We start from the raw sequence: 52,396 nt of genomic DNA, 5'->3' as shown, positions 1-52,396 counted from the left end.
ATCCTAGGGAGCACCAGGAGGGCAGGAACCCGTGCTGGGCTCCTTTCTTGGCTCAGTGTCTGGCACAAACTGGTGTTCCGTATGTATATGCAGAACCAGTGTGAGTAGGGTGTGCAAAGGGCGTCACAAAATCCCAGGAAATGAAAGGTTGAGCTGGAGTGAGAAGTGAACAAGCATTCAGGTTCTCTTACGTGTATGAGAAAGATGCTCCGATGTCCTTAAAAGGCCATGGTTGTCATGTATAGTCACATTGGAGGGGTGGGGAGGAGGGGTGGTCAAGGAACCTTTTAGTGACTTAGGGCAGAGGATGGTGCCCTTGCATCAGGAAGGTGACTGGTGGGAGGAGGGGAGAAAAGGGGATAATTGACAGGATCTGGGGTCACGTGGATGGGGGCTAGGAGGAGGAAGCCAAGGTCAGTGATGTGTGCCAGGCTTCTGGCTGGGGTTAGGGCCATAGGATGGTGCCAGTCATGGAAGGGAGTAGGAGGGGAAGCTGGGGAGGGGGAAGTCTGAGGACTCAGATCATGACAGGAGGAACTTGAGGTGCCATTATGACACCCGATGGCAGTTAACTGGTGCACAGGCAATACGTTGGGGGTCGGGAGGCGAGCCTGGTTAAGGACAAGTGTGGAGTGAGAAGGCTCGTGATCAAGTCCTAAGGAGCCCCCCCCATCTCATGGTGGAAGTGGAGCTCGGGAGACATAAAGTATGAGAATGAGACCTCACGGACACCGAGAGCATCTTGGGTGCACCAGGGGGATGTCACAGGCCAACATGGGGTCACCGGTGGTCCAGGTGGGTACAGCCCCTCAGGAGTGATGCTGAACACAGTGACAGCGAGGAGCTGCGGGCAGCGGGTGTGGATACTTCTGGGAATTTGGCCATTTTGGGGCAAGGGGGAGAGACCTAGAGGGAATTACTGGGTTGATGGAGGGTCCTTTATGTGGGGGCCTGGGGCATGCTCAGGAAACGAGGAGGAGGCTGGTGGGACGCAGAGGCTATCTGTGAGAGCGGGGGACCATCAGAGACAGGATACTCCTGCTACAGGAGGGGGAGAGGACAGAACCCAAACCCCGGCGGCAGCTCAGCCTGGCCTGCAGGACAGGAAGAGGATGGGGCAGGTGAGGGCAGGGCAGGTGTGAGGGAGATGTCTCTGCTAACCAGAGTGAACATCATGCAAGGTGTGACAAGAGGCTTAAATTGGGTGCTGCGGACGGGAGACCTGGCTGCACAGGGCGGGGGGCGTGGCGAGATTGCTGGGGAGATGGGGCTGGGCCTGCGCCAGACCAGTCAGCCTGAGCAGAGAGTCAGCCCTGCTTTGCTTCCTGCAGCTCAGTGCTCAGAGCCACGCCAGGTTGGCCTGCTGGGTGCAAGAGACAGACGATGGACTTGGGCTTTCAGGGGACTGGCCCAAGGGTCCCTAAAATACGTTGCACGCTAGCTGGGCTGGCGCAGGGCAGGCACCGCAGAGGCTGTTGTGGTGTGTGGCAGGTTGCCATGCCTCCGCCGGAGCCGCATCTGTTTCGGTCCCCACTTTATCCTGGGTTTAGCACGGGGACAATCTGGGAGGCACCTGAGGCACCCTGACGGCACTAACCAGTCTCCCGACCTGAGAGCAGCCCCTCTCGGGCCCGAGCAGCCCAGCTCCCCGGGCAGGGACGGCACAGAGACAAACACATCACCAGTGTTTATTGCTCAGCTCTCCCCAGCTGACCGGTGTCGGGCTGGGGGGCTAGGCCTCTATGAAAAGCAGTTGGTCTGGGGGCCCACCGTGGTCACCCTAATGGACCCTGAGGCCTGGTGGTAACCCCAGAGCCTGTCAGTCCTCCCTTTATGCATTCTAGGTCCAAAAGTCCTTGCAGGGCCTGGGCTATGTCAGACCTGGGAAAGCCACCCCTGAGGAGGAGCAGGACATGTGGGGAAAGGTCTCATGCTGCCTCAGAACCTACCAAGTCCAACATCAGCAGGTAACAGGAGGGAATCTGAAACAAGAGGGCAGAACCCAGGGGAGAAGGCGACAGGGAGTGTGAAGGTGAGGTGGGGATGACCAGCATCTTTCAGGCCCTGAGCCAGAATGTCTTCCAGGTAATCCTCCCTCCTGGCTTCTGGAAGGCTGGGCAGGGAAGGAGCAGGCCTGTGTGATAGGTCCCCACGGGGGCCAGGCTGGAGGGGGCTGCTGTGCCTGGATGGGTCCTATGCACTCCCACCTCTGGAGGGGAGGCACAAGAAGGGCCGGCAGCCTCAGCCCCGCTGGGCCTTCACTGAGCCTTTTTGGTCACCTTCTGGTTCTTCAGCATCACGTAGGTGATGAACATTCCTGGAATACACAGACCAGAAAGGCCAAGTAAGATCCGGGCTTGGGGCTGCTGGGAGGCCAGATGGGGCAGGTGCGCACGGAGCCAAGCACCTGCCCACCCACCCTTCCAGGCCACGATCACCTCCCTGGTCAGTCAGCAAGTCACCCGCCCACCCCCATGAATTCAATAAATACCAGCGGGGGACCCACAAACGGCTACACTTCGTGTTTTAGACTCTCCAGGGCACAAGACCCACTCAATTACCCACCTACCTGTGCACCTGTCCAGCCACCCACGTGCCTACTCGACATCCACCACCCACCCCGCCACCCGGTCATCCAAGTGACTCATCCAAACCACTTTCTTGGGCACCAACTCAGTGCCACAGCTTGGCCAGGAGCTGAGAACATAATAATACGGATGAAGACACAGTCCCCGCCCCACGGAAGCCCACACATAAATGCTGGGAGAGAGAGAGAGGGACAGGAATCATGAGCCAGTGATGACAAGGGGGTGAAAAGTGACTGAGGCGCGCGCAGATGATGATGGTGGTGATGGAGGGAGCGGGGGAAAGGGAGACACCCCATGAGGGCCATCCCATTCGAAACTAATGAGCCTGAGGCGTGGGGAAGACCAGAAGGGCTACTGACTGGCAGCCTGGAAGGCTGAGGGAATTCCCAGACACCTGCTGGGGTGGAGGGAGAGATGACTTACCCACAAACAGGAGCAGCAGGAGGCCGACGGCCAGGGGGATGGTGACCGCGTAGGCTCGGGGCAGGAAGTACTTGTGGATGACATGCTGGCTGTCGATGAATGGCTGGTGCGGAGGACAGAGCTCTGGTGAGTGTTCCCCGTGCCTGGCCCAACCTCTCAAGGCCAAACACCGCTCTTCCTCCATCTCAGGTGCTAACCTCCCCCCCCACCACTCCTCCACCCCCGGTCAAAGCACTGGGACAGCGGCCTGCTTTAAGATGATGGTCTGGGGTGCCTGGGTGGCTCAGTGGGGTAAGATGATGGTCTCTGGGGTGTTCTGGTTTGTCTCCTTCATTCACTCACTGAATAGTTGTTCACTGTGCACTTGCTGGTGACTGCCCTAAGGTGGTGCGGGGGACCTGGCAATGAACAGAAGATGAGGGCCTTGCCCTAAGGCACTCACAGCCCTACAGGGGCAAAGGTGCAGGGGAAATCTTCAAGTAGGCTCCAAGGTCTTCTTTACTAACATTTCTCCAAAGTTCTGCAAGTTTTTGCCCTCCAAACACACTGCACTTCTTAAGCAGTAACCGACAAAGTTTCCCACAAGGAAAAAAAAAAAAAAAAAGTCCTAAAAGCCCTCACAAGATCCCCGGGCACTCATCACGCCCGGGAGCCCGCAGGATGACCCAGAAGGCCCAGAGCTCCAAGCACAGGCAAAAGCGAATCAGTAACAGGGCTTCACAGTGTAGCGTGAAGGGCCCGACCCTTCTTCCCGAGCTTTAGCTTCCTCATCTATAAGCTGGGACACCTCTGCCATCCTCCTCACAGTGCTGTTCTGGAGATTTCAGGAGATGAGGGCGGGGAAAGCACCTGGCAGTGTCTGGTACATAGCAGCTGCTTAAATGATGCTGGGGTCGAAAGTCAGACACGGGGGGCTGGGGGAGCACACATACCAAGAGAATCACCCAAGTAGTGTAGTAGGTGAAGATGATCAGGCTAACGACGACGAGGCCGAGTCCCACCACCTGGTCTGTCCCCGTGGCCTGGAGGAAAGGAGGGCTCAACGGACGAAGGATCTCCCCATTCAGGTGCACTACTGGCGGCCCGACTCCGCTCTTACAGATGGAGACAGGCCTGACCCGGTATCACTTTCTAGGCTCGGGGAGTGCGGGCCACGGCGTTTTCATTCGTACGGTGCGCCCGCGAGACAGCAATCCGGACTCCCAGTGCCTAAGCCCGGACTCCCGGGAAAGACCCCCTCTCAGACTGCCCCGCAAGCACTCGGCCCAAAACTCACCATCTCTCCCGCGTTCCCACTCCCGAGGCGCAAGCCACAGCCAGATCCGGATCCGGGACCTTCAGGCCCTGGGCCGCAGGGCACGCCGGGAGTCGTAGTCTTTAGGCGGGCCGGCATTACGTGTCCCTAGACAGGAGGGTGCCGCCTCCCGCTTCGCATGCCGGGAAATGTAGTTTCCAAGGGTATCGTGGGTCGAGCTGTTCCCCGACTCTCCCTAGGGAATGGAATCGAATGGGGACCCAGATTGTCTGGCACTCGTGCGTCAGTCCTGCCGGACTCGCCCCAGAAGCAAAAGTCCATCTCCAAATATCCCAGGAGGCAGAGCCAGATGGCGTGGGAGGTCAGAGGTCCCAGGTTTCAGATGGGGGAAATGAGGCTCTGAGAGAGGCGAAGACTTGCAGATCACAATTCGAGTCAGTGGTGAAGTCGAGATCGGAACCCGGGGACCATACTTTCTAGTACCGAGGCCCCAACTTGTCTGTCGAGAGGGGTGCAGAGTGTTTGTTGCCCTACCTGGGGTGGGGGTGGGGGTGCTGGCCCAGATCCTCAGGGTTTGGAGGGTTCCCACTGGCTGTGAGGGGAGCGGCCCTCACCATCGCCTGGCTTCCTAGGGAACCCTTCCAGTGTCTTCTCTTCACTGCAGGGATGAGGTCAGGGTAACCCTCCCTTCCTTCACCATCTGCCTTTTGAGCCCTGGGTGTCGCTGCAGCCCAGCGAGCAGCACAGACAGATCATTGGAAGGGCCCCCGCATGCAGGTCACCTCCCCAGTCTGGAACAGTCTTCCCACAGCTTGCGGGGCTGGCTGCTCTTCAACCATCAGGTCTCACTGGGATGCCACACATCCCAAGGAAGCCCTCTCACAGCTGGGCAGAGGTTCCCTCCTCTATTCTCCACAGCCCCCCGAGTGTCTCTGTGATAACGTTGTCATCATCTTAGCTCATTTCCTTGTTGATCTGGCCTGTGAGCTCCATGGGTATAGGGTCAGCGGTCACAGCTGTATCCCTAGTGCCCACATGGGGAGTGGGGGAGGGGCAGACACACTTGCAGAGATGCGTTAGAACCGGGAATGGTTTGCTCCTGCTGGCAGCATGTCTCTTTGAGTCACCTGGACCCATCTCTACGGGGACTGCACTCCTCAAAGCTGATAGGAACAATTCTTCTTGGCCTACAGCTTAATGCCATCCCTCTCATCTCATGACAGACTTCGGGCTCGGCCGGAAGCCAGCTTTCCCCTCCCCAGGTGTGCTGTGCAGAACAGAGGAAGAGACTCAAAATCAGACTCCAGGGTTTAAAGGGGCCATGAGTGGGTGTCCGCCCTGAGGAGGGGTGCAGACAATGCCACGCTGCAGCAGGGAGGAGCCCTGGAGGTCTGGTCCCTTCTGGCCTGTCCACAGCCGCTGAGGCTTCCTGCCACTTCTGAGCTAATTAAAGGCCAGGCTGACTCTGCCTTTCTGAGCTTGGCAAAGTTGTTGGCTCCCCTGTAACTTGAGAGTGTTGGAGGCCGGAAGGGGGTTAGACCTGGGGACAGTGTGGCTTGGGACTTGAAAGAAGTTGGGAACAAACTCAGCACGTCCTGTGCCAGACTGTACACCCACTTTCTTCTTTCAACCACGGGCCCATTTACAGCTGAGGAAACTGAGGCCGAGACAGTTACTCGTCTCAGGCTGACTGCTGGAAAGTTCCGGTGCTTAGAACTTGTGCTCTGAGACCAGAGCTGCTACGTAAGTAGGTGCGAGGGTGGCAAGAAATTACCCTTCTGGGTCTCAGTTTCCTCCCTGGGAACCTGCAGTGATAAAGGTGGTAATGATTGTGACGGCGGCCAGGACGGGGGAACCCTGGCCACCTGTATCCTTCCCCATTTCCAGATGTCAACCTACGCATCCGGCTTTCTTCTGATGCTGACCATGCGGTAAGACAAACAAAACCCAACAGGCCATAACAAACAAAAACTGCAACATTTAATTTTTTTTTCCCAAATCAAGACATTGACACTAGGCTGATTTCCCCCTTACAATGTGATTTTCTACAACAGAAGCCGGGACAGAGATACAAACACAGCCCTCTGAATAAGGGGTAGTGGTGGCGGCAACATTCTGTTAGAAGGAAGGGGAAAATTTTTTTTTTAAAGACCAAAAACAAACAAAAAAAACCCCCCAAAAAGCCAAAACCAAGACCCCACCTCACCCCCCCACCCCACCCATTTCCCAGCTCAAGAGAGAGGAGAACATGGCGGATCTCCATCCCGGCAGATCACACCGTGTGGTCCGTTTGGGGGGGACCAGAAAAAAAAGTAACCTAAAAATATTGTAGACTTTAATTTTCTTTAAATCTCCTAGTAAAAACGTTAAACTGTCTTTCAAGAAGATTCCAAACTGGCATTGCATAGACTGATTCCTTTCCAAAAATATCTCTAATATAGTCTATCTTTCTCTATATATAGAATTTTAAGTCCAGGAGCTATGTGGGCCTGGCGGGAATTCACTGAGCTTAAAGGGACCCAGAGGTCAAAGAAAGGGCTCCCACACAGGGATGAGGCTGGGGCTCCAGGCCTCTGGCTCCAGCTAGTGTTAATTTGGATGTGGTCAAATTCTCAGTCCAATTGCCCTGGTCCACGGCCTGGCAGGGGAGGCTGTGGCAGGCTCTGTGTCCTTCTGGGGTGACTGTCAATCCCAGACCACGCCTTGGGTGGGGCTGGGGTTCCTGGTTTGGGGGACTCCCCAACAGCACCAGAGCTAACTGCTTTATGTCTGAAGCCCAGAACTTTGAGCCAGATCCCAAATGCACCCTGAATGCTCTTCCCCACTGGGCTGAAGTCATGCAGACACAGAAGGGAGGAGAGTGCTCTCCCATCTTCTGGGGGTCACTTCATCTGGAAACAGCAAGGCCAGCTTCCTTTTAAAGTGCCAGACGCCTGCGAGGCAGGAAGGGACCTGCAGGGCTAGGCAGAGCCTTCTCCAGCCACAGCAAATGCTCTGTCCTGTCTCAGCAGGCAGCTCCGCACATTCATTTTCTAAGAGTTAGGGGATTAAAAACAACAACAAAGAATCCTAGAAATGCTCTGCTCCCAAGGCCAGGAGGTTCCAAGACAGCAGCTCCAACTCTTACCAGCTGGAGCATAAGGGCAGGGAGCCCTCCCACCTGGGGAGGACACCCCACTGGCACCCACACCCCCTCCAGGGAGAGCGCCAGGATTCTGGCCCCCCATCCAGGTCCGCAGCCCTGCTGGGACCCAGCCAGCAGGTATGGCAGGGAACAGAACCACCTCCCCTCACCTGGGGGAGGAGAAAATACCAAACTGTGAAATTTAAAAAAAAAAAAAGGAAAAAAAGGGGAAATTAAAAAAAAAGAAAAATGATACAGGACTAGGTAAACACCAGCCTGCTGGGTTCACACAAAATGAGTGGAATTTCAGAGTGGCAGGGAAGTCTGTCCAGGGACTGGTGGGCAGTCAGAACCCACCTTCAAGCAAGTAAGGAAGACCGGAGGGGGAGGGGGGGCGGGTGACACGGCAGAAGCTTTAGCGAGGGGCGGGGGTGGGGCCAGACTGCTCCCCGCCTCTCCCCAGCCCAGAGAGAGGGATGCTTTCAGAGGAGGGCTGCGGCTTTTCCGGCCAGGAAGCCAGCTCCAGGCTGGTCCAGTCCCAGCCCACCTGTCTCTCCAGCATCAGCCCCAGCCTGGGCTAGCTGACCCTGCAGGGACAGAGAAGGGGCTTTGCTTGCCAAGCCCAGCCCCAGCCTGACTGCCGACCTCCAGGGATTTGGGAGGCACCTTCCCTGGCTTCCTAGGAAACCAGCTGCTCAGGATCCAGCCCCAAGCAGGAAAGAGCCACCATCAATGCTCAGCATGGGTGTCAGGCCCGAGCTAGAGCTAACCGGGGGAGACGCAGTGCCACGTTCCAGCCGGGCTGCTAGAGGCAGGCGCTGACCGCACAGCAGGCAGTGCCCAGAAACCCTGATGGAGGGCTCAAGGGAAAGGCAGACAAGGGCCGGTGGGGCTGTGCTGGAGGCAAGCATGTGCAAAGTGCAGGCTGCCAGGGCAGCAGGAGAACATTCTTTGGGGGCGGGGGTCTCAATCTGGAGTGTGGACGGATCTGAGGTCTTGGTTCCCAGGAGAAGGCCGCCAGCGGGTCCCCAGGGACACGGGGAAGGAAGAGCTGAAGCACTAAGCAGTCAGAGGGCCGTGGTGGCGGGATTCTGGGAATGGACTGGCCCTCCCAAGGGCGAGGGGGCGGTGGAGCAAGGCCCTGCTGGGGCATGGCTAAGCCAATGCTCCCGGAGTAAGCAGGGACACAGGGCAAGAGGCCCCTCGGCCACAAGCATCCCTGCATGTAGGTGCTGTTGCATGTCCTCGACGAGGGGCCAGACTGGTCTCCAGAGAGGCAGGCCTGGCCATCTTTGTCTGGTCCACCTGCTTCATGGACCTGCACGTCCTGCCCCCTAGTGGTTCAGAGGAGAATATTCACAGTGGTGCCCGGGGCCTGGCAGGCCAGGAGGGTCCCGGGATGGATGGGAGGACAATGGAATGATACTTTGGGGCAGGAGCGGGGCTGGAGTGCATGGAGGAGGCACAGATGAGATGCGGTGCGGGTGACGATCCGAAGGGGAAGGTCCCTCGTGGAATGATGCGGGCTTGGATGCCCGCAGAGGCAGGGCCCTTCTCCAGAGTGGACACCCGCTCCTCAATGGCTTTCAATCACGACAGGCTCATAGACCCCAGAGGAGACCCTGTGGGGGAGGAAAGGAGAAAACCAGGTCAGCTTGTCCTCCCTGTTGCTCTTCTGGGACAGGCCCTGGGAATGACTTCACAAGTCGGCCCTGTGAACTAACTGGCCCTGCTTCCCAGAGGGGTAAACTGAGGCTCAGAGAAGTCGAGTCACTTGCCCAGGGCAACACAGATGCTAAGTACTAAAGCCTGTGGGGTCTCAGGCTGATGCAAGCTGTGCCTGAGCCCGTCCTGAGCACCAGTGGCTGCTCACACGGAGATGGGTGCTGCACCCACTCTCATGGCAGCCCTGGCAGGCAAGGACTGAATCCTGCCCCGTTTGACAGATGAAGACAGAGGGGTGATGACGCTCACCAAGAAGACAGAAGGTTGGGGAGCCCTTCTTTCTGCTGAAGCCAGACCCACCCACGGGGTCATGGACTTTCAGGGATCAGCGTGCAGCTCTGCTAAGACCTTGCTCCTGATGAAACTGGTTTCTCCCATCCCCTGAACCCGTTTCCTCACTGTCATAGAGGGCGAGGGAGGGGTGTGTGAACCTCCAAGGAGGTGTCCTCTGTTTTCCTCTTGCCCACCTCTGGGGGGACAGCCCAGGAAGTCACAGGGAGAGGGCGGCTGCAATGTTGAGCCTTGGCCAGCAGGTGTCAGCATAGCAGCACCAGAAGGGAGGCTGGGACTCTATGCCCCAGACTCACCGAGCCAAGTCTCCATACCAACACCACCCCAGCCCCCCATGCCCTCAGCATTAGATGTTAAATCTAATTTCCTGGCTGCCCCAGGGGAACAGGGGTTGCAGCTTCGGCACAGCTCCTCTACGCACTCACTCAGTGAGGCAGTGGACACACTACAAACTCGAGCGGAAGCAGCAGGTTCGGCCGACCGCACCCTCATATGTAAATATCACGCAGGCACAAATCTGGGTTGCTCGCTGCTGTATCCCCAGCACGCCTAGCTCAGTGCTTGGTGTGTGGCTGGTGCTCAACAAATATTTATTCCATAAATTAAATGAGTCGTCGTCATCATGTTTAGGAGTTCCCAGATCCAGAAGGAAGGGAAAAGCACGGTCCCGGGTAAAGCCCAGGCTGTGTACCAGGTCCTGTGCTAGGCCCTTTCCAAGCTACCCTGGGAACCCTGAGAAGCAACCTCAGGCTGCTGTCCCAGGTTTCTACAGGAGACGGTGTGGTCCGTGGCATCCGACAAGCAGGGAAACTGAGGTTGAGAGAGGAGTGAGTGCTCCCAGGTGATGCTGCGGTGGGAGGAACAGCTATCCAAAGCCAGGTCGGCGTCTACCATGCCCGTGGTCTCAGCACGGAGCCCCATGGCCACCCTAGGGACCCATCCCCAAACGGCGCCCCCTACCTGTTGGCCAGCTGGATGCCGCTCAGCGTGGTGGAGCCGTCGCGGCTCACGAACAGCCGGAGATTGCTGTCTGTGGGGACACAGGGGAGGATGGAGGCTGAGTGGGGCAGGGGCATCTGGGGCGGCCCTGGAACAGGCAGCACCGTCCCCCAGGCCTTCCTGCAACTTACCCTCGGTGTTGCTGCCATCCGTGAAGTCCTGGCTTTGCATGATCTTCTCCACAATGTCATCTGCGTCAATCCGAGTGTCATCCACCCAGGTCGGGTGGCTCTCCACGGAGTCCTTCTTCCTCCTGGGGTGGGGCAGAGCAGAGTCACAGCAGTCCAGCTGGCGACAGGTACAAGGACGACCATGGTAAGCCCGTACAGAGCTCAGGCTGCTCTGCGTGTATGTGAGAACCTATTCTGTCCTGCTCTTGGAGCCCTCTCCTCAGTCCCCAGGCCAGGGCCCACGACCTGGTTTTGTGCATGAGGACTTGGAGGCCCTGACAGGTTAGCTGACCTGAGCCTCTGAGAGGCCATGCCACAGGTAAACGGGGGACCTAGGTCACGAAGCCTCCCCCGACAGCGCGTGTCTGTCAGGCCCAGGCTGTGCCCTTCGTGTCCGCCCACCGGCTGAATCATCGCCATCCAACTCTCTGACGTGGGACCCTGTTGTCCCCGTGCTACAGGGAAGAAGCAGAGGTTCCGCGGGTGCCCAGGAGGGGCCCGTTCTCCAGGAGCACGGGGCAGCGCTGCTCACCGGAATGAGCGGTCAGACAGATGGGGCCGTGGCGGCCGTGGGGGCTTCTCGGGGGGCCGGTGCTCGCGTTCGCTGCCCTCGGGGCCCTCCACGGTCATGCCGAGGCCACCGGAGGTGCTGCTGCTGGTGGACGTGTTGCGGCGGTGCGTCAGGTCCGAGAGGCTGGAGGAGCGCGAGTGTTCCGTGCTGTAGCCTGGCGGGCACGCGGGGAGGCCCGTCAGTGGGGGACCGGCCAGGCCTGTGGAAGGCTGGGGGGCACGGGGCCAGGCGGGCACTCACCGGAGATTTTGGACTGCTGGCTGGCATAGCTGGAGCTGCGGGAGTGGCCGGAGTGGAACACCTCCTCCGGGCTGGACAGGTTCTGCTCGGGCTCCTCTGGCACCCCTGGAGAGCGGGGAGAGGGCGCGCTCAGCGGCGGGGCCGGCCCCGGCCATCCACACATGGCCGCTCACGGAGTCGGCGGGGGGCGGAGGGGGGCACGCTAGGTGCTTCCCGTTTTACAGACAAACACGGAGGCCCCACGCCCTCCACAGTCCACCCCTGCAGCCCAGGTCTGTTCGTTCCACAAATATCTGTGAGGACGTCCTCTGCACAGCATGCTGTAAATAGGAGATGGGGTGTCGCAGGCCAGCGGGAAGGGAGAGTGTTGAATGAAAAATGACCCACAATTAACCACGCCGGAGATGAGTGGTACACAGCAGGGAGCAGTGTGGATGGGACTTTGACCCAGTCTGGGATCAGGGAAGATTTCTAGGAGGTGGCCTTAATGGGAGGCCTCCTGGAAGCATGGGAGGGAACGAGCCACAGAAGGCATCAGGAAAGGGGCCTTCCAAACCAAGGAACAGCAGAAGCAAAGGCCCTGAGCCTTGAATGGGCTTAGGTCAGTGTGGAACGAATAAGGGGAATGGAGAACGGCCAACAATCCTGTCCCAAGTCACCCATAAACCCAACTTCAAAACAAACTTTCCAGCACTCGCCAGCAGGAGGCGCAAGGGACCTGGTGTGTGTTGGGGTAGTCCACTCGGCCCCAGGAGTGCCTGCCTGCCCACCAGTTCTGGTCATAGGAAGGAAGAGCTCATCTCATCCATCCCCCTCCTCAGAGAAGAACACACCAGGCCACAGGCTGGCCCCCAGGCTTGCCTGGGTCCCCACCCAAAGCACAGAGTTTCTCGAGACAGGTGCTCTACGGGGCAGGGGCGGGGGTTGCAGGAGAAGAGGGCTAGAAAACCAGTCACAGAGGCATATGGGGGCTTAAACCCCACACTGCCTGGGAAGGTAGCTGTTCGCCCGTGGTCCTGCGTCCTCTCTAATTGCTCTTGTGCAAATTAGGGTGGCGTGTGCCGCCCGGCTCGCTCATCAGCTCGGGGGCACTGTGCCTCCCGGCTCTGAGTCCACCCCCCGGGACAGAGTACGGGGGCGGCGGGGGAGGCTGGAGCCTTCTCCTGGACCACCTCTTCCCCCTAATTGCCATGCTGTCTCCTCTGCATTTTTTATAATGTTCATAATGATGACAGTTTAGTAGAAACCCAGCGCTGGGAGATACCCAGAGAATACACAGAGTACAAACTGTGTGCCAGGCAAGGGCACACTCGTGCGCTCGGCTCAGCTCCACAGCAGCCCAGGCTGCAGGGGCTGCTGCTGCCCCCGCCAGTCAGCAGTGGGGATGGATGCTGAGACCGGACAGGCAAGACAGCCAGGCATGCGGCACAGCATCCCCCTGCCGGGAACCCTGCCCCACAGCTCTGGCTCAGCTCAAGTGCCAGCCCTTCAGTGCCAGTCACCGCTCCTGTCCCACCTGCAGGTGACGCGGACTTATTTACTGTGTGATTGACTCCTGTCTCTCCTGCAAGATGGGGCCTCAAGGTAAGGGCGCTGCTGTGACCCTGGGGCCCAGCATGGTGCCCTGCCTGTGGGAAGGGCTCAGATGTGGGCCTCATGGAAGCACGATGGACGTAAACACCATCCCACCACCTGTGCTCAGCAAGCATCCTCCCCGGGACCTGGGGAGACGGAGACGAGCCTTGGGCCATGGGGAGGCACAGGGAGGGCAGGTGCGGAATGGTACCTGAGCTGAGGACGGAGGGCCTCGTCTTGGGGGGCCGGCTGCCACGGCCACTACTGCTGGTCCCACCGCCCTTGCGCGTCAGCTGCAGGGAGGAGTCCTGACCCGGGATGGAGATGGACTTGGCGGTCGACGGTGGCCTTGGGAGCACAGATGGCTGTGACTGGGGTGCCCCACGTTCGGGGGTCAAAGACAGAGGAGCCCAAGAGCCCGGAGGAGGGAAGAGTCCCTGTGAGGCACCCTCCCAGCCTGCACCCACACTCACGTCTTAAAGCAGGGGTCTCCGGAGAGCAAAAGCATCCCGATGGTGACCTGCACAGAGGGAGAAATCAGCCACACCGTACCCACCTGCAGCCCGGGTGCCTCCCCGTGGCCCCTCTCCTCTGGCTGCCGACGGGCTGGACTCTGATCCTGTCCCTGCCCCTTGCTGGACCTGGAGAAGCCATGGAAACGCACTAAGCCCCCGTTTCCTTAGGTGGAAGCAAGGGCCAATCCTGACACCTGGCTCCTGGGATAGTGGAGTGGACAAGGGGAGATGACGCTTTGCGTGGCTTAGTGCCCGGCACACAGCGCAGGCAGAAAAAGTGAGCAACTGTTACTCCAGAACCACTGCTAGGAGAGAGGCCATAGTCCCTCTCCAGTCTTAGGTTCTGCTCACAGCCTGAGAGTGGGCGTGGGCGCACGAGCTCCACAACAGCAGGCAGGTAGGAGGGAGGTTCACAAAGCCCACCCGGGTGGGGAGGGGCTCCCCAGGTATAACACAGGGCACGGGGGTGGGAGATGGGGTGCACACAGAGTCCGACAAGGGGGGGGAGGGGTGAAACTTTGTTGAGTCAAGTAAAGCAAGAAGCCACCCACTTTGGGCAGAGATTTCGGCAGTGGTCCGAACAAGGCAGGGTTGGGTCCCCAAGTCTGGGCTGAGATGGAGTGACAGGAAATGGGTGATAGGACAGGAAATGGGGGCTCATATCCCAGTGACACCACTGACAAAAATGGAGATCACTGGGCTGAGACTTTTTAAGATTTTATTTACTTTAGAGCGAAAGAGTGAGAGAGAGAATGTGCACGAGAAGGGGAGGGGCAGAGGGAAAGGGAGAGAGAAACTCAAGCGGACTCCACGCTCACGGCAGAGCATGACATGGGGCTCGATCCCGCGACCCTGAGATCATGACCTGAGCTGAAACCAAGAGTCTAATGCTTGACCGACCGAGCCACCCAGGCACCTCCCCGCCCCGTTTTTGGGGAACTAAACTCTACGTCCAACGTGACGCCTGAATTCATGACATGAGGTCCAGAGTCGCATGTTCTACTGACTGAGCAGCCAGGTGCCTCCTGAGGCTTTTTTTTTTTTTTTTTTAACTGAATTATTTCATTTGGCTGTGACAGCAGCCTACAAGTGGGGGATGGCCCCAGGCTGCAGACAAGGGACGCGGCACTCAGACTCCAGGGGAGTGAGGGCCCACAACGCTGCAGACAGGACGTGGGGGAGCTGCCCCTGCAGCTGAGGCCACTGAGCCCTCTCACGCCGTGATTTGCCTTGGGTACACAGGGTCACTGGGGCGAGACCGAAAGGCCCTAGCCCCCACCAAAACTAGCCTCGGCCTTTTTGGGTGCCTCTGGTTTCCTCTGCGAAGGGTCCAGGAAGCTGCAGAGCCGCCGTCCGCCGCCTGCTTCAGGCACAAGCTGCTCCCTCTGGGTCAGCTCATAGAGGTGTGGTTACACCAAGGCTGTTTTCTCAGCCAGGTGGAAGGGTGGGGGACAGGAAGAGAGGCGTGCTGGTAGTGGCGGACGCCCAGATACCTCTGTCCTGAGAGGCCCGAGAGCCAGCGGCCCGGAGGGAGGGAGCTGGCCCGGCTGCTGGAAGGGGGCACGCGGCTGGGCCCTAGGAGCAGACACACCGGTTTGCCCCAGCCGAGGGGCGGCCGGTTCTTCCACTCACTGATCCTCCCCTGCAAGCTCGGGCAGCCTCATGTCACATGGGGCAATAGTTGGGAGCTGGACTGTGAAGCTGAACAGCTGGGGGTCAAGTGTCACCTCTGCCTGGGACCCCAGGCAAATGATCTATCTAACCTCTGTGCCTCAACCCCCTCCTATGCAAAACCGGGTCCCAGAGCAGACACCACACCCCACGGGGCTGCTGTCAGGCACCAGGAGATGAGAGGGGGTGAGCGCTCAGGGATGCGCATTTCAGCCAACCCTTGGAGAGACTGCCGGGATGCACTCGGACCCCGCATTAAAGATGGGGAAATGAGGCCAGTGCAGCACCAGGCTTCTAAGGGTGGTTTCTTGGCCCTGGGACCACATCTTTCCAGTGTCTAGGAGGGGCCTCTGTATTTTTAACCACCCTCCAGGGGACTCTGATGAGGAGCAAGTTGGCCCCCGCCCCTTTGTGGGAGGGGACAAAAGAGGGGCAGGGCTCTGGTACCTTGAGGATGGAGTTGTCCTGCCGAGTGTTCTTCGTGTCATATCCCTCCAGCAGGCAGCAGCGCACTGTGGAGCCTGAGCCTGCGAATTCGGCCAGGTTCAAGTCGGCAAAGCCCAGCTAGGAGGGACAGAAGAGAGTGTGGGAGACTGCAGGAGACGTGGGCGCCCAGCAAGTGGCACAAGGGTTAACTTGGTGGTGGGGAGGCAGATCCCTGGGGCCCACCCCACAGCCCGGACTGAGTATTGCATAATGGCACCCAAGGACAGAGGCTGGTCTGGAGCTCACATCCCTGAGCCACACAAAGCGCCCTTTGTGCCACATCCCAGCGTGCACTGGGGCAGCGCCTGAGATGAAAGGACATTGTTGTCTGTGACACAGAGGCATTGTTCCCTGAGAAACAAGGCTGTGCTGTGGGAGCCGCCAGGCCAGCAGGCAGCGGGGGAGGGAAAGCCCGTGGGAACTCGGTGTGGGGGTGGGGGCGGGCAGGAGGGCCTCACGGCGGTTGGAGTGAGGGGCTGGTGGGAACACCTGGCTGCTCCTGGGACGCAGACAGAGGCACCAGGGATGCAGAGGGAAGTGGTAGCACATTCGAGAACAGGGTATAGGAGCTGGGAAAGCCTTCAAAAGAAGCCAGGTCTCCAGACCTTGGGGGAGGAAACTGAGTTGAGGTGGGAGGGTGCTGGGATTAGGACAACCAAACCAACAGGTGGCATTTATTGAGCACCTACTACATGCAAATCTCCACCGCAGAGTATAGGCGCACACAAGGCAGAATCAGAGACTTGGCAGGTTCAAATCCCAGCCCTGCCATCGAGTCAGAAGGACCCCATTTGGCAGGGAAGGAAACTAAGGTTCCGGGGGGGGGGGTGATTTGCCCAGGGCCCCACACAGCCCAAGACCAGGCCCAACCAGTGTCCAAACTAGCTGCCCTCTGGGCCCCAGCTTCCTTCCCTGGAGAATGGGGGCAGGGCCTGTCATGGGTGTTTGCTCACAGGACACAAGGGAAGGGCCTGCAGGTCTGACCTGTGCCGGGCGCCTGGTAAGTACCCGCTGGGTGGAGGTGGGAGGCCGCAGCGGTCTGTGTCTATGTGACTTCACGGGAGGAGAAATTTCCACTCTGGCAGCACATTCCACAGCCCAGTTCTAGCCACCCTGCCCTCTGTTTTTGGAGAGGACCACCAGTGCCCAGGCCGGGGCAGAGCAGATGGCCCAGAACACAGAGCTTTCTGAGCTCTGGTCAGTGGGAAAGGACACACCTTCCACACAGGGCAAGGTGAGGCAAAGGCATTTCCCCTCTGGGCATCCTGAGTCCACCGCCTGCTGCTAGGCTGCCTCTCAGGGGCCACAGAGGGTGGGCAGTGCACCCCCACCAAGAAGGGGGTCTAGGGCAGAGCAGGCTCATTCAGAGCCAGAGGCAACCCCTGCTGAGCCGCCCTCTCCCACTGGTCCCCGTGGGTGCCGAGCAGACGGCAACAACACAGATGGGCCACAGCAGGGGACCAGCTGGGTGCCCACCACCCAGCCGCACAGGGGGGCACGGCCACAATTAGAAAGCAAAAGGGATCTATGAAAATGTGCCCACGGCATACTGGCAAGTGAAAACCACGCTGCAGAATCTGTTTAGAACAAGTCCCTTTTGTGTACGTAAGAAGCCTACTGTCTGCGCGCACACAAGTCCACACACGGGGTGCTCATTTTCCGTTCTTCCAAACCGCAAGCGCGTGGGTTTGACTCGCTGCTCTGTGCATACATCATAATCTTCTTCTCCTTAAAAGGTCTGGGAAGACCTTAACGAATCCAAGGATGGGGTCCGGGGAGGAAGGCTGCCGAGGAGGGTGTGGAAATTCCACTCTGAACTTCTGTACCATTTGTGTTATGACGAGCCCAGGTAGCTTTGCACTAGATGCAAAGACTATCAATAAAGACACTTCTAAGGGTCCGGGGAGGAAGGCTGCCGAGGAGGGTGTGGAAATTCCACTCTGAACTTCTGTACCATTTGTGTTATGACGAGCCCAGGGTAGCTTTGCACTAGATGCAAAGACTATCAATAAAGACACTTCTAAGGAAGAATACATCTCCTGCAGAGCGAAGTGCAGCTCTGCTCTGTTTGGTGCAGCGAGGGGCCGAAGCTCTTCTCCCACACCTAATCTATCTCACTATCCCTTCCCAGCCCCACTCACCTTGGAATAAGCCTTCCCGCCTTTCAGCTCCTGCAGGGAGAGACAGAAGCAGCGGCGTGACTACAGAACCCAAGGGACCTCATGTGTCTCCCCAGGACCTCCGCCCCGAATCTCACTGCTGGGGATAAGTCAAGCCAAGGAGCAGAGGGGCTCACTCCTTGCCCTCTGGAGGGGACAGGGCAGGGGATGGGGCTGGATTGGTGGCCTCACACCCCCAAACTGGCCTTGGGGCCACAGCCCCCAGCCCTAGCCCCCAAGCCTCACCTTGCGCACCGACACGCGGAAGATGCAGGGGTCCAGCAGGCCAGTGGCCGGGTTGGCGCTCATCTTACACACGAAGGTGAACCTCTTTCGCCACCGCACGCAGTTCTCCTGCACCTCCTCCCTGCAGGGCAGACAGACCGGGGAACACAAGCAGGCAGGTGAACACAGGTATCAGCGACAGGACGGGCCTTTAGGGAGGAGACAGAGGAGCAGCAGAGCTCTCACTTCTTACTTTGTATCCCAAAGTGACTGTATTTTCATAAAAAGGGCATGCCTGTGTAGTGTTGTAAAAACAACAAAAAAGTAATAAAAAAATGAAAAAAACACAAGGTAGGGGTGAGGTCAGGCAGAGGGGAGGCTACTCCTTGCCCCTGCTTCCAGCACTGCCCTCTCACCCTTCTTCTGTGGCTCTGGGGAGCTCCTTCCTCTGCCATTACCTCCCTGGCCCCTTGCCATTCAATCGACCCTCACAACAGTCGTCCCAAACTGGCCCCAGAGCCCATTTTACAGATAAAAAGTGAGGTAAACCGCTCAGTGCCACCCAGTCAGGAAACAGCTGGCCTTCCACTCAGCACTGTCTGGCTGAGGAGACCCTTCTATACCAGGAACAACAACAACAAGGGTAACAGTAACAGTAACACCGTCTAAGGCTCATATCCCGCTTCCCCTGTGCCAGTCAGCACTCACGGCACTTTGGCGGCACTGCTCCAAGGGCCAGAGACCCACAATCACGCCAATCCTTCCAACAACCGTCCGGAACAGCTACTGCCATTAGGCTAATCCCACATTCACAGACACCGGGAGCTGGGGCCAAGATGCTGGCCCGAGGCCCACTGCACGCACAGCAGAACAGGGACCCGAACCCGAGCCGTGGGCTCCCAGTACCGCATGCTTCATTCTCACCATACCAGCCTGAGATACCAACTTGGGGTCCTCAGCTTCCCAGATGGTAAGTGGGGAGCTGGTCTTCAGCCCAAGTTCCTTCTGCAGCTGGGGTGGGGGGTATTACCACACTGAAAAATTCAGCACCCCCGTAACAGGGCAACGCTTTGTGCCCTGGGAGTGAGTGGAGCCTGTCCCAGCTGCTCAGCAGGATCTGGGGTGGCAGCGACAAGTTCCACAGCCCCGCGCAGCCCCCAGTCCCCCCACGGCCCACCTGGCAGAGCCGCGGAAGGGAAGGGACGGCGTAGAGATGTTATCTCCTGCCCCATCATCCCATCTAACAGGAATGGCCGCGTTGGACAGCTGAGGAAGTGACCACTCCACACCCCGGGGACCCGGGGGTCACAGGTTAACTGCCAGACTGGGGCCTGAGGGGAGAGGCTCAGCACAAATGCGGCAGCGTCTGAACACGGGCGTGTTCACTTTGCACACAAGCCCAACGGCAGGCTCTGCGCCACCCTCTTCCACAGCTGAGGGCACTGAGGCTCCAAGAGATGGCCCCAGACCACACCCCCAGAGACTGACAATGCAGGATCTGGAACCAGGACTGTCCCACTACAGTCAGAGCGCTCAGCCATCCCCCGGGTTCTCGGGCCCCGGAGCCTGGAGAAGCCCGGCAGGCAGGATGCGCCAGGGATTCCGGGCCCAAGACTTGCACCCGTGTCTCCGAGGGCCAAGTACAAGTCAGGCTCCGGGCTTGCAGGGAACTTGATTCACAGATCAACACTGACAGTCACCCCCGTGATGACTCAGTGTCACCAGGAGAGGGTGGAGGGAAAGGGTGAGTCAGATTAGGTGACTGGCCGTAGGGAGGTGACATTCAGGCTCAAAGGGGAACAAAGAGAGGGGCGGCGCCGGTGGGGGAGACAGTTCCAGGCAGAGGAAACAGCGTGAGGGAGGAACAAATATGCTTTTGGTTTCCTTGGCCTTGCCCCCCCCACCCCCAACCTTTATGAGGAGCCCCCTCCTGACTGCACGCGAGGCTCCTCTCACATCCTGCCAGGGCTGTGACAAGGGGCAGCAGGACGCGAGTCAGGCCGACTTGAGCTCCCTGCCCTCACATCCCTGAATGACTCAACCAGGGCCTGACTCTCCACCCTCATGGGTAAAACAGGTACACCACCCACTCATTTGTGGGCACCTGGGAGCACCAGCAAGCCCCACAAAGGGCCCGGCCTGGGGAGTCTGTGAGACGTGTCTCATCTGGTGAAGACACGAGGGACCCCAGCAACTCCCTGCAGCCCCAAGACTGAGAACTAGCAGAAAAGTGAGGGCCAGAGATGAGAGGGAGAGAGAGAGAGGGCCCAGCCTCCAGCAGACAGGAACTGGGACCCTGAGAAAAGCAGCTGTCACAGGAGGAGCCACAGCCCGGGGCCGGGAGCATCACCTGACCCAACCTTGCTGGTTCCACCCATTCATTCAAACGTGTGCCAGGTGCTGTTCTATGCATGGCGACCCCGGCAGTGACCAATTTACACTGTGGTGGAAGGGAAAAAAATGAGGTTAAGCAAAGAAGAAAAAGTAGTGCAAGGAGAGAACTAGAAATCTTTCTCCTGACGGACGCTCTGATCCTGTACGTAGAAAATCACAACGAATCCACTAAAAACTATCAGAATACAAGAGCTTGGCAAGGTTTCAGGATACAAGATCAATATACAAAAATCAAGTATTTCTACATCCTAGTGAACATCCACAATGAAGAAAATAATTCCATTCACAACAGCATCAAAAAGAATAGACAGGATTACATTTAACAAAAGAAATACAAAATATATATATTCTGGGAAACTAGGAAACATTACTGAAAGAAATTTTAAAAGATCTAAGTAAATGGAAAGACATCGCACAGTCATGTTTCCAAAGATCGAATGCTGGTTAGGACAATGCTCCCAAATTGATCTTATAATTCAATACAATCTCAGCAGGCTTCTTTGCAGAAATTGGACACATTTATCTTAAACCTTGGAAATTTAAGAGACCAGAATAGTCAAAGCATCTAGAAAAAGTAGAAAAGAACATAATTAAAGGATTCACATGTCTTTGACTACAAAACTTCTACAAAGCTACCATAATCAAGGAAGTATGGTTCTGGCGTAAGGACAGACACATAAGCCACTGGAATGGCATTGAGTTCAGAAATAAACCTTCACATTTAGGGTCGATTGATTTTCAGAAGGGTGGGGGGGCCTTTTTAACAAAAGTTGCTAGGACAATGAGATATTTACATGCAAAAGAATGAAGTAGGATCCATTTCTAATACCATATACAGTAACTAACTCAACAGGGATCTAAGAGCTAAAATTACAAAACTCTGAGGGAAAAAATATAGGATAATTCTTTGTGCTCTGGTATTAGGCACCAGTTTCTCAGATATGACGCCAAAAGAACAGGTGACAAAAGAAAAAACAGAAATACTAGACTTGATCAAAATTAACACTTTTTGTGGCTCACAGAGCACCCATCAAGGAAGGGATGAAGGACTGTGCAGACCCCACATATAACAAGGGACTTGTCCCTAACAATACATAAAGGGCACTTAGAACTGACCAGTAAAAGACAACCCAATTTAAAAATGGGCAAATGATCAAATGCGAACACACATTTCTCCAAAGAAGATACACAAGTGGCCAGTAAGCACAGGAGAAGATGCCCAGCGTCATTGGCCATCGGGGAAACACAAATCAAAACCACGATGAGTGACCCTTTCGCGTGCACTAGGAAGGCTATAATCAAGACTGATCATAACAAGAGTTGGCGAGGAGAAACTGGAGCCCTCACACACTGCTGGTCAGAGTGTAAGGGGGTGTGGCCACTTGGGAAAATCACCCGGGCACTTCCTAGAAAAGTTAAACACAGTCACCTTAGGACTCAGCAATGCTACTCCTAGCTGTACATCCAAGAGAAAGGAAAGTCCACAGTCTTCGTAACAGCTGAAAAGTGAAAGCAACTTGAATGGCCATCAACCGGTGAATGCCTCCACATGCAATGGGGTATGCAGGATTCAGCAGTCAAAAGAAACAAAGCACGGATACCCAGTACAATGTGGCTCAACCTTGAAAACCGCTAAGTGAGAGAAGCCAGTCACAAAGAACCACGTACTGTGTGATCCCACTTACATGAAACAGAATGAGCAAATCCCTAAGAGTCAGAAAGACTGGTGACTGCCAGGGGCTGGGGGAGTCAGAAGGAAATGCGGAGTGGCTGCTGATGGGTATGGGGTCTCTTTGGGGGGTGATGAAAATATTCCACAAGGGACTGTGCCCATGGTTGCACAACTCTGTGCATAGACTAAAAACCAGTGAACTGTATGCTTTAAATAGGTGAAAAACCAAACACCATGGTAGGTGGGATAAAGAGAGAAACATGGAGAAAACAGAGGGGAAGGTGGGTCAGGATTGCTGAGAAGAGATGAGAAGGTGAGGGCTGCTACTTCCGGCAGATGGCTGGGTAAGGCCCGAAGGCAGTGACATCTGAGCAGGGCCAGCATGAAGAGCAAAGACATAAAAGACTAGGGAGAGCTGTCCAGATGCATAAACGGCAAATGCAAAGGCCCTGAGGCAGAAACATGCTTGGCAAAAGTGGCCTGGAAGCAAGCGGCTGAATGGGACTGGGGAGGAAAGCAGAGGGGATGTGGTTGGGGAGGGGGCAGGGGGCTAGGTGTCATGCAGGACCTCAGGAGCCATGTGAGGTCTTTGAATCGAATTCTGATGGTGACTCTGTCTTGCCACATGGCTTGAGGCAGAGACAGAGCAACCCCAGAGTCGGTGGGTGGAACGGGAAAAAGAGCAGAAACATTTCCCAAGCAGCCATAGGCCCAAGCCTAAACAGGGGACCTGGGGGGGGCGGCCATGGCTTCCACGGGGACCCTCAGATCTCCACCCACCCCCTCCACTCAACTCAGCCCAGGAGCTGGAAGCAGCTGCCGGAGACCTGAGAAGGAAACTCACAGTGTTGGGCGTGTGGAAACACCCAGAGGAATTAGGATTAGTGTCCGGGAACAAAAGCTGATATATGGGATTGTAGGCTCTCTCCCCTCCCCTTTGTGAGTCTGCCCTGGGAACAAGGGCCAGGAAGCCTGAGGCCCTCTCTGGGTTCCTGTGGGCCTGCCAGGCCCAGCCACGTGGTGCCCTCCCAGGCTCAGGTAACAGGCGCCTTCCTCTCCCTCCACAGGAAGATGGGCTGGGACAGGGCTCTGGGGATCTGCGCCGGGCCTCCCCGTTGTTTCCACAGGGCTCTAAACACACACTATTAAGCGCCACCACTCCCACGGGAAGAGGCTCACAGCCCCACCCCGGCCCAGCCCCAGAGGTCACGACAAGGGCAAAACAAACACCTCAGCAGCCGCCCCTTCCCGAAGGCCTACTGTGTGCCAATCGGCACTCCTCAACCCTGCCAGGTGGCGTTACCGGGCCTGCCTCACATCACAGGTGACAGGGGTGAGGCTCCGAAAGGCTGAGTGACTCTCCCACATGCTGCGAGGACCAGAGGCCAGCCTGCGCCCTGAGCCCCCCGTCCGGGAACCTGAGATGATGGCCCAGCCCAGACCGGCCCCACAGACGCCTCTGCAGAGCGGGAGGCCCAGGCTCAGGACAGGGGCAAAGGAGGGAGACCAACACCGGCACGGGGCAGGGGAGGGGTGTTCATAAGAACTGCAGGAGTGGGGCACCAGGGGGGCTCAGTGGGTTAAGCCTCTGCCTTCGGCTCAGGTCATGATCTCAGGATCCTGGGATCGAGCCCCACATCCGGCTCTCTGCTCAGCAGGGAGCTTGCTTCCTCCTCTCTCTCTGCCTGCCTCTCTGCCTACTGGTGATCTCTCTCTCTGTCAAATAAGTAAAATCTTAAAAAAAAAAAAAAAAAGTGCAGGAGAAAGGATGCCAAGCAGGAGGCCATGAGCCCCAGAGAGGGAGCTGGCCAGGCCGGGTCTGTGGGAACCTTGGGAGCTGGTCTCCCTCGTGAACCTTTTACTGAGCACTAAGTGGGTGCAGGTACTGCTGAGGCCCTGGGGATATGACCCGTGAACCAAACAGAAATCCCCGCCTTCCAGGAGCTTAGTCTGGCAGCGGGTAGGAGACCGGCAAAACGAGGCGCACACACATCTCACGGCAGTGAGTGCCCTGGAGGGCTGGGTTGGGGGTGCATGAGGGAAGGAGACCAGGGAAGGTGACATCCGAGCAAGGAGCTGAAGCAGGTGAGGCAGGGAACCATGCCCTGGGGGAGCAGCAGCCCAGCCAGCCTGGAAGGAGCAGGGCAAGCAGGGGGGTGCTGGGAGGGAAGCAGGAGAGGGGATCTTGGCCGCAAGCTTCCAAACCATGGTGAGGTGCCAGCGGTCACGGGCGCCCACGTAGGCACAGGTAGGTAGGGCAGCACAGCAGAGACCAGGGGAGGAGTTTTCTCTTCCTTTTGAACTGAACGATCAGTGTGGCTTCTTTTAAAAGCATGACTCGGGGCACGTGTGGAGATGAGCGCGGGTTGTTAGATGCCACTAATGAATCGTTGAACACGACATCAAAAACGAATGATGTACTGTATGTGGGCTAATTGAACAGAATAAAAATAAAAAATAAAAATAAATGTAAAAAAGCATGACTGGGGGAGAAACGAACTCCTCTGGGAGGGCTCAGCGTTGCCATGAGGTCTGAGGCCACAAAGCCACCATAGGGAATGACCCCCAGGAATAGCAGTGACCTCGTGCAAGACGCCGTAAGGGTGGCCAGGACTGCGAAAGCCGAGTGCCACCTCACACCACTGTGACCTTGGGGCGCTGTGGGTGCAGGGGACAGGGACCTGGCCTGGGCGTCCACGTCCATCTGCAGCGACAGGAGGCACAGTGAGCGCCTGTCTCAGAAAGATGGGGAGTGTGGAGGAATTAAAACCCATGAACACTTATGAAGAAAAATCGTAAATAAGACTTTTGTTAAGAAAACACAGGACTGGGCGTCCCCACTGTTTGCCCTGCCGATGTGGCTCAGGACGGGCTAGAAAACAGAACCGTCCAGATGGCACAGCCAAGCCCAAAGAGGAGGCCATCCAGAGTGCTGGAGCCCGGGCTCCCAGGCAAGGGGCTTATTCCTTGGCACTCTGGCATGAGGGGACAGTGGTCAAAGGAAGGAGGGAGCTCACAGCAGGTCTGGCTAGGGGGATGAGGGACACGAGGGCCCATCTTTTTCATTTCCATCCAAGAATCATTTCTATAATCAAAATTTAAATTGAGGGGCACCTGGGTGGCTCAGTGGGTTAAAGCCTCTGCCTTCGGCTCAGGGCATGATCTCAGGGTCCTGGGATCGAGCCCCACATCGGGCTCTCTGCTCAGCGGGGAGCCTGCTTCCCCTCCACCTTTCTCTGCCTGCCTCTCTGCCTACTTGTGATCTCGCTCTCTGTCAAATAAATAAATAAAATCTTTAAAAATAATTTTAAATTGAGAAATGAATAAAGGGTGTAGTGTGAGGTTAGAAGGGCTGGTCAAAAGCCAGAGGGGGTGTGACCCCTCATCTCCTGAGTCAAGGCCTGGGCCCAGACCCTCCCACAGGACCACGTGCCCCGGCCTGGGGTTTCAAGCATGAGTCCCCAGCTCCATACTGCCAGGGACAGGTAATTACAGAGACTGCGTTTTCAGGGGAGTTTTGTTTTTAGCTTTAAGATATACAATTAGACGTCCGAATCCCAGGGAGGCGTGGGGAGCCCTCCACCCACCGCAGCCACGGTGGCCAGCCCAGTGGCAGAATTCAGTTATTTCTGGGTTGTCCTAAAATAGGGCGGAGCACCACAGGAGGCTGCTGTCCTCTGCCCAGCAGAACTCCCTCGGAGCACCCCCGGCCCCAAATCCCGACCAAGGCCTCTATTACGCATCCACAGAGACTTACTGTGGGTGCCGGCTTGGCGAGGCGCCTGGGTGGGTGTGGGGACGCAGCAGGGGCAGACCTTGCGGAGGAGACCCCAGTTGAGTGGGGGAGACAGACACTTCCCGAGTGACTACTAACTGCCACCAGCCTCCGAGAGGGCAGAAAGGGTCCTGAGCTGATCGGGGGGGGGGGGGGGGGGGGGGCAGTGATACTGGATCTGGGACCCCGAGGTTGAGGCCGGCCAGGGAAAGATTAGAGGAGATGACCCAGGCAATGGGAACAGCCCAAGAAGACCCCAAGGGAAGGAGGGGGCTCCCGGGAAGAGGTGAGAGAAGGCCGGTGTATTAATTAATTGGCAGTAAAAGTGGGTCCTGTTCATTTAGCTTGTGCTATAAGATACGTGTTTCATGTATGTGACCAACTGAACTCTACCACGGTCCTATGAGGCGTGTGCCATTATCACATTCCCATTTTACAGATGAAGAAACTGAGATCTAGAGAAGACAGGATAGGCCCCAAGTCACAGAACGGGGTTGGATGCTGACCTGAGGTGGCCTGACACCAAGGCCACACCTTCACTTCTTCCCTGTGTCAGTTCCCCTTAAAAGCAGGAAGGGTAAGTGGGCACCTGGGAGGAGGGAAACGCTTCTTCCCAGACCCCAGCCTCAAAGGCTGTGAAGGGTGGCAGGTCAGGTTGACATGAGCCACCATCCTCAGCCTCTCAGAATGAGAGGCTGGTCAGAAATTCAGGATTCCCAGCAGGAGCGACCCCAGAGTCCAGATTCCCTGGTTCCCCAAGGCTGGCCCACTGCCACGTCTCCAGCCCCTGGCCCAGGCCAGCCTTACCACCCAGGAAGTGCAGAAAGATCCCAGAGCCTTAGCACCCCCAGGGTCTCCGTCACTCAAGTGACAAGGGGTTCTCAAGTGGGAGCCACCTCCTGGCCACAGGCTGCCAAGCCCCCAGGGTCCTTGCAGACAGGAACAAAAGAGGCCATTTGGTGCCTCTCTCTGGAGCTGGAGCGAAGATGCGGCGCGGCCTGCCGTCATCAGAGGAACAGAAAGTTTTAGGAGAAGGGAACCCAGGGTATCAGCGGGGCAGCCCCTGGAATGGGCTCCAGTGGAACCCTGCGCCCATCATCAGCCTTCACCCTCCCAGCCAGATGGCCTCGTCTGCACCCCTGCCTCACTACCACCACCGCCCAGCACGGAGCCCTGGTCTGGCAGGGAGCAGCTCAGCCGGGGCCACAAGCAAGCAGGAGAACAGGGCTTCTCAGACTCAAGGGAACACTGAAAACCCTCAGCTCGACACACGGATTCCCAGGACTGCCAGAACTAGACTACAGGACAGGGGGGTCTCTCTCAATCTTAGCGCTACTGACGTTCGGAGACGGAGATTCTTGGGGTCCTGGGGGGAGCCCTGTGCACTGCAGGATATCCAGCAGCATCCTGCCAATAGCATAACACCAGCTGTAACGACCAAAAATGCCTTTAGACACTGCCAACTGTCCCCCCAGGGGACAAAGTCACCCCCATTAAGAATCACTGCTGCAGGCCTTGGGCCAAACCCGACACGGGGCTGGATCTCACCACCCTGAGATCACAACCGGAGCCGAAATCAAGAGTGGGACGTTGAACTGACTGAGCCACCAGGCACCCCATGGGCCGAACTTCTTAAACAAGCTAATGTGGGATTCTGATGCGGGAGGTGGGCCTCCAGCTAAAAGAGGGGCATACCCAGGAGCACTGAGGAGGACCCCAGGGACCTCCCAGCCCTAGCTTGGTGCCTGGGTGCCTGACAGGGCTGGTCCCTGGATTCTTCCCATCCGGCCCCTACAGTGACGGGGAACCAGAGCGAGGCTGCATCACTAAGTCCCTCCCTCCGGGATCAGCAGCCCCAGGGGGCAGGGGGGCTGTCACGGAGCCCAGGAGCCCAGCCAGTGCCTCCTCAGCCACGCCCACTCCATGATCTCGAGTCCTTGGCTGGGATCCTGGGGGAGCGAGCAGTCGGTCGCAGTGATGCAGCCAAGGTTCCGGGCTGATGAAACACAGCCCAGGACGGGAGAGGCAAGAGTCTAATAAGGAAACAATTTAAATCGACAACATCTGCCTGTGCTTCCCCGAAGAGAAGAGTGTACAGCCGCCCGGGGAGGGGCCCGCCCCGGGGCCCGGCCAAGGCGTCCATCCAGGGGCCGTGGGGCGGTGGAGCTCCCATCCCAGCGACGTGGCCAACGTGGCAGCCCAGCAGCATCTGGCTCCTGCCAGGAATCCAGGGCTGCGAGCAAGAGAAGCAGCTTGCGGCAGTTCTGGCAAGGCAGCCGCTCTTCCTGCAGCGGGATGAGGCAGCCGTCAGCTCCTAGACGCCAGCCACCCTGCTGACATCGGAGTGCTCGGGGAGGTGGGGGGAGGGCTGTCACCAGACACCTCAAGACCCCTCCTCTGCTCCCCTGCTCCTGGCCCGGGAGTAAAGGCTGGCATCAGCGAGTGACCCATGGAAGTCCAGACTGGACAGCCCGCTGGGGGCTGCAGCAACTCCAGATCGAAAAAGGCGTAGGGGGCCAGCCAGTCACTCAGGCTTGGTGGGGAAGCATCAGGGTCAGGGGTAAGGACTCCGGAGTCAGGCACAGCTGAGTTGTAATCCTGCTGCTCACCAGCCCCAAAGCTTGAGCTGAATCAAAAAGCCACAGCAGCCAGGGGCCAGCTTCCCCATTTACAGACACAGGCACACAGCCTCCCTGCTCAGCCTTCTGTATCCAGTCAGGCCACGGGGGTGGCTTCCCCACCACTTGGGGAGACCTGCGGATGCTTTTCCCATCTGACAACAATGGGCCACTCCCTCTTGCTCTTATAGCCCAAGAGGAGTTCAAGCCATTGAAAGGATCCAAAGTAAACCTCTAGCTTTGACCAAGTGCTGGTCCGATCCCACGTGCCTGGACAAAGATGCCCTCTGTACCCAATGTCGCCCAGCGGGGCTCCTGTTTCCTAGGCATCCTGACCCATATGTCAGGCATTAACTCTCTGTAAGCAGGACCACCGCCTACTTCTCAGATGAGCAAACTCTCAAGAAGTCCACTGGTCACACAGGACATGCTGATCTGTCCTCCCAGGCCCTACCTCAGGAGCCCACCCTGAGAGGGCACTCACGTTGAATGGGGGATGTGGCAGCAACCATCAGAAGTAACTTAGATGGTCCAGCAGGAAGCCAGGCATGCCAGGCCCCTAATGGAGCCTCCCCTTCCCCACCCCAGACCATATATCTGGATGTTTCCCTCAGCCTTGAACCTTGCTGGGATATCCCAGCAGGTAGACCGGCAGGTGGCCCAGGCAGGCATGTCCAGGCGGCTCCTGGCTGACTCACATCTGAGTGCCATTTAAATCCTCCAAGGAAAGAAAGAGACAGGCAGGCGGGAGAGAATCCCATCCTCAGAGGCCTGTGAATGACTGGTCGTAAGCAAATCAGGGAGATGCCCCTATCCTCTGAGTCTCTACCCAACCCCATCAGGCCTTTCCAGAAAGCACCCTTCCCCCAACTACTGCAGCCAGACAAATCACTTCCTCTTCTGGGCCTGGGTCTTAGGTATAGTGAAAACAGAACAAGGCTCCTGTGTCTCAGAGCACAGAGCTCCGAGAGGCGGGGCCCCTGTCTCACTCACTGCTGCTTCTGAGTCCTGAGGAGGGCACCTGGCACAGAGTAAGTACTCAGGAAGTGTCTAATGACAATCAGTGACCTTCACAGCCCTGTTCCCAACAAGGGGCTACCACAGGCCTTCTTACAATGCTCCTTTCCAGGGCACCTGGGTGGCTCAGTGGATTAAACCCTCTGCCTTCAGCTCAGGTCGTGCTCTTGGGGTCCTGGGATCGAGCCCTGCATCAGGTTCTCTGTACAGCGGGGAGTCTGCTTCCTCCTCTCTCTCTGCCTCTCTGCCCACTTGTGATCTCGGTCTGTCAAATAAATAAATAAAATCTTTAAAAAAAAAAAAAAATGCTCCTTCCCCCTTTAGGAAAGGGGCCTTTGGCTGTGGTTGGGCCATGTCCTCTGCAGTGTCCAAGGGGTCTAGGGTTATTGCCACCTCTGGATCTGTCCCTAGGTGTTCCCACTGCCCCACACATGGCTCCCTGGTCTTCTCTGAGGTGACTCAGGGATGCTCAGCGAACAGTCATTCAGAGTCATGTCTCCTCACAGACTCAGACGTCTTTTTCCAGCCATCTTCAGCATCTCCCCAAGATTCCAACCACAGCACAAAGGGCTCAGGGTCAGGTGGGACCATGAGGCCCTGACTCACCAATCCCTACCTTCTCCTCAACACCTGATTCTCCTGCGGACTCAGGCAGACCCTAGCCAATCACTGCCTCTGTCATTCACTCATGACACACGCATTTACCAAGCATTTACTATACTGAGTCCAACCCTGAGGAGGACCCTGGAGAGACATCCAGAATAAGCCTGGGCCTCAGTCTTGTCTGCAGCCAAAATGCATGTGGCCATTCTCATTCAGGTCCACGTGATTCCTCTTTAGCCAACTCAAACCCTTTAGGAGGTGCTGGAGCCTTCTCTTGGCATTCAGGGAGAATACCCAGTCATTCCCAAAGAGAGGGGTCAGGGCCAGAGCAGGCGAGAGAAGCCAATGCCTCCCCTCCCCCATGGTGCTCAGAACTCCTCTGAGAGCGGATGCAGCTAATGGTCTCCCTCTGCTCACGGGCTCCAGGTCAGGGACCACGGCTGTCTTGGCCACTGCTGGGCCCAGTGCCCAGTGCAAGGCCAGGGCAGCAGCCTGGCTCTCATCACAAATGTTTGCTGACTGGGTGAGCCACAGGAAGAGAGAAGAGAAACAATTAAAAGGAGAGACAGAGGAACATGGACCTTTCCCTTCTGCTCCTGCCCTTGGGTTCCCTCCAATAACTGTCCTGGATTAATACCGATCACAGCCAGTCTCTGCTGAGCATTTACTCTGTGCCACGGTTTATGCTGGACACACAACCGGCATTAGTCCACTTAATCCAAACACCAAGCAGCTTACCACCTCATTTCACAGATGAGGAAAAGCAAGGCTCAGAGAGATCCCATGGTCTGGCAGCCTCAGGAGCCCATCCTCCCTCTGAACTGCCAAGCCCCCACAGGCCAGCAGCCCCTGCTGGGGTTTTGCAAGCGGCAGAAGGAAAATCTGCAGCCAGAGAAGACCGTTGGCAGCTGCTGAGATGAGTTACAGCCTCGTAAACAGGAGCGATGCTTATCAGGTCAGGACAGCTCAAGACTGCCCCACCGGCAAGACCCTGGAAAGACAGGACCGCCTCCAGACTTCCAGGCAGCCAAGAAAGCACCTCATTTTTGTCTGGAGGTGCCCAGCACTCACGGAGGCGTGGACGTCTCACGGCTGTTGCTGACACACATGTGTGCACACGCTGTGAGCGTTCAGCTCACAGATTCTCAGAACAGCCCCCATCACCAGCCCCCAAGAAGCAGGACAGGCCCCAGAAGCCCCTTGAGGCATGACTGCCACCCCAACAAAGAGATCATCATCACCCTGACTCATATTAGGGTGGGTTTTTTTGGTTTTGTTTTGTTTTTAATATTTTATTTATTTGACAGAGAGAAACACAGCAAGAGAGGGAACACAAGCAGGGGGAGTGGGAGAAGGAGAAGCAGACTTCCCACCGAGCAGGGAGCCTGATTCAGGGCCTGAACCCAGGACCCTGGGATCCTGACCTGAGCCGAAGGCAGACGCTTAACGACTGAGTCCCCCAGGCGCCCCAAGGGTGGGTTTTTTGAATCACTGCTTTTGAACTTTCTATCAACCACAGCACACAGCTCGCTCTTGTCTGCTTCCTTCCCTCCACGTTGTTCGTGACGCCCATCCTGGTTGTGAGTAGCCGCGGCTTGTTCATTCTCACTGCAGAGGAGGCTCAAGCCCTGTTTGGAACCATTCCATGATGACAGCGGACAGCCACCTCCCCTTCTGCAAACCGTAGCCCCAAGTGGACAACCCCATGGCTGCCCTTGGTGATACTATAATACAAATCTGACTCTTCTGGGTGCCTGGGTGGCTCAGTGGGTTAAAGCCTCTGCCTTCGGCTCAGGTCATGGTCTCAGGGTCCTGGGATAGAGCCCCGCATCCGGCTCTCTGCTCAGCAGGGAGCCTCCTGCTTCCCCCTCCCCCACCCCCACCTACCTCTCTGCCTACTTGTGATCTCTCTGTGTCAAATAAATTAAAAAAAAAAATCTTAAAAAAAAAAAAAATTTGACTCTTCTGGGGCTCCCCCCTTGGAAAGGTCCAAACTCCTCCCCGTGGCCTGCTGCCACTTCAGGAACCGCCCCCCTCGACCCCAGGCGGCTGGCTCCTCCCCACTCAGCACATCTGATTGCCCTCCCTCTGCCCCAGGCTGCTCTTCTCTCCACCACCTGCCCCCTCGTCACCGTCACGGGGACCAAACCCAGCACCACTTCCCGGGGAGGGGCTCTGTGACGGCAGGGCTTTGCCCCCAGGAGCCCCCACGCCTCCCCTACCCCCGCGGAAAGTGTTCAGGAAATTGTGCCCCGCAGGACCGGGAGCCGCAGGTGTGCTCTGCCCCCACATGTCTGCTCTCAGGGAGGAAGCGGTGGCAGGAGCGGATGCCCAGCCTGCCTTCCCCCGAGCCCTCCCCAGCACAGCACCATGCACTTTCTCCCTACTCAGCAAGTTTGCTCTGCTTTCAGCTGCCAGGTGTGTGGCCCTGTGCCGAACAGGTAGCCCTCTCCCCGTCACAAGAGCACCCCCACACCATCTGACGGAGGAAGAAGCCAAGGCTGAGAAGACAAGGCCTCTGGCCACTGTCAGAGAGCCAGCAAGCAGCCGCCAAGGTCCGACAGCAGAGCCCGGGGTGGGCCCCAGCCGGGCCCCAGCCCCTTCCTCCTCCCTATCCCACCAGGAGCGTCCCCAGCTCCCACAGAGGCTCCACCCCACACAGCCCATCGGTGCCCCCAGCTGCCTCTCAGTCACGGCCTCTGAGCCCACCGCAGTGCCCAGCTGCCTGGTGTGCGGGCGAAGGCTGCTCCTGACACGGACTGATAGCTCTGGCCCCGGGGCGGGGAGGGGCCAGACCCAAGCAGCTGGCGGTGGCCGGCACACGATCCCACACCACCGGTGCCCACGCTGGTTCGGTGCCAAGGGAGGAAAAGTCCCAGCCCCGTGCCAGCACCAACCGGCAGCAGGGAGCTCCAGAACTAAGAGGCAACAGAGGCCGCTCCTGCCCACAGTCTGGCGACGGAGCTAAGAGGCAGGGAGAGACCACAGTGTCCTGAGATGAGGGCCCACAGTGGATAGAGAAGGCAAAAGAGTGCAGAGAAGGCTTCCTAGAGGAGGTGGCTCTTGGGCTGAGCAGGAGTTTAGCCAAGTGCAGCAGTGGGGGAAGGGAGCTTGCGGTCGAGGTAACAGCAGAAGCGAACAACTAGGAGAGTAAGGTGTGGTGGACGCGAGGGGAGCACCGGGAGAGGCAGGGGCCTCCCACCCACTGAGGGGCCCCGGGCTTCCCCACCCACTCCCCTGTCCCCACTCCCCTAACCGGGCTCTTCCACCTCGACTTAGGGGCTGTTGGCCTGTCGGAGTGGGTCCCCAAGCCAGCTGTGGAGAGGGTCCTTTCCCGCAGGCGGACCTCACCCCACCTCCCAGCCCAGGCCCTCCTGGGGAGAGTGCCCCAGATCTCACGGGCTCAGAGCCAAGCACGCCAAGGTGGGGCAGGTTCAAAGCAGTAGGGGCAAGAAAAGCACCGAGACCCACTGGGGACCCTGTGCTCCAGCATGCTAACATTCCCCTTAGTCAGGAAGTGTCCTGGTCCACTCCCACCCCTCTGAAGGGCAGAGAGCCCCATGGAGGAAATGCCGTCTCCCACAGCACCCCAGAGAATTACGAGAGAGAGACACAGCACCCCAGAGTCAGTCCTGGCCCACCAAGAAGCACCAGCTGCCATGGGACAGGTCAGGGGTGGGGTGGGGGGAGCTGAGGTGCACCACCCAGCCCACCGCTGTGACTTAGCCCAGGGACGGGACGATGGACTGCAGTGTGTCCTGTGCTTCGAGCATGTCCCAGAAGCCAAGCTGGACGTTTGACAGGCACGATCTCACTGTGCCTCCCAAGAACACTTCGAGGCAGGCACCACCAGCCCCGCTTGGTAGGATCTAAGGGACTAAGCTCCTTGCCCAAGGTCACACAGGCAGCAAGAGGCAGGACAGAACGTCCTTCCCAGCCCTATGTCTGGGGCAGGGCACCAGACTGACCAACTAACTAGGCAGCAAGTCCTCAATTAGAGCCGCCTCCCAATGGCTGAACCAAACTGGCTCTAGGGGGCTGCTGGCTGGTGGCTCTCGGTTGATATCTGGGAAGGGTCGGGGGTCAGCGGCTCCAAGCCTGCATCTGAGAGCTATTCCCTGCCCAAGGTGCCAAAAGAGGCTCTAAGTAGAAACCAAAGTTTTGCAAGCACAGCCCTAAACAGACACCACTACCAGGCACAGACGGCCGCAGTTTCAGGCCTCGTCAAGGCCACGACTGGCTCAGTGGGACCTACAGAGGGCAAGAGGCCCAGGAGATGACAGACTTCAGGTCACAGAGCCCATCTGAAACCATGGGAGCTGGTCTGGTGTGCCCACGACCAGAAGCACTTGCCAGACAAGGTGGAAAATGAAGAGAGACACCCCCCACTGCCCGAACCCCGGTCTCTTTCTGAGCAAATCTGATGTTTCTCGCCTGCTCAAACCATGCCGTGGCTGTCTGGCAGGATGAAGATGAACCCCCTCTGGCTGCCAGGGTGTTAGACCGCCCACCCCCAGCAACACTAGTGACCACAGGGTCGCCCCATGGCAGCCACCAGACCGCACACACTGAGTCCTCAGGCTCCCGAGACACGCGAGCAGACATTAGCAGCCGTCACAAGGCTCAGCACAGCTTCCCGAATGTGAGTTGGGACTTTTAGGTACTAAGCAAGCAGAGTTCAAGGGCAGTCAGGGCACTCAGACACCCGACGTCATTGCTGCTGAGAAACCACGACCAAGCTTAACAGGAGGAACAGGCCTCGGGGAACAGCCTTGGCTCCGCGGAGCCAGATCACCTCAGGTCAGGGCTCGGCCACTGCCAAGCTGGCAGACGGGTGGCCGGGGGTGCCAGGGTGGCACCTGCCAAAGGTGTGGCTGGTGGGCGGCAAAGGCCAGGTCCAAGGAGCAGACATCAAGGCCAGGCCTGGGCTCAGCAGCTTTGGGCTTCACCACAGGCACCAGCAGCACAGTCTGACCCCACAGGGACCCAGCAGCTGGCCTGCTGCCCCCCTGGCTGCCTGAGGTGGCCCCTGTGGCTTGCCAGCAGGACTCTCTCCACAGCTGCCTGCCTCCTCACGCCCCCCAGGGACCGGGCAGGACCTGGTAAAACGAGGGTTGGCAGACTATGGTGGAGATCCAAAGGTGTGTGATGGGGTCAGGAGCCCAGCGCAGGTATCCTGTGGAGAAGGCGGCCACAAAGCCTCAGGGCCAAACGCTGCCACGTGGCACTCTTGCCAGATACCTAATTTAATAAGTTAGGTAATTAATAAAATAAATAAAAGAAAGCGAAAGTCTAGATTTTTATTCTGCCAAAAACTATTAGGGCACCGTATGTATGGGGCACCAAAATCCTGGCTACATTTCTGGGCGCCCTGTGACCTTCCATCTTCCAGCAGCCACGAAGCACTAGGTGTGGCGTCAGGCGCATCAGGACCAGGAGACCCACCTACCCACTCTGCCTGCCAACCTTCCCTCCAGGCGGCCCACTCTGCTCCCACTGCCTGTCACCGCGAAGCCGGGCTGGCAAAACCCACCCAGCCAACTCCAATTATCCCTGACAGGGTGCTGGTCAGGGGCCCCTGCCTCTTCCCCACTCAGCAGCCAAAACCCATCCTCTGATGGGCAAACCAGGCCACGCCGCTCCCCTGCCCCTCAGCTGGACTCCCCACCTTCATCTGCACCAGTATCTCCCTACTGCGCTGGCCAAGGAGGTGCTCTCTGCCTGTCTCCTCCTGAGAGGACTTGCTAGAAGGTAAATCAACACCTCCCTCTCGCTCCCTCCTCTGGCACCACCAGCACGTGCATGGGCCAGGCCACAGGACCCGGGCCAGCTGGGCACAGAGACCTCTCAGGATGTTTGGGATTCTTCTTGCCTGAAGGATAGATTGGCTCGAGGCTGGAAGCCCGCACCCAGCCTGACCTGGAGAGACTAATGCTGCCTCCCAACTCACCAGACTTGGCTGGGACCTCTGCATCCCTCCCAGGACCCCTGGGAAAGCCTCCCAGATGCCATTTGGATGCATCTGCCTGAAAGGCTTCCAAGCGGGGACCTTGGCAAATGCTCACTAGGCCCCAGGCACAGCCCAGACATGGCCCCAAAGTCACAGGAATGATTTTAGCTTCATCCCGAACTATGGACCTAGGGCCCCTTTCCCTCGGGATCTAGCTTGATGCCTCAAAAGTATCCAGATTTGGACTTTCCTGTACCACCCCACCCAATAAAGAGAACCTTCTTCAAAGGTCTGGGGACATCACATGGGGCAGTAGCCGCCTCCAGCCCTCTGCCACAGAGACAAGGCAGGACTTTGAAGCTGGGCCTGTCCAATTTAAATCACAGCCCTGCCACTCCCCAGCTGAGTGAAATGGGCCCGTCACTTCAGCTCTCCTGAGCCCAATGTCCTCATCAGCTCAAAGGGTGGTTCCAGGGCTCAACTGATCACACCTACACCTCGGAGGTGCTCAGCAGGTCCCAAGCATCCAGGAAGTGCACATAAAGGCCGTTGAAACCCTAATGATAAAAAGGCTATCTTCCCAATTACATTACGAACTGGGTGACTTCTGGCAGATGGCTTCACCCCTCTGGCTTCGGCACCTCCCCCATCCCCAAGGCCAAGAGGATTAATGGGCACACCGCTTGCAAAAAACTGGCTCAGAACACGGACCCTCGGAGCATGGTAGCTGTGAGGATTATGGCTTGTAAGGAGGCCTCAGAAAGACGAGGCTGGGGAACAGCACGACATACCACCTGTTCTACCTGCTCAAATTGGGTCAGGCTGGAGCTGTGTACCCGGCTGTTGCCATGGCACCCAACACAAGGAAACACTCCAGCTAGGAAGGCGGGCACTGCAGGGGTGGGGCCTCAGGCCTGCTTTACTCAGACAACACGGTGCAGCCACCAGCCGTCGCTGGGCCACAGATCCCTGCGGTTGGAGCTGGGCCCAAGATCTAAGCAGGTGTCATCACCCCTGACTCTACCCCAACCCCAAAACAACGGGGCCTTGGCCATCTGGAGGGGTGGGCTGTGAGGCGAGGCTCCCTTCCAGGCCGCAGAACAGGATGGGCGGGATGGGCGCGGAGGAGGTAGGAGCTCAGGAACCCCTATCTCCTGGGCAAAAGCCAAAGCAGCTCTAAAGCAGCCTCAGGTCCCCATGTCCCTGTCTGCTCCCCCCAGCCACACCTGCCCAGCAACGGACAGGTACCCAGAGCCCACTAAGTGCCCAGCCTGGGGGGCTCAATGTCAGCTCCCCCCTCCACCACCCTGTCAGGTTTCAACCAGGATGAGGGCTGCGAAAGGCTGTTTGGGCTCAGCTGGGATCAGGGAATCCATGGCCCCTTGCCAGGAAGGAAGAAGGGGAGGCAAAGAAATCCAGACACTGTGGGCCAAAACCTGGAACTTTCCAGACTTTCCCAGATGAGGGGGCAGGTTTAGGGCAATGGAAAGGCTGACAGGTAGGGTGACAGCGGCCCGAGTGCCTGGGAGGACACCTCAGCCTGGGGCTAAATATGTATTCCTCAGTGGGATCTAAGACCCTGTCCACCCCCAGCTCACGTGTGGGCCCTCTGTTGACTCTCACTGGTACCTGCCAAGAAGTGGGAGGCCTGGGGCCTCGGGCCTGGACCTCTCTGCCATAGTAACCACGACTACTGTGACAATTTGCCTGAACCAGACGTGGCACAGCCGTTATCAATTATCCTCACAACTCTAGGGGCGGGTATGATATCTCCCATTTCACAGACAAGGAAATGAAGGCTCAGAGGTAGAACAGGGTAATGGTTAAAAGCACACCCTGAAGGAACTTGGGCTCTACTGTATTAGCTCAGGCAAATCACTTCCTCCCTGGTCCTCAGTTTTCACCTCTGTAAAATGGGGATAATAATCCTACAGTTTCCCCCACACCCCCACCTCCACCCCATCCATGGCATAGTCCAGGAATTAAGGAAAAAGTACTAGTAAAATGGGAGCCCCACACCAACGATTGCTGGTTCTTGGAATCCGAGTGGTTAGGTAACTAGCCCAAGGTCACCAGTCAGTGAGTGGCCGACCCCTGACCCTAACCCTGAGCACACCCTTTCCCCAAAACCTTGGGCTGCTCTGTGGGTGGCCTTGGGATCAGGATCACAGCCTTCCCAGGCAGCGGAGGACTGCCACCAGCCCCCACAGCAAAGGGCAGCCCTTCTCTGAATTCCTCAGATAAGCAGTTCCCGGCGGTCTGGGGAGCCTCTAGGCCTGAGTGGGCCCAAGCACAGAGAAAAGGCACCCCACCCTGTCTGCGCCAGAGATTTCTAAATCTGGGTTAGGCTCTATGCCTACCTCACCCCCCAACCAGACCCCCTTGCCCACGTCCTCCCAGACCACCAGATTCATCCAACACGTCTCCAAATAGGCCAAGTTCAGTTGACAACTGCCTCCTGTGAGGTCCCTGGAAAGTCACTTACTTCCTCTTTCTGGGCCTCAGTTTCCCCAGCTCAGAACTGCAAGGCAGCTCCAGCTAACTGGGCCCACAAGGAGGCCTGAGGAGCAAAGGGACAGACCAGGGAAAGGAACCAGCATGTCCTAGGCACTGGGCCAGGACCGTACTGCACTCTATCTACAGAAACTTCTCCATAACTCTGACCGAGACCTGTACTGGGCCCAGAAAGTGACAGCGCTAAGACTCGAACCCCCATCTGTCAAACTCCCAGACACTCTCCCCCCGCAAAGCCCAACTATATGACCCTAGACGGGCCCAGTCAGTGGGTGCAGCTCGGGAACTCAGTCACCCTCAACAATGAGCTGGACAGTTGGATCTGCAGGACGGGGAAGAACCCATTGACCAAACTGCACCGAGCCGCTTTCAGAGAGGGTGGCAGCCTCCTCGACAAGGGTGTTTGCCATACAAAGCAGCCCAGCCACAGCTAGGAGAGGACAGACACCCAGAGAGGGCAGGCCAAAATCCAGCCACCTCCCTCCAGCCAGACCCGGAGTGCCTGGGAACCTGTGGCTGGCCCCGGCTCTAAATCATGACAGCCCAAGCGGCCAGCTGAGTGCAAGGTGGCCTGGAGTACTCCTTCCCGTCCCAGCCCCTCCAGGCACAAACCCTGGTGTGCTCTTTGTGCAAGTCTGAGGAATGGGCCAGTGTGCAGGACCCCCAAAAGGGCTGAAAGAATGAACCTCCAGCTATCCAGCTGGTCACCTGCAGAGGGGGGGTGACCGGCACCCTGGCAGTTTCCTCAGGCCCAGACCTCCCAGATCACTCAGTCCTGCCTTGTGCAAACCTGCCCCAGACACACATAATCCCCAGGACTCTCTGGGCCCACAGGGGCGCTTCCACGTGCCAAGTGGCTAGATCTGCCTCATTACCACCCGCCCCCTCCCCTGCAGGCGCGACTGCAAGGCTCCTACCTTGACGACAAGCTGACAAAATCCCCTCCATCCAGCAGCCGGACCTTGCAGAAGAGGACTCCGTTCACGAAGGGGACAGCAGTCAGCTCCTCCAGGGTGAAAGTGGTTTGGAATTTGAATTTCTTCTTCTTCATCAAGAAAGCCATGAGCAAGTTCCCTGAGTCTGAAGCCCCGAAGGCCAAAAAAGGGGGGGAAGCCAGAAATCCCCAGGATTCCTTTCTCTACACCACACCCCCTCCTCAAAACATCAGAGCCGAATCCCGCCCAGATGGTGGCGAAGGCGGCCGAGCAGGCAGGGATCTAAGTCCGGAGGGCCCAGGTCTGAGCGACCAGTCCAGTTCGCGGGCCGGCTGGCTTCACCGTCGGGGCGCCGGGGCTCGGAGCGGCTCGGAGCGGCCGGGGGCTTCACCGGCATGTAAACAGAGGGGCATGGCCCAGGAGTCAGGGGCAGGGGCGGCGGGCGGCGCGCGAGCGGCCGCGCTGGCGGGCAGCATCCCGCACCGCGGTCTCTGGGGAGCTCTCGCCGCGCTACCGGGCGCGGCTGGCGGACCGGTGAGGCCGAGGGCGGCGGGCGGCCCCGCCCCCGCCCCGCTGGCTGTCGGGGGAGGCGCCCTCTCCGCGCACACGCCCCCGCACCTGGGCGCCCGGCGGCCCGCGCAGGTGAGTCCGGGGCGACTGAGGGCCCCCAGGGGGCGACCAGGAGCTCCGGGGGCCTCTTCGGGAGGCGCGGCGGGGACACTCCGAGCCGGGAACGGCCGGCCACGGCCCCCTCCGGCCGGGCACCGGGCCCGGCAGCCGGGGCGCCGCCTCCTCTTCAGTCCTGGGCCCCGCGCCGCTGGCCCCGGCAGAGCTGAGGCGCCTTTCCGGCCGGCCGGTGGCACCCGCCTCGCTCGCCGCCTCTGGCCAGCACCCCGCGAGCAGCAGCGCCGCCCCCTGTGCTCCGGACACGGCCGCCCGAGCCCGACGCTGTGCGGCGCCACTGGGAGAATGCTGAGGCCCAGCGCGGCCGCCCGCGGAGCCGCCGCCGAGCGCGGGAGGGGCGGGGCGCCGGCGGCCCAGCCTGCCCGCAATTGGGCGATCTGGCGGGGCGGGCTCCGAGCGCGATTGGCGGACGGGAGCGTGGGGCGGGACTCGCGGGAAGCAGAGGCGGTTCAGGGCGCTTGGATTGGTGCGCCGCGCGGCTGGACCCGCCTCCTCGGTCCGGACTGAGCAGAGGGAAAGGGAGAGGGGCCCCGAGAAGGCAGTGGGAGGTCGCGGGGCGGGAAGCCGGGGCTGGTCCGGCAAGGAGGAGGGCGCGAGCAGAAGAAAGGAAGAAACAATGAAGAGAAAAAACGATATGAACACCGGCTATAACGGCCCTCCAGCGTACCCCCAGACGTGAGCTCGTTAGCCACTAAATCAAGGCCAGAAGCAGTGAGTCCCATTTTTCCAAAAACACCCAGAGAGGTGGCCAGGACCAGACCAAGCAGGTCTTTCGCTTGGGAATCTGTGGTTCTGAGCACGGAGAAGGAAGTGTCTGCAAAGTCTTCGCCGAGCGAGTGACTTGGAGAGCAGTTCGTCACGCAATCTGTGCGAGACCCAGCTTCTCCCCCAAGCTGCTTTCCAAGCCTTTTGTTGTCGGTTAGCTTCTTAGCTAGTTCTTGCTGGTCTCTCTGACTACATTAACTGCCCTGGATAGAGACCGCTTCCAGAGCCTCGTACCTCCTAGGCCCTGGACATATTGTAGTTCATTCATTCAGTCTCCAAATGTTAGGGGGTAATCTGCTTGGAACCAGGCTCGGACCCAGCAGTGAGCTCCTGGTGGCCCTCCGGTCTCCAGCCTAAGCCCAAGATCAGGTGGAGGACGGCGCGGCCAGGAGCACACGCAACAACAAATTTGGTAGCTGAGAACTGTGACAGGCACTGGAGGAGCTCGGTTGAGGGAGGATGTATGCCCTGAGTTAGGCAGAGGCCATGCAGAGGGAGCCTCTAGAGGCCTGGAGGACAGAGAACGTGGTCCCCACAGAAGTTGTGAGTACTTTATATGGCTGCATTAAGATTTGAGAGAGGCAGGGACTAAGGGATGCAGCTGGAAGGCCTCCCGTAGTGGCTGGATCTTACTGGGTCTTGTCGACCAGAGTAAGGAGAATGACCCAGACCTGTTTTTTGTTGCAAGAAGCTGGCTCTGGCAGCCAGCAGTGTGGAGGAGAAAATAGGGGAAACAGGGCTGAGGGGCCTCGTGTTGATCCAGGCAAGAAATGATGAAGGCAGAACCTCAGAGCCGAGAGAAGACGAGAGGATGGATTTGAGAGGCATTTGGGAGATAGAAATGGATTGGACTTGGGGCTGAGTTAGATCCAGATGTGTAACCGAGGGCTCAAGTTTCTGATTTCCTTAAAATGAGGTGGTGACCTCTCCTTCCCTCCAGTTGGTCCCATAATTTAGAAAACACAATTGAGCCAGATAGGTGAAAAATGCAAGAGCCGCTCCCACTGCTATTCTGTATCCCCATGTACAGCCTGGGTAGTTGAGGCCTAGAAAGTTTAGATCACTGGAATGGGGTCTTAACCCTGGAGCACAGGCACTAGAGGGCTAGACTATGCTACCCACTCTGTGGGGTGTGTTCTCCTGCTGATCCTGGCTGGGCCTGCTCCACGGGGAAGAGCCTGTGCCCACCTGACCCCAGGAGGGGATTTCAGAGGAGAAGACCAGCCAAGGAGGTCTCACGGCCTGCCTGGCTCTTCAGCTGTGACCACGAGTAACCCCAAACTGCTCTAACAGGAAGCAGGGTGGGCCTGGCTGCCAGACTTAGCTCAGGCCCGGTATTTATCTCTCTGTAGCCTCAGGGCTGGGAGCCCAGGAAGTTTCCCTTTCCTCATTTCCCAGATGGTGCCCAGGGAAGGGAGAGAGCCTGGTGCGGGTTCAGGATGCTCCATTGGGGGTGAGACAAACCCATATTAGAATCCTGGCTCTGCTGCGCATGGGCAGTGTGGCCTTGGTTGGGGACACTGAGGCTTGAGGACTCCTCATGAGAGGGGGTTCAGTGTGATGTGGCTAGGATCACTTGCCCTGAAGCCATCAGAGCAGGATTCAGAATCTGGCTGACTTAACACTACCAGCTGTGGCACACAAGCTTTGGGTGTACTTTTGCATGCATAGAAAGGAATCTTGAAGGATACACCCTAAACCTTTTTTTTTTTTTTAAATCTCTGAGTCATAGTTTTTCACATGTAAAAGGGGACTAAGAATACCAACCTGGGGCGCCGGGCTGGCTCAGTCGGTAGAACATGCGACCCTTGATCTCAGAGCCATGAATTCAAGCCCCACACTGGGTGTAGAGCTTACTTAAAAAGTTAAAAAATAGAAAGAAAACCAACCTTTTCAGAATGTTGTGAAGACTTCAAGAGGCCACACTTGCAAATGGCTTAGGCCCGAAGGGACATGGAGATCTGAGCAAGTGGTCAGAACAGAGGCCCCCAAATCCCCAAGCGTCGCCTGTCCTCCCTACCTGAGGCCCTGAGCAGACATAAGGAAAGCAGAACCTCACAAGATAATTCAGACAAGTGGTCTGGAGAGGAAGACCTGGGAAAATGTGACAGAGGATGATTGGGTTGGGGTCCCTGGCTTGTGTGAGGGATTATCTCAGCCTAGGCCTACATAATAAGGAGGACCCGTGGAATGCCTGGGTGGCTCAGTTGGTTAGGTATCTGCCTTCAGGTCAGGTCATGATCCCAGGGTCCTGGGATTGAGTCCCAGTCTCCTTGCTCAGCAGGGAGCCTGCTTCTCCCTCTGCCTGCTGCTCCCCTGCTTGTTCTCTCTCTCTCTCTGACAAATAAATATATTTTTAAAAAATATTTAAATAAAGTAATAAGAAGAAGGAGGAGGAGGAGCACCCAAGCATAGGAAGCTCTGCGGGCAGAAGCAGGGACTGGCGTGTTGGGGGAGCTGTGTGTGATGGGAGGGAAGTGGGTAGAAGGAAGGGAGACAGGCATGGGGTCAGGCAGGAGCCTGCTGACATGGGCTGTGTGAGCCTGGGAGGAGTTTATATTTTATTCTCAGCCCAAAGGGACACCCCTGGAGGATGTAAGCAGGTTAGTGACAAGATCCAAAATGCCCCTTTCAAAGTCCTTTCTGGCTCTGTGGAGAATGGATTGGTTACCAGCGGGCAAGACCCAGCCAGGCACACAGGCCAGGAGGCTAGGACAGCCGTGCCAGCAGGAGACCGGCAGCTCAGACTAGCGTGGAGCCAGGGCACTGGGAAGGGAAAGGGGACACGTGGCGGAGGAAGAGCTCAGCACTTCCTGAGCAACACTGGCCGTTTCTCAGAGCTTTCGGAGTATCCCCAGGGTTTTGAACTTCTCAGTGCCACCTGGTTCGAGAAGTCAGGACGTAAGTGAGCATAAACACTGGAATGGGAATGGGGAAGGAGGAGAGAGAACAGAGGGATCTAGTGGGACTGCGACCTCGAGACTAGAATCACAGCTGCAGAAAATGGGAGGCCTGAGAGACTCCTCGCCCTTGTCTGGCCTTGGACAAAGTCTTGGGACGCTGTCGACCTCTCTCTCCCCCACGCTGCAGCACGTGCTTCACAGAGTCAGACAGCTCATCCAGGTCTGGATGGCCGTTTCAGGGCCTGCCACATGCAGACACTCCACAAATGACCGCCTAAGGGACAGATGCCCAGACACACACGTGACGTATGTGTGTATATGTGCACGTGCGCATGGGTGGATGGGTAGACGGCTAGATGGGTGGGCGGATCACTGTAGATATAACCACATCACTACTCTAAAACTCCTCAGTACTGCCAGTAACTACCAAAATTCAGTGTGCATAATTCCTTTTTTAATATATTTTTTTTTATTTATTTGACAGAGAGAAATCACAACTAGGCAGAGAGGCAGGCAGAGAGAGAGGAGGAAGCAGGCTCCCCGCAGAGCAGAGAGCCCAATGTGGGGCTCGATACCAGGACGCTGGGATCATGACCTGAGCCGAAGGCAGAGGCTTTAACCCACTGAGCCACCCAGGCGCGCCCCCCCCCCTTTTTTTTTAAAGATTGATTTGTTTATTTGAGAGAGAGAGCGTGTGCTTGCACAGGTGCATGAGCAGGGGAGGGACAGAGGAAGAGGGAGAGAGGGTCTGCAAGCAGAATCCCTGCTGAGCGTGGAGCCCAAGGCAGGGCTCAACCCCAGGACCTGGAGATCACGACCTGAGCCGAAATCCAGAGTCGGCCGCTTAACCGACTGAGCCACACAAGCGCTCAGAGCGTATCTCCTTTTAAAGTAAGTTATCCAGGGCGCCTGGGTGGCTCAGTGGGTTGGGCCTCTGCCTTCGGCTCAGCTCAGGTCATGATCTCAGGGTCCTGGGATGGAGCCCCGCATTGGGCTCTCTGCTCAGTGGGGAGCCTGCTTCCCCCTCTCTCTCTCTGCCTGCCTCTCTGCCTACTTGTGATCTCTCCCTCTCTCTGTCAAATAAGTAAGTAAATAAAAGTCTTTTTTAAAAAAATAAAGTTATCCAGTAACAGCAGTCACACGTGCAGGCGAAGATACACGTGCAAGATGGTCCCTGCACCCTTGTCTATTACACAAAATTACTGAAGCAGCCTGATGTCTCCCAGTAGGAAGAGGGAAGCCTTGAGGGCAAAACTGCATTTTATTCTCTGCCCCATCCTCGGCACCCAGAACAGTGCCTGGTACACAATGGAGTTCAATCAGTGTTTGTCAAATGTCAGTTTGGTCGATGAGATGCCGCACGGCCACCGAGAAGACCATAGGAGATGTGTGTGTGCCGAGGGGGGAAATGTCCAGCCTGCCATGGCAAAGCAGGTCACAGACCAGTATGTAAAGAGTGAGATTATTTTTGTCTAGAAGAACAGATGCATTTATGTATGCATAGGAAAGACTCTTGAAGAATATGCCCTACACTGTTACCAGAGGCTTCCATCTGGGGAGAGAGTTTAGAGGGAAATTTTTCCTTTATTTATTTAATTTAGATTTATTTATTTATTTGACAGAGCAAGAGAGACAGTGAGAGAGGGAACACAAGCAGGGGGAGTGGGAGAGGAAGAAGCAGACTTTCTGCCAAGCAGGGAGCCCGATGCGGGGCTCGATCCCAGGACCCTGGGATCAGGACCTGAGCCAAAGGCAGATGCTTAACAACTGAGCCACCCAAGCGCCCCCTTTATTTTAATGGATATTTGGGGTATGTGATTTTTGGAATGTGATGAGTTCACTTTGTAATTTAGTAATATGTCCTTATAAGGATATTAGAAACAAAAATCTTGCCATGTTTCTCCATCATGCCCTGGATAAAATCAAAGGTCCTTAGCCTGCCATTCAAGATGCTCTGGGAGCAATCACTTGGTCTCTCACTGCCCACCTCCCTCAGGCCCCTACAGCCCTGCCCCAGGACTCTGGCCTTGTCCCCTGCTCACCTGGTGACATCAACCACATGTCAAGCTTCAGCTCAGGCATCGTCCCCCACCCCATCCCCCCATGTCAGGCACAACACTCGCTCCCCACTCTGTGCCCCCAAGTTACCGGCCATCTGTGTCCAGGGAAAACAAGGGTTCTGCCTTCTGTTTGCTGTCACATTCAGTGGTGCATACTTGGCACTCAATGGAAAGGGAGGCAGGGAGGAGAGAAGAGAGGAGAAAAGAAAAAAAAGGAAAAGAGACAGGGAAAGAAAGGGGAAACTGAGGTGGGGTGGGGAATGACTCTTGCCCAAATCACCCTCAGGGCAGCTACCCAGCTGGCCTGCTCTCTGTCACCTGACACGCAGCCCAGAGTGCCACGCCAAGCCGCCTTCCCGGGCCTGCTTGCCAAGGGCAGTCAGTGCTGATTCACCGGTGACTGGGCTCCAATTATTTGCAGAACTGGAAGGGCAGCTGAGCCACCACAGCAGCTGGCCAAGTGTGTATTGATCGGAGCTGGGCCCCTTGCTAATATCAGAGCCAGTCACACAAGAAGATAAAGGCTCCAAAGAACTCGCCCACGGGGATCCATCCTGCTTAAACCTCCCACAGCCAAGTCTACAAGTCTCCGCATTGACCAATGATTCTGCCCTTTCCAACCCAAGCCTGACTATCACTCATGGAGAATGGTCATGGCTCAGAGCACGAGACCCGGAGTCAGGCGGCCTTGAGTTCTGGCTCAGGGATTACTGATTCAAAGAGAATTTACATATTTACCATTGAAAAATGTGGCCAAACAGCCTTCCAAAAAGGTTGGACCCGTTTATTCTTGGGAATATTCCCACCAAGTGTATAAGATAGCACCCATTCTCCATCTTTTTCTCCATCTTTACCAATCTGTTTGACCAAAACATTTTCTCCATTTTTACCAATCTGTTTGACCAAAACAAAACAAAATAAAAAAAGCTATACTGTAGACATTTCTTTCACTAGAATCTTTTTGGCAATTTTCATTTCTTCTGTAAATTGCCTGGCCTATCCTTGTCCTTTTATCCAATCAGAGTCGTCATCTTTTTGTTATTTATTTGTCACAGCTTATTACATATTATGGATATTAACTTTGGTTATAATTCAACATTAAACTATTACTTTTACTTAATCAATTGTCTCTAGACTTTGTTTATGGTGGGTTTTGTTTGTTTGGTTTTGGTTTTTGCCTCACAGAAGCCCCTTATGAAGCCGCAGCTAAGAGATAGGAGTCAACCTCTTTCGGTGGAGAGAGCCCAGGCTGGGAGTTGGGAGCCCAGGTTTTGAGTTCCACCCCTATCACTGACTCACTGTGTGACTTTGAACCAGTCTCTGATATCTCTTTATGTGTTAAATAAGAGCATTGAATTAAATGGTCTCTGAGGACCTGGCCACCTTTGCAGTCTAGACTGGCATTGTTAGTAGGACTTTCTGCAGTGGTGGAAATTTCCAACACCTGCACTATCCAATCTGGTAACCACTAGCCACCGGGGGCTATTCAGCACTTAACATGTGGCTAGTGTGACCGAGGAACTGAATTTTCAACTCCATTTAATTGAAATTTAAAATTGAAATCACCAGAGGTGGCTAATGACGACCATATGGGACAGGGCGTAGATGATCTAGATGGTCTAGAAAGCCCTGACCTCTGAGTGAGATGCAGTGCAGAGCTACAACGAAGGCGGGGATAGAGAGTACCTGTGTGACTTGGGGCAGGTCACTCTACCTCTCTGAGCCTCAGTTTCCCCGTCTGTCCAGTGGGGCCCACAGCCGTCGCTGTCTCCTGGGGTCACTGAGGAGATCCGATCAGCGAGTATGGGAAGGGGGAGGCCCAGTGCCTGACCCGACAGTGCGAAATCGGACCAGATTGCCAGGCTGAAACAAAGCCATGTGTCTACCTCATTTCCATCGTGTCCACTGTGTCCAGAGAGTCGTAGGTGGCTTTCCCCAGACCCACCCATCTTCCCCTATGGCTCTAAGGACAGCCCTAACTTCTTAAACCATGGCTTCGGCTCCAGCATGCCTTAAGCCCAGAACTCCAAATCACTAACCAGACAAAAAAGTACAGACTGCAGCCTATGTTCTGGATTCCAAGCACTGGCTGGGCTCCGAGAGTCCTGTCTTAGGGCAGCCCAGCAGCCTCACCCCCTTGCTCTTCCTGTCTCTGAGGTCTCCAGCCTGCCAAGCTCTGCCAAGCATTTCATTCCCCCACCGTCTGCTCTGGGACCAGGGCCGCAGGGGTGGGGGGCGGCGGGTGGGGGTGGGGGTGGAGAGCAGGCAGGTGTGTTTGGCCCAGGCGATGAGAGCTGGAGTATGCCTGGGGGTCAAGGAGAGTTCGGGGAGTGGTGGGAATGCAGGGTAGGCCTGACCTGGTGTGTGTGACCTGGGCAGGCCTTCCTGAGTGGGAAAGGCATGTAAGGCCAAGCCTGATGAATGGGCAGAAGCCAGCCAGGAGAGAAGGGAGTTGGGGGAAAGTCTAAGCCAAGAAGATGTAGGAGCCCAAAATCTGTGAGAGGCAAGGGCAAGACTAGGAAAGTAGGCAGGCCCCATCCCACAGGGGGGCTTGGCAGGTGATGATAATGATGTCGTGCTTTATCCTAATGGCAATGGGGAACCATGGAAGGTATTAGAGAGAGAGTGATGTGATAATCCCAGGCCAGCTCCCTACACGGTCTTTGTCTCCCTGTGAGAGTCAGGAACTTAACTCCTTTCACTTTCCTTTCTCTGCCTGTCACTTGGATATGAAGGTATTTCTTGAGCACACAGTTCCCGGAGCCTTCCTTCTGCCTAAAGGGGCCTGGGTTCAAATGCCAGCCCTGCCACTCCCTGGCCCCGTCGCTTCAAGCAAGTTATTAACCTCTTTCACCTTCATTGTCCTCACCCATAAAATGGAGATAATGACCCCTTTCCACAGTTACATAAAGTCCGAGGGGAAAGTGCATGGCATCGAGCCACTAACGAAAAAGAGTCCCGTTGAACTCCTTCTGTGCAAAGTCAAACAAAAGCTCAAGGGGGATCCCAAAGAACAGGCAGAAGTCCCATTTCTGGAAAGTGGCCCTGTAGTCCGGCTGGGTCGGCTGAGGCTTTGCCCGGGCAGCCTGACCATATGGGAGGTGAGCTCAAAGGAGAACTCCCCACCACCACCGGCCCAGGCCTGCCAACCCCCTGGAGCTCGACTTCTGGACTTTCTTAGACCCCACCCAGGGGGCCAGGAGTCGGCAGGTGAACACAGCTTACATAACTGGTCAGGAGTCCGACACCTTTCACCCAGTGATCAGGGTCCTGTTTACCGAGAAGAGGTGTTCCCAGTCCTCCCAGTCCTCCTAGGCACACACACAGCCCCTCAGCCCTTGCCGATCTCTGCTTGTTTTCAGAATCTCAGTTACAGTCCGCAGTGTTACTGTCAGCAACGGCTATGATTTTTATTTTTCTTTAAAGATGTTATTTATTTATTTATTTGTCAAGGAGAGAGAGAGAACACAAACACAAGCAGAGGGAATAGCAGGCAGAGGAAGAGGCAGGCTACCCGCCGAGCAAGCAGCCCGACTGGGACACCATCCCAGGACCCTGGGGATCATGATCTGAGCTGAAGGCAAATGCTTAAACGACTGAGCCACCCAGGCATCCCAACAGCTATGATTTTTGAATGTCAAAGTCATCAGTGGTGTCATTGAATGGTGAGGCATTGGAGGAGCAGTGGGGGACAAGGGCTCCAGCAAGGACCACAGAGCAGACCAGGGTATGACTCCTCCACTCCTCCTCCTCTTAGCTCAATGACCTGGAGCCAGTCGTTAGGAGTCTCTTAGCCTCAGTTTTTGTGTTTTTTTTTTAAGAATTTATTTATTTATTTGACAGAGAGAGAGATCACAAGTAGGCAGAGAGGCAGGCAGAGAGAGAGGAGGGAAGTAGGCTCCCCGCTGAGCAGAGAGCCCGACGCGGGGCTCGATCCCAGGACCCTGAGATCATGACCTGAGCTGAAGGCAGAGGCTTAAACCACTGAGCCACCCAGGCGCTCCTCTTAGCCTCAGTTTTAAGAGCTATAAAATGGGTTTAGTGGCCGGACTTGACTCATGAAATTCTTTTGAGGATTCAAGAGGGAGTGATATAACCAAAGCACTTTGCAAATTACCTCACCCCTCAGAAGTGCTCCTCGAGCATCCGTCGGCTACCAACATCACACCGTGTTTTGTAACCTGTCCTTTCTACTCAACTCATTATGAAGCTCTCTCCAGTGACCGTAGGAAACTTAACAGTTTCTTTAACAGTTCCTGACACTTCCTGAACCCCTCACCGCCAAGGCTCACAGGGCTGCAAGCTGGGAACCCCAAATTTCAATCTCCTGTTAAAATCTGGGGTCCCACCTTCACAGACCTTAGTCCCCACTTCCCACTTATGGAACAAGGGGGGATGAGGGTGAAGACCAACGTGCGATCAAAGCTGAGGCACAGACCAAGGATACCACACCCAGGGTCGTATGGGTCATCGGTCAGTGATAGAGCTGACTCCGCGTCCAGGCAGTGTGGATCCTGAGGCCCTGCTCTCTGATTCTGCATTTCAGAACCACAGACACCAGAGTCCGCACATCACCCCCTCCTTCCTCCCTTCGGCAAACATTGCCCGGGGTTCACATTCCAACTCTGCCGCTTTTTGGCTGTGTGACCTTGGGCAAGTTATAAGACCTCTCTGTGCCACGCCTTCCTGAACTCTAAAAGGGGAATATATTACCCACTTCCCAGAAATGTTGTGAATAAAGAGTGAGTGGATATTTGTAAAGTGCTTAGAATAGTGTTTGTTTGACTAGAACAAAAACTGAGTGCCCACACTCAGTGGGCCAGGGGCCAGGCACCGACGTAAGTATCGGCACACAAAGGTGCAAACCAGAGTTCTGACCTCAGCAAGGAATCTAGAGGTGGGGGATTATAAATCAATGCCAGTGATGAGCCCCCAGGCAAGGTGGTATTGGCTATTCTCCTGCAAGGGCGTTGGCCTTAAAAAGGGCCTTGATCGGGGCACCTGGGTGACTCAGTCTATAGAGCATTCAACTCTTGATCTTGGGGTCGTGAGTTTGAGCTCCCCGGAGGGCACAGTCCTCACTTTAAAAACAGGGGCACCTCTGTGGCTTAGTCGGTTAAGTGTCCCACTCTTTTTCAGCTCAGGTCGTGACCTCAGGGTGGTAAGACTGAGCCCTGCATAGGGCTCCAGGCTCAGGCCAGAGTCTTGTTGTCCCTTTCACTCTGCTCCTCTCTCCACTTTCTCTCTCTCTCTCTCTCAAGGAAATAAATAAAATCTTACAAAGATAGATAGATGATAGACAGATAGATAGCTAAAATGGCCTTGATACTATGACTTCTCTCTCTAAACAACAGCTTCTGTTTGTTGACCTCACCCTGGGGGCCCATGCCCTGGGCTAAGCACTGTGTTCCCAAGATCCCCTCAAGTGCCCACAGCCTGCAGCCGGTGCTTAGATCATTGCTATAGACAGAACGTGTCTCCCCAAAATTCCTATGTTGATATCCTAACCACCAAGGAGATGGCATTACGGTATGGGGCCCCTCAGAAGTGATTAGGTCATGAGGGCATAGCCTCCGTGAATGGGAACAGTGCCCTTAAGAAGGGACCCCAGGAGTTCCCTCCCACATTGCGCCATGTGAGGACACCGCCCAAAGATGGCTGTCTGGGAACCAACAAGCAGGCTCTTGCCAGACACCCAATCTACTGTCTCCTTGAGCTTGGACTTCCAGCCTCCAGAACTGTGAGATATAAATTTCTGTTGTTTATAAACCACCCAGTCTGTGGTATTTTGTGAAAACAGCCCAAGCAGGCTTAGATAATCATCATCCCCATTTCACAGAAGAGTTTACTTCTGTCCCCCTCCCCACCCCCACTAGCCCCAGGGCAATAGCACGTCAGGGAGGAGGACAGTAAGTGAGTGCTGAATGCAGGAGGGAAGGAACAAATGAACAGGAGCACAGACTGTCAGCAACCCTTCCACAGGTCAGGGCTTCCGGCCCATGAGGTCCTGCAGGGCAGCGAGCACAAACGCACATGCTCGGAGCCACCACCCTGGGCTCAGCAGAGTCATCCCCAGACTGGGCAGCTGCTTGTGTCCTGACCTCTCCTCTTCCAACACCACAGGTGACAGATGTTTCCCTGAACGCTTACTGTATGTGCCCCAGGCACTGACCTTAGGTTTTCTTCATGTGAACTCTTTTGATCATCACAAGACCCCATGATGTATGTCCATTTCACAGGTGAGGAAGCTGAGGCACAGACCAAGGATACCACACCCAGGGTCGCATGGGTAGTCGGTCAGTGATGGAGCGGACTCCACGTCCCGGCAGGGTGGATCCCGCAGCCCGAGATCCTACCCGCCGTGTTGCGTAGACATTCTCCTCCCTTCACCCCTGTTCCTCCAACTTCACACATAACGTGCGCCCTGCGAGGGGAAGACACTAGAAATCAACAGCAGAAGGAACACTGAAAAATTCACAAGTATGTGGG

The 52,396-nt window shown here is 56.6% G+C and overlaps 2 protein-coding genes across 2 annotated transcripts; both read right to left on the bottom strand.

Moving 5' to 3' along the window:
- Positions 1-722: 722 nt before the first annotated feature.
- Positions 723-4,367, bottom strand: DPM2 (dolichyl-phosphate mannosyltransferase subunit 2, regulatory). Its single transcript, XM_046021719.1, has 4 exons — positions 4,288-4,367; positions 3,944-4,033; positions 3,012-3,114; positions 723-2,317 (listed from the first exon to the last, which is right to left on the bottom strand). The coding sequence occupies exons 1-4, from the start codon at positions 4,288-4,290 to the stop codon at positions 2,259-2,261; spliced, it is 255 nt and encodes an 84-aa protein (XP_045877675.1). The 5' UTR covers positions 4,291-4,367; the 3' UTR covers positions 723-2,258.
- Positions 4,368-6,224: 1,857 nt separating this feature from the next.
- On the bottom strand, positions 6,225-39,626 carry FAM102A (family with sequence similarity 102 member A). The gene is made up of 11 exons (XM_046022474.1): positions 39,478-39,626; positions 18,039-18,159; positions 17,775-17,804; positions 15,595-15,711; positions 13,435-13,481; positions 13,173-13,309; positions 11,387-11,491; positions 11,108-11,300; positions 10,537-10,658; positions 10,367-10,436; positions 6,225-9,012 (listed from the first exon to the last, which is right to left on the bottom strand). The coding sequence occupies exons 1-11, from the start codon at positions 39,621-39,623 to the stop codon at positions 8,967-8,969; spliced, it is 1,134 nt and encodes a 377-aa protein (XP_045878430.1). The 5' UTR covers positions 39,624-39,626; the 3' UTR covers positions 6,225-8,966.
- Between the last annotated feature and the right edge of the window lie 12,770 nt (positions 39,627-52,396).

Source organism: Meles meles, chromosome 11 (genome assembly GCF_922984935.1).
Source record: "Meles meles chromosome 11, mMelMel3.1 paternal haplotype, whole genome shotgun sequence".
NCBI classification, from domain to species: Eukaryota; Metazoa; Chordata; class Mammalia; order Carnivora; family Mustelidae; genus Meles; species Meles meles.
Note: the sequence above shows the minus strand (reverse complement) of the source record. Positions and strands in the feature narration are given on the sequence as shown.

Coding starts and splice junctions, on each gene's coding strand:
- DPM2 (XM_046021719.1), bottom strand. Junction 3,115..3,943: donor CTACTTGGGTGATTCTCTTG/GTATGTGTGCTC, acceptor CCTCCGCACCAG/CCATTCATCGACAGCCAGCA. Junction 2,318..3,011: donor CCTGCTGCTCCTGTTTGTGG/GTAAGTCATCTC, acceptor TGTGTATTCCAG/GAATGTTCATCACCTACGTG.
- FAM102A (XM_046022474.1), bottom strand. CDS start 39,623: ATGGCTTTCTTGATGAAGAAGAAGAAATTCAAATTCCAAACCACTTTC. Junction 17,805..18,038: donor TCCGCGTGTCGGTGCGCAAG/GTGAGGCTTGGG, acceptor CTCTCCCTGCAG/GAGCTGAAAGGCGGGAAGGC. Junction 10,437..10,536: donor GGATGGCAGCAACACCGAGG/GTAAGTTGCAGG, acceptor GTGTCCCCACAG/ACAGCAATCTCCGGCTGTTC.